Source organism: Scomber scombrus, chromosome 10 (genome assembly GCF_963691925.1).
Source record: "Scomber scombrus chromosome 10, fScoSco1.1, whole genome shotgun sequence".
Taxonomy (NCBI): domain Eukaryota; kingdom Metazoa; phylum Chordata; class Actinopteri; order Scombriformes; family Scombridae; genus Scomber; species Scomber scombrus.
Window position 1 is genome coordinate 4,537,176 of NC_084979.1, and position 72,089 is coordinate 4,609,264.

Below are 72,089 nucleotides of genomic sequence, written 5' to 3' on the forward strand. Positions count from 1 at the left end.
TGGCTGCTAGTCTGAGCAGCAGCGCCCTATCCAGCTCTTAGAATACATCCATGGAATGTATTCTCTGTACTATTTGTGCACTGGAGGTTTCAAGTTTCAACATCACAGTTCTGAAAGTTGAATACTGGAACATAGTTGGCTCCAAACTAGTTGTGATGTCACAAATCATGCTCATAAGAACGCCCCTTTAAACTCTGACTTTTGATGAGAAATTTTACCCCTTGAGCAGATGAGAACCACTTTGCACATACATCATTCTAAACGGTAAAATTCCAACATTAAAAAAAAGTAGGAAAAAGAAGAAAAAAATGTAGGAGTGGAGGGGACTTTAATTTTAGGTTTGCGTGTGGGATAAACAGACTAGATCGAACAACGTGTTATTAGTTGAGCTTTATAGGTATTGGTGGATGTATATTTGAACTGGAGAGAGCCAGAGTGTGAACCACCACCCCATCCCACCCCCCACACCCACTCTTAATTTCATGGAAATCGACACAGGTATACGAATGGTATTGATCCTTTAAGTTAATTCTTGACAATAAAATGTTTTACCAAAATGTCAAACTATTCCTTTAAAAATACATGGCTGTATATACAAGCAGTAAAAGTTGGTGTAATTACTGTAATCATATGGAAACCATTGTGTTCATATTCAGTTAGTCTTTTTTTAAGTTGTATTCAGCTCTGGTAGGTTTGTTTAAAATCTCTATTGCAGCATAGGTACCTCACAATTATGGCTAAAGATTATTTTAAAAAAAGCCAGCTTGCAGATTAAATGACAGAAGAAGAAAAACACACTCCTGTAGTCTAGTACTTCAACCTTGAGCGACCTGCAAGGAGGTCAATAACCAGCAGAGCATCGTGAAAGTCAGGTGAAATGACAGCTTGTTAAAGTGAAGCTGTCAAAGGAGGTTGATTTGGACGGGCGCCGTAAAACCTTGAACGTCCCTCCCCACCCCTCTAAATCATATAAATACAATTTGCGCTCTTATCCTGCTCTTCTTTTCCTTCCTCAGGCAATGGCCTCTTGTCATAAAGAGAATCTATACTGCATCGTTTATGACTCCTGACAGTTAGTTAGCAAAGCGTGGGTCTCTCACCCCACCCTACCCCCAATCACAGCTTGTCAGTTGTCAGGAAAGCACCTAACCTTTTAACCACAGGGGTCTTTGTGACAATATTTAATGGAAAGCAAAAGGAAGTGTTGATTGATAAATAAATATGCATGAAGAAAAAGCATTCTTTCCACACAATCTGGTTCCTGTATACTTACTTTTCATCCAGACTTTGCTGTTGGATGTGTATTTTACTATAACTTGCTATTGTCCTGCTACTCCTCCTGCTGCAGGAGTGTCCAACAGCACAATACGTATATATGTCCCACGCTTCCAGTCAAGCAGCTAATACTGGCAGTGCTGGCTGAGGGGTCAAGGCCTTGTGTTAAGTTAACAACCTGGCTAAAGGTCAACACAGTTACAAACAATTGGTGCTTCAGTGAAGAATCCTAAAAACAAGACTGCACATGATTTACGGGCAGGGGACGTGGCTAATGCTGGGATACAATGTAACTTCTGATACCATTGGTCATCTTTGCGTATCGTAAATGTGTATCATGACTTGTAGTTTTCAGTTTGATGTCCCTTGCAACAGCTATGTGAATTAAGTATATAGTGCCATTCATTCTTTCAGTATACCACAAAGCTTGTAGCCAAAGGGCCATCAAGAGGAGGATTTTTGAACCTCATGCTATGATACTTATTCTGCCTGTATTGATGTCATCACCAATGGTGGTTTAGTCTATTGAAACCACCAGTGTATTCACAATGTAACATCGGTATTTCCCTTTGGGAGAACTTTTTAAACCACCAGACAGACAACATCATAGAAGTCCAGGTGAAGTCAGCTCCAACAATGGCTGCCCTGAGGGTCTCTGTCAACACGGGGCTTTGTTCCCACCCATCAACAGACTAACTATAATTACAAGCTGTCAGACTTATTTTCTTGAGCCTGGGCTGACATAATACCATCGGGATGTACCTTACATCATTCTTTAATGTGTTAAACATGTGAAAAGTAATTGAGTATTGGTGACCGAGGGGCCCCGAGAACAAGTGATCATGGTGGTTGATCGTCAGCATTCGTGAGCTGCTTTAAACTAATAATGCAAAGAGGTGAAAACAGATTAGGAGCCGAATGGAAGAAGAAGAAGAGCTGCAGCATGTCATGATTGTTTAATGAGTGAGATTAATTCTTGATGCGTAAACAGAAACACAAGATTTTGGCATTTATTGCAAAGTAGGAGGACAACATCCAGTGGTGGAAGATCAGATCCTCTATGTAGCAGTGCCATTATTGCTATTATTCTTACTGATGCATGAAAATGCTGGGTATTGTCGGCTTTAATTTAGTCTTGACATTTTCATTATTTAGATATCATTTTTTTCTACTTCTTTTTGGTTTTGAAAGAATTGGGTGAGACGACAGACTACACTGATAAGCGGGTATAGGACCAGCCTGCCGTTTTTTTGCTCGATAAATAAACCATGACGAAACTTCTGAGCAGACGATGGACTTTTTTGTTTGTGTATAATTCATTTCTATGTTGCATTAGTGACCTTTTAGTTTGATTTTTAGAATGGACAAACCAATAAAGGTAGTTTAATCTATTACATCACATTGTATGTTAATAGAACTTAGAACTTGCATGTCATATCTCTCTATCAACCCCTGTTTTCAACCACAGGCCAGTTTATTTATTTATACAAAATTGTTTACACACTGTTTAGGTTTGCATCTGATGTTATTTTCCCCATCAGTAAGTTACTGATAGTACTGTTAGACCTATTTGTGTTTATGAGTTTACGAAGAGCAGAACTGTCAATGTCCAACAGGCTAAAGTTGTGAAATTAAGACGTTGTTAGAATTCCTACATTAAAATGTAATTTCTAGTATGTTTATTAGGTTTCATTTCAGCACCATGCATTGTTAAAACAGCACAGTGCAGCAAAGATTCAATGCTTTTCCTCATGCAGGATTAGCTGTATTAGATGGAACAAGTTTGTCTTCATTGGGATTTACACAAGCTTTGTTATTTACAGTAGCCTTTTACATGGAATTATGTAAAATGAAAGTGTATATGTTTATAGATGTATTTGCTGGAGGGCCCACAGGTTGCACTGCTCTAATAATAAAGGAAAAATATGCCAAAAACTCTTTCTTCTTGTTCCTTTAGTTGGATGTTCTCTTCTGATGTGCAGTTTTCACATTCATCTGCTGAAGTGGAACGTTTCCCTGCACTCACCTTAAATCTGAGTTTAACGCTTGTACTAAGAGCAGGATTTGTGACATCACGACTGGTTTGGAGCCGATCGTAGTCCAGTATTGAACCTTGAAGCCTCCGGTGTACAAACACTGTGAATAACCTTTACAGAGAAATAGAAGTTCACTTCTTGCAGCTATTAGTTAGCTATTGAAGTCAGCAATATTGACATATTCATAGAGTATGGATTTTTCAGTGAGGGATAAGGAGGATATGTCATTTTAAGGATTCTTAACTACATAATTTAACTTTTTTGTGGGAAAAACATATCAGACACAGTATTTTTTTTTAAACTATTGTAAATGTCTTAAATGTGTGTAAAGAGGATCTTCTTTAAAAAAAAGTACAAGTTTATTGGATCAAAATTGTATAAAACAGCGCTTGGTACTTAGTGGTTTTCCACCTATCAAAATCTGACATAGAAATAACACAACGCTGCTGTAGGCAGATGATATCTTGATATGCTGATGAGTTTTCCCTTGAGTAAAGCAGGGCAGGGCGGATATCCACACAAATATCATTTCTAGTTTTCTAGGTTTGTTTTGCTTTCATGCACGAAGCTATACAACAGCATGAGGAAGACAAACAATCTGGTATCAACAGGATGAAGGAAGAGAGGAAGGGGATTATTATCTCTGTGGCCATTATAGTGTTTAGCCAGGCCATTAGTTTGGCCTGCATCTGAAATAGGTACTCCTCTGCACGTGCACATACATGAAAACTGTTCGTCCTTCGCTGCAAAAAACCGGAGCCAGTTCCATTTTTATCTCTATGGCAGCAGACAATCACCTGATGCAGTTGGCAGAACCAGGTCTGCAGGGACTAGACAGGAGCCACTGACCTACATATGACAAGAGTACACACTGTACATCATGATGGATTAAATTCTCTGCATATTGTAGCAGATCATAGAGTGTATAGATCATCATATAGCAGCAGCGGCAAGGTTGCCCTGATATGAGCTGCAGGCACTACAACACTGTGAAGAGGGCGATTGAAAAGGATCCAATCCATTCTCTTATTACCCCAGCAGGCAGCCATAAATCTGGACATGGCTCTCTCCTCTCTCCACTGCCAGACACAGAGATTTACTACTACCAGCATGCTGCCCCCCCCCCCCCCCCTCTTCGTTTCTATCCTCTTCCTCTATTTTCACACCTTTGTCTCTTTCCTTTCTCCTTCTTCCTTTCCTGTCCCCCTTTTTATTTTCCATCCTACATTTGCCCCATCCCTGTGTCACCGAGGGTCAAACGCCTAACACTCCCCCATTGCAACTGAGGGACACACGCACACACACACACACACACACACACTGACGCAGCAGCAAACAAGTTTTAATTAAACCCACAATGATTTATAACTGACAGAGCGGCTGCAAATGAAGGCAGGGAGTGATGTAGAGTCAAAAATCAATGTAGTTTATTAAAGAGAAAATGCATTGAATTTGCCTTCTAAATTCAGATAATGTGAATCAAAGGTCAGGCGGTGCAATATGTGTATAATTGGCTTATGTAGAGAGAGCAGATGAGTTAATTCATTCATATATCATATACTACTATATATTAAGTGTTAATTACTGAGCTTTAGAGATGCTGGTAGGCAGACTTTGTTACATTTGGAGCTCTGTCTCCTTGAAATTATATTTATATCTCATTTGCAGGAGTAAATATGTTTTAAGACACCATAATGCTGCCTAGAGTGTGTTTTTTCTATTAACATTAAGAGGAAATGTTTTTAATGAATGCATATGGCAAGTTGTAGAATGTTGATGCTGAACATATCAGTAAAATGTTCACTCTCACAAACAACATATTTCATTTGTTTCCTGCCAAAATCTCTGATCTCGCAATCCAATATGCACTTAGCAACTAAAGCATTATTAAGCTTTTATGGTTTGTATGGTTTTTGGTGTTTGTATTGGATGTAATGTTAGGAAAAGATTGTGGGCATGATTTAATACTAATGCAATGCATGAGACATGTTGTTGATTACTAATGAGCTTCCATCTCCATAACTACCATCTTTCCCCATTGGTGAAATGTAACATTTACTGGTAATAGTGTTTTTGAAAGGGATGTTTGAATACATTATTTTTTTAATGTTTATTAGTATTCTGATGCAGGTGATTACTAGCATTAACCATCAAGAGAGAGTCTACACAGTCAATGTATTAAGGGCCACATGTGTGCATTTAAATAGCACCTAACAACAGTCAATGGATCCACACTGGAACTTAAAGGAGAGTCAATGAGCCCATGTAATCATCAGTGCAATAAGGCCCCCGAGGCACTGTGCACTGATGTTAATGGCCATTAAACCTAAATCAAAGGCAGATAAAAACAGCCTATAAACAGACATTAAACAACCCCGTCTCTTTGTGTGCGTTTTATTACCACGCCAGAGCATCCAGACAACCTCCGAGGCCTTTTCAAACCCTTTAAATGTCTAACAGTGACACTGCACACACACACACACACACACACACACACAAAACACACTATAGTCACTTTTGGGGACATTACATAGACTTACTTCATTTCCTGAAGACTCGCTCTAACCCTAACCATATCAGCATTTAACAATTGGGGTTTGGGCTTTTGTCCCCAATTGGATCCCAATTGATGCCCAATTACCTGTTCTTGAGTCTGAAATGTGTCCCTGAGAGTAGCCCATGATAGCTCACACACACTCACACAAACATATCAGACTATGGTCACTTTGGGGGACATTACACAGATTTACATTCATTTTCTGGAGACTAACCCTAACCCTAACCATGACCACTACATGCTTAAACCTAAACCTAACACTAACCAAACAACTGACCCAAATATCAGCATTTCACCAATTGGGGTTTGGCCTTTTGTCCCCAATTGGATCCCAATTGGTCCCTAATTGCATGGTCTTAACCCTCCTGTTGTCTTCCCATCGACCATGTAACTTTTGACCCGGTTTAGTTCGACTTCATTCCAACACATTACCACAGGTTTTACACATATTTTTTCGGAAATTATGGTCAATAGGCCTCATTTAACGCCTGTTGTCTTCCTGGGTCAAAATTGACCCAAGGACAATAGGAGGGTTAAGTCTGAAATGTGTCCCCGAAAGTAGCCTATAATAGACCTACACACACACACACACGCTCGCACACACAGACACACATCCACACACACCACTAGTGCACTCTCTGTTTGGGGTAATACCACATGACATTCCACTAAATGCCTCCCAGACAATCCCCCCTTCTGCGGCTTTTCAGCATTTTTATTGGTGGTGATGGAGAGAGACCGGGGTCACCGTGGTAACCACATGCTCGGCTGGATGCAGGACTTCATCTGGCTGCATATAGGCGTCTGTGCCATGCCTGCGAGGAAATTGCCCCAGATCTCAGTTGACATTTGGCAGCCTTTAGTGTCTGTGTTAGCGTACAGTAGATGCGTTTGTGGTGGGGGGAGGGGCTGGTGACTCCGGTCTGTGAATATGAATATATTCCCTTTTCTTTATGACTTGAGTCCAATGAGAGCATTTGGATGCATCATAGCCCGCTCATGGGATTGCCTTTCATGTTCTGACACCATTTCCAGTCTGTTTTTGGCTTTGATTTTGTTAGCGTTTCACTAAATCTTCAGCTCTATATGTTGACTTATAGCTGGCTTGAAAGGTTTGAGTGAAATATTGATTTCCGTCCTCCAAATCAGACATTTTAAACACACGACACAGATGCTCTCAAGTGTTCTCTTTTCATCAGAATTAAATATTCTCTTTTTCCTTTTTTCTGTCTTTTCATCTTTTTTGGGGTCTTTGAATTTCTGGTTCAGTCATCACACTTTAAAAAGGCTTAGTTTCTCTTTTTCTACGCGTGTGCTTATGTAAGCCACTGACATCGCATTGTTGCAGAAAGGGAGAAGACAGAGAGCGAGGGACTGAGACAAAGCGGCGAGTTGGAAAGACTGAGAGCGATTAACAGGATTATACAGAAGCATGACCGCTATACGAAAGCTGTAAAAATCACTGTCCTCACTGATGAATAAGTCAGCCTATTAACCGAATCAGGTAATACCTTCGCAGCCGCAGGATGATCGTATGCAGCGGATCAGAAACTATCTTAGAGCTTTTGTCATTTTCTATGACGGCTTATCGACACTTAAGAAAACTCCTGGAAATCCACCGACGTGATATGAAGTTGTGGGTGTCAAACATTTGAGTAACACAATGCAAAAATGATCCTCTTAAGTCACTGAGTCACACTACGGTCCGATGCAAAATCCTTAGAAATGTCTCAAAGTCTGGTCACCGCAGCACATAAAACAACAATCCATGCAAATCTTTCATGTCCGCTTCAGTTTTGGTGAACCTTCATGTGTAAATTGGCAAAACTGGGTGCGTATACATAGTTTTAGGGGGGCTTGTGATCATTTGAGGGGATTTCCTTGACAAAAAGTTACAGAAACAGTACAGAAAAGTCTTATGATCCAATTATTAAAGACCCCCCCCCCCGACATGTATTATGGCATATACAAAATACTCTGCTTAGAACAATAATGACTGTCTGATATGGTTTCCCCCCAAATAAAGTATAATTACCACATTAAAATCCTTAAAATGGCATCTAGCATGCAAATATATTTCATTTCAGAAGTTGGACTCCTTCACTGTAAAAGTCCATTTTCAGTGTTTGTGTGGGGGATTCAATTTCCACATCACACCAGTATATGTTGAATATTGGACCAGCACTGACTTCCTGGTCCAGTTGTGATGTCACAAATAATGCTTGTAGGCCCCGCCCCCTTAAAAATAAATGTTTTTTCTGTAAATGTTCCACTTTCAGAAGATGAATGTGAAATCAGCCTTCTAGCATCAAACTCTGCACATACGTCATTTTGCACAATGAAAGTAAAATATTCAACTGAAGGAACAAGAAGAAAAACATATGTTTGAGTGGAGGACGACTTTAAATAGAGAATGACACAGTGCTGAATTTAATAGGCTCATTAACACACAGCAACTTATGATGACTGACACAAACACAGGCATGTCACAATAGTATTGGTTATTTCAGTATCAGTCTTGTGTTCAAATAATATCAATGAAATATCTTAGGGTTCAATACAATAATTCTTATTTCTTCATTCATTAGAAGTGTAGCCATTAGTTTTAGACACAGGGCTTTGTCAGGTGATCATAGAATACATAAAGAATGTGTACTAGCTCACAGACGTGTCACTAGTTCCCTGTCAGATGACCAGCTTATGTCACCTCATGACATCATCACTTCATGTCTTTATGCTCAGAAGAGGAATGTGAAAAAAAGATTCAAAATAAGATTAACAAATATAAAACTGAGATATAAATATTATTGTATGAACTTTGTAATGTATTTCTTTATGTATAAGAAACTTGGTACTTGTCAGTGTTATAAGCAAATGCTTCAATTTACAACTTTTGGTTCAGAAACTGCTGTATTTATTTATTGTTATTTTTTAAATTATTTTTCCCTTTTGGTTCGTCACTATTTCTAAGTGAGATGAAGAAAACATAGACATCTGATTATTTACTTTATTTAAACATGTGTATTTGAGTTTAATGAAATAAACTAAACTAAAGTCGACAATGGTGCAGTGAAACCATGTTATTAGCACAAAAATTAGGTAGATTTTTCCTTTAAATCGAGCATAAAATCTGCTCTTGCATTAGATAAATTCACTGATTCAGGAAATCTATTGAAAACTTTCATTCTCAGGATGGATCACTCTTAATGGTAAATATGATTTAAGAAAATGAATATTCTCAGCCCTACATTCCTTTACTACATCATTTCAGCTAATAATGATAAATATGAGTTAATATCACTTGTACCAGCAGCTCTTAAGAGTCATTATTCATCTAATCCTCCTCTTCATTCAGCTAAGTTTAGGCCTTCATATATATGGATATACAAAACGCTTACACGTGTGTCAGGTCGGAAACACGAGCGTTATTATTTGAGCCATTGACTTCTCACCCTTATTCAAATGAGTTTCGGCTGAGGAAAGCAGGCCAAAGTTTGTGTTGCAGACAACTCGGTGTCGGTTACAGAGCGAGCCAGCGCGGAGAAAGCGACCCGGTCTGTGCGTGGAGATAACGAGGAGACGGAGGCACAACCCCAATCACACATGAAAGGGATTTTTGAAGGCTGAGTCGAGGTTCTTTTTCCCTGGAGTCCCTCCACCCTCCATCGCACACACACATACGCAGCATCATACACTTCATCCCCGTCTTTCACTCACTCACTCACTCTCCCTCTCTTTTTCGCACATACACATGTAGCTCCTGGCTCCCTCTTCTTCCTCCTCCTCCTCCTCCTCTCGCTGATTCTCACAAAGACAAAACAAGTCCTTGGATCTTGTGACACCGTTGCTGCCGTGCTATCTTTGTATGTTTTTTCTTGCTGTCTGGGTCTTTTTACTGCTGCTCTCTCAAACTGTCTATCACCCCCCCCTCCTCTCTCTCTCTCTCTCTCTGCTATCTTGTCTCATACGTAGCCTACATAAACTCTTTCTCTGCCTTTTATCTTTTTTATTTGATAAGACAATTGCATGGCAGGTCCCATTTTGTCGCTGCATCTTCCAGAATAACTGAACAATGACACTATATTCTGTCGTTAACGCGTCCGCAGTTACAGCTTCTTCTCCACTTTTCTCCTGTTTTTGTGTTTCTATCACCTGGCAGTCAACTTGATGCCCCAGCTCCCCCACACCCGCCTTTCCTCATCTCTGTTTCTTCTGGTGGGGTTTCCTCCCAGAGATCGGCATTATCAGACAGGAAATAGTGGAAAGCGTCTTCCTGTCCCATATACCCAAAGCAACATAATGGTGCCAGCGCCAAAAGAAAAAGTCAGACTGTTTATCAAATATTCAGCGGATACAGCCAAGAGCTCACTAGATGCATAACATTAATTTTTAATTGAGGGCCTCAAGAGGCGTCCCTTACCGTTTTTTCCAATGCATCTGATTTGAGTGTGTATGGCTTTACGTGTGCATTTATTAACAGTTATAATTACATCAGCTGCATAGAGTGTAGCTTGTACCATGCAAAATTAGATCTTTTTTTGGTATAATGCATTTAGCTCAACATCAACTAATAGCATCATTTTAATGATGGTGTAGAATATTATTGCATAAAACATGCAGGAGTGCAGATGCAGTTCATACTTAGCATAGTTTTAACATAAGTGCTTACTAAGAGGAAGTTTAGGCATCGCTGAATTAAAACAGGTTGCATCCCATAAACTAGTTCCATAGAGATAAGTTCATACTAAATATCTACACACAGTAACTGGTGTGAGGTGTAAATGATACTTTGCTAAATGAGACGACTAACAAAGCTAATGCATTAATTGCATTAATTGGCTGGGAGCAAGTCCATACCAATAGTCATATTTTTCTAGCTCTGGGTGCAAGAATGAATGGATTGCTGGTATCGTTCGACAGGAGATGTATAGATACTATTTGGTATCGATTTACTTCAGTCGATACCTTGAAAGTATTGAGTAACAATACCCAGCTCTAATGCTATTCTATAACTAAGTATGCTGTTAGTTCTTGAATTATAATAGAAAAAATGTACTTCAACTTACAAAACATTGTGCTAATAATACCACACTAACTAAATGACAAATACTAAACAAATTAGTGTCAAAGAGGTTAGCAGTTATTTCCCACGCAATACAGGGACGGGTGGCTTCTTGGGCTAAAAAGCCCCGAATCTATTAAACAGTAGAAATGAAAAAAATCTGGCTGAAGTGTATTACTATGTAAAATGTAAAGAAAAATGTATGACAGTTTTTTTTCCTTTTGATCAAATGCCTTATTGTTATTTATTTATTTTTATGTGGATTCTTCTGGGATCAAAATGCAATGTTTGCAGTAGTCGCACAGTACAGTAAAATTAAATTGAGCCATATGAGCCATAATATAAAAAGAAATTGGCCCTGGCTCTGGGTGATCTGGGCTTAGCCCCGGACCTTGTCAACTCCTAGATCCACTCCTGCTCAACACTACTTACTTTGAAACACACATACTGCATTAATAGAAAAAAGTCATAGCTACATTTACAAAGATTTGGCAACTAGTTAAGTTCAATATATATAATTTTTCGCCCTACAACTACTTTAAACACTAACTTGATGATGGATAGTGGAATCCAATCCAGATCAATCAACAAGACACTCACATCTTGCTCATTACTCTCACCCCTCTCACTCAGCTCATGTAAGAACAGATGTAGACCTGCTCTCTTCTGTCTGTACACTACTGCGCTGCCAAACTCAGACACTGAAACATCACAGCTATGCGAGTTATGCAGCCAACAGTTCCCAATGATTGTGCCACAAACTTTACAAGCCTATTTAACATGAGCGTTAACGTATAGAGGAAGATGAAGGGGCCGTTAGCCAGACAGACTGACGTCTGCACAGATTAATCAGACAGGATGACATTTGAAAATAAGAAGTAAAAGAGCAAGCACAGAGAAATGAAAAAGGAAGAACTAAAAAACAGAAATGGAAAAAAAAAGGAAGTTTATTATTTTCAGAAGTTGCACAAGTATTGCGTTTGTTGTGTGTTTTCCTTCTCAGTGAGTACAGACAGCTGATAAGACACTGCACAGCCTCAGGAACACTCCCTCTTACCTTTGGGGGGGGGGGGGGGGGGGGGGGGGGGCAGCTACTTGGTTGCAGGTGCATGTGAGAGTGCGCTGGTGTTGTTGTGGTGTGCATGTAAGAGCATGTTCGTGTGCGTGTGTCTAGTTCAAAGTTACTTCCCCCCCAACCGGACTGACGTCACGGTAACGGCCACAGGTGATTCAGCTCCTGTAAGTCATATGAGGGAGTGTGTGCATGTGCGTGTGTTGGAGCATGACGTCTTAGATTTTGAGGTAACCTTTTGAAAGTGGGGAGAGGTAGAAGTGGAGAGGATTTAAAGTAGTTGACAGCTCAGTTAGGATGACAGGATACAAAGTGAAAGATGAAGGAGACACCTACTGCAAAAGCATCCACCTCAAGAACCTATTTAGCCAAATATTCTGTATCAGTTTCAGCTATATTCTGGTTACTGTTCACAGTCATTTTTATATTTGAGAGCTGTTAAAACACCCTATACACATTTCTGGAAGGTGGACTTTGTCTAATGCGATCCTAAATATACAAAAATTGAAATAAAATGCATCATATTTTTATTTTTGTGCAGGTGATACACATTTTGTTAAAGTGTGCACTTGTTTGTTTGTTTGTTTTTGGGGGGGGGGGATTTTTTCCAAGAAGTAATAGGTTAAAAATATTTCCTATTTGCATTAGGAGAGAAAAAGTCGCCCCAAACAGCCAATGAACTGTACAGACGTTTGTAATGTACACACAGACCATGTGTGCAGTAGTTTGTCGATGTGTTTGTCTTTTGCTCGGCTTCGGGCTTATCTCATAAATCACCACCGACTTTAGTTTCTGTTATTTCCCTCAAGTTTTTCTCCTTTGTTCTCTTGTCTCTGTAGGTTTATGAGGGTGTGTTCGGATAGAAAATGAAGTGAAATTTTCTCTTGTATTTGTATGAATTTGAGCAGTGGACAGTTTGTGTTTACTCTTGTCTCCGTATGTGTATAAAGTAGATTCAGAAACAGCCAGAATACATGAAAATGTGTTGCTCAAGTTTAATATATTTTCATCTCGTCTGGAAATTTGTGTCAATTACATCTTCTCTTTCACTTTGTATACAGTCGTGCTTTCCTCTATAATTTGCTATGTCTGAACACAGACTGTAGATTGTGTCATAAGAGTTTGACTCCCATTGTTGCTGCAATGCTGATGTATCATTGAGCAAGAATCACTTCTAGCTCCAGGACTGCTCTTCTGAGATTGAACCTGACCTTTGACCTCCATGTGCAGAAGGAAATGATAAAACATTTTTTCCCCATGAGGAGAACATTTAGTGGTCGACAACATTGAATCATTCTTGAGAGGGATTTAGAAAAAAAGCCAGCAGAAAATAGGTTGTGTCTGTGTGTGTGTGTGTGTCTGTGTGTGTCTCTGAGTGGAAATGTTTAGCTCTGACTGGATCAGGCCTCTCACCTGGTTTTGGTGACATGAGAATATGACAGAGGGAGCAGAGAGAACAAGGCCCTGTAGTGTGGAGACAATGACAACATGGCAGCTTATAATAACATGCATTAAGTCCAGACTGGGAAAAGAAACCAACACAGTGTGATATTAGCTGTCCTTCGCCTCGAGGTGACCATGAAAGAAGTGCAACCATGTCTCCAATACGGACACACATACACCAACACACAGATACAAAAGTACAGCACACACACTGTCAGTCGGTCAGTCACACACACACACACACACACACTCCCACACATGTGCACATACAGACATGCACATTTTTCCAGTGAAATTCCACACCATCCCTGTTCTGCCTCAGGTTACATGTTGGTGTATGAGCAGCAGCTCCAGTGATAGAGTTGGAATTAGGGAAAAAAAGGAAACGTTATAAGGAAATTCTTGACAAGCCAAGACGAGACAAATGCCTTAGTAGGAATATGAAGTCTGTTTGTGTGCTCTATTCACAAACATACTGTGTTAAGGCAAAATGCAAGGTTGGCTTTAGAGGTGGTGCAAGTGTACTGGGTTCAGTGTCAACACACACACAGACAAACTCTCACGCAAGTATCTGTTTCTTGCTAACGTGACAACAGCTAACATAACAGCAGCTAATGTCAGCTAACAAAAAAACTGAAATTCATAGCTTTTTTAAAAAGTTTGGACACTTTTTTGGCACTCTTCAACTTCCTTATATATCTTCCTAGAAATTTCCTTTATTCAAAATGTTCAGCTCATTTAGGATATCTGTGCTTTTATTCACAGACAAACTGTCACACACCGACAAACTTTGACACGTATCCGTTTCTAGCTAACGTAACAGCAGCTAATGTCTGCACACGGTAAATTGATTGTTTGGGGTGAATTAACAGTCCAGTCTTTTTTTCTTGTTCTTATTTTGTATTGTTGTTATTATGTATATGTTGACATTATTTGGTTTGTTCTATGTAGTCATATTATCTTCTGTAATATTTTGTAATTTTAACATTTTTAGGTGAAGGCTTTAAATAAGCCTATTTGGGTTTTCTGCCTCTCCCTGCAGTGTATATCATCAGTCCATTTTTGTGTGTGTCATTTTAATTTGTGCAAAAATAAAACTAAACAGTCATCAAATTTATGTGAATCATGTGAGGTTACATTTTGCTTCACTTTCTGTCTGAACACACCATTAAACTAAAACTCATAACTTTTATTTTTTTCTGGACACTTTTTGGAACTCTCCAACTTCCTCATATTTCTTCCTAGAAAACTGCATTAATTCAAAATGTTCAGCTCATTTAGGATATCTGTGCTTTTATTCACATACAAACTCTCACACGCATATCCATTTCTAGCTAACGTAAAAGCAGCTAACGTCACAACAGCTAATATCAGCTAAAATCTATACAACTGGTAAAGTAGTTGTTTGAGGTGAATTAACAGTCCTGTCGTCAAATTTATGTGAATAATGTGAGGTGAAAATATGCTTTATAGTCAAATTCATTGCTTTTTTTCTGGACTCTTCAACTTCATATTTCATATTTCTTCCTAGAACCTGCCTTCATTCAAAATGTTTGACTCATTTAGGACATCTGTGCTTTTATTCTAATTTTGCAATTACTTGCGTTGAAATTTTTAATACTTTTATCACTGACATGTCATCTGAGAGGAACTGTTTAATCTATTAGTGGCATTCAGACTGACTTTACTCCTGCATGCAAAAACAAAGCCTTATCTTTAAACTTACCCCAACAACACTGCACTGTGTGTTGTTTTTGACACAGGGCCGTCTGAATTCCTGCTTATTCATGTTGTAGATCTCTTTGTCTTCAAAAAATGAGACTGGGGCATTTGAGTTATGGAATTGATTAGCTTTTATTTGCAAAGAAGAACTAACATGCAAAATACAGATCCATATTTATAGTCAGAGTTTCAGACAACAGAACACATCTTCTCGACATTTCACCTCCTTTCACTTCTTGCTCTTTAAATGACAATTCAGCTGCTTTCAGAACTTACTTCCAATGATTTCATTATTTAGTCCTAAATTCATCTGCTTCCAAGGATTACAGTTAAAGTAACACCTCAACTCCTTTCACAGCTTACACTTCAACTGAAACCTTTCCAAGTCTCTGGTCCTCACCTGGAAAAAAAAGGCCCCTCTTCTAGTCTTCTTTCACTATCAGCTGACACTTTATCTGACATTGTCTTTCACTTGATACTCTTCAACTGGTACTTGCACCTTTCAGGACTTCAACTGACACCACTAGCTCCATTTATCACCTATGTTTTCTACTCTTTTCAGCACTTTCAGCTCAACTGATACTTTTAGCTTCACTTAAATGAACACTTCAACGTCATTCAGTTCAACTTTCTTTCAGCACATCCATTTATAAATTCTCTCACAATTTCAACTACTTAACTATGTTTCAACACACCCACACATGCCAGTCGTTCCCCTCTCAGCCTGCACTTACCTTTATGCCCAATGCCCCCTCCCAGATTCTCCTTAATTCTTCAAAATGACAGCATTTAATTTAGTTTACACCAGAAAATACAACATAATACTATGTTTTTATCTTAATCAGACCTTCTACAGGCTTACAGTACCAGCTGTACTTTCCAACACACCATTAGAGCCAAAGCTGCAGTATTGTCTACTAAATCTACAAATGTTTAAGTGTGTGTTGCCAGGTGAGGTCAGTTGGATGTGAAAGCAGGCTATTCATGAAGGCACTGGTGGTAAATCATACGTACAGAAAATGACACGTCACACAACTCACACCTTGGTTATTGATCTTCACTGTGGTTTCTGTGACCTCGGACATGTTAAAAAGGACTCTCAGAGAGAAAAATGTTGGAAAAGATGATGATTCACAGTTTGCCAGAATACAGCTGTGAGGAAATGCTTCCATGAGTCAATGGACAGTGTTGCATTATAAAGCCAGAACGTTAAGGAGTCAATGTGTGAATAACAGACGTGATTAATGTCGTTTTCCGGGCCTCAGTCCTTCCATGACAGCTGCCCCCTGGAACATTTATACTTTGTTTACACTTAGCAAACCTAAGACACTTGCGTCTCAAACAGATGATAACAAAATGTTCCATAACCTGAGTAGCTTGACTCCTGCTATCAAGCACAGGAAACACCTGAGTCAGATTCATTTAAGTATTGAAATGTACATAGTTAAAGGTGAAAAACTTTACATGTTCAGGCATAGAACACATAAGATTGCTTCATCCAACTGATATGATGGCTTTTTGTCATTCAGACAGAAGCATCTTTTACATTAATGCGCCTCACAGCCTGGTTCAGACTTAGAAGTACATTTATGGAGGGAGAGCAGTGAAGAGTATATAATGGAAGAAGACTCTCACAGGCTCTATGATGGATTATAAAATGTATTTTACTGTGACTCTCACCCCCACATCTCACAGGGAATCCACTGATACATTTTCACATCGAATTTTATCATTTTCACATCCCGTGTTCAAAGTGTTACAAGGTCCGACCTTGGAGGACTGCCATTGTGTCTTTTGACCCAGGCGCTTATTCAGACATGAGACCAACATGTTAAATTGTCATTACATTAACAAAATAGTAGTAAAAGTAGTACCATTCATACACCCACATACTGCAGTTTGACTTAATGTTGCTGTCTCCAGATCCAATTAGCTAATCAAACCCTTGACGTGTGTTTGTGGGTAAAGATTATAGATTACAGTAGATTGAGGCCAAGATGTAACTGTTTGAAAAGATTGTTTCTGCTCTAACATTGATTGTAGACTTCAGCGAGTTTTTTTTTTACTACTCTCTGGGTATCACTGGAAGCGACAGCAAATGCTTCCAATGAGAGGATTTCGGACCAATGACTGACACAGGTTGGTAAGACTCTGCAGTGCTCTGTGGCTGTGTGGAGCTGACTGGGAATAAGAGGCCATGGATTAGATGGCCGCAGGTCGGGGTACATGTAAGAGGATTGGTCATGTGTCCAATAGACTGTGGGGAAAACAGACAGATGAACAATCAACCAGCTGTAAGCCTGGAGTCAACAACAGTTTACTATAATCTGCCTTCATCTCCTTTCCGGTCCCAGCTATCTCTCTTTTTCTTTTTTTTTTACTATGATACCTTCTTCAATTCCAAAAGCTCATTCTTATGAATCTTATACATTCATTCACAGGTATCACTCCCCATGTATTCACTGTATGTTCCATTTTTATTAGCTCTCTAACCTCTTGCAGTCTTTTTTCATCTCCTGCCTCCATTAGCACCCCCAACTCTCTTTGCAACCCCTCTTCTCATCCTCCTTTTACCCCCTTTTGACTTAGAGTATCTACCCAGCAGACAATATGAAAGAGGTTTACTATAATCATTGCTCTAATCACCCTTTCTCCTCTGACTCCCCCCGTTTTTCCTCCACATAATGAGGGAAATTGTAGGTCATCAGGCAGAGGGCCCCTTGTGAGCTGAACCAATCAAAAACACACTGTTCACATAAAGGAGCACCCCAGTTAAAGCCATAACAAAGATTACACTGCTGATGTTTCAGAATGAAGATATTACATCATTTGACTAGTCGAAATGTAACAATCATAATGTCTATCTGTTTTGTTTATTTAATAATTTTCATCCTGATGCCAAGATGAATTTAAAAGGGAAATACACCGCACTGTATAACCAGTCAAAGGACAGAATAAAATGCTACAAAGGAACTAAAAACCCATTACTTTTGTTACAGGAATAATGGTTTTAATATACTTAATGATATCATCCCAATGATAATATTGACTTTATCATATATATATATATATTATATTAATGGTGGAGCCTGAGCGATATATATAGGTTAACCAATATTATTACTGTATTTGAACCATGGATGTACTAAAGAGAACTGAATAACGTGTTCAAAGATGGAAAAAATCAGCTTTTAGCTGTAAATAAATGTAATAACAATATTCCGGTGTTTTTGGGCCCATAGAACATGCTCAGTAGAGTCCTTCTCAAGCTCATCCAAGACTTCTGCTAGCTGAATCAGCTGACTTACGGTTGGCTCTCTGCTCACTTGAATGGGGATAAAATGATTTAATCATCAGACTCTTCTAGACTTTCCAAATGTTATAGGAGCGAATTAATCAAATTCTGATAATAAAACAAATCATTTGTTGTGACGCTAATTTAAAATGTATTCACCATTCTACAGCTGCTCGATTTTTTGGCCAGTGTGCATCACGTGACGGATTCAGAAGTTGTAATTACACGGTTTGGCCACTATGTCGAATTAGCTTCACAACCATAGACTGTATATAAAAAATGGACGTAACATCCGTGACGTCACCCATTGGTTTGTGGACTGCTGCTCGGAAGCCAATAGTTTCGGATCTGGGCAGCGCCATTTTGAAAATTTCTGGTGCATGCCGGGAAAAATAAAAACACAGATTCTACTTATATGGGCATCAGGAGGAGCAAGAGGACGGAGTGGGGGAGGTTGCGAGGGCTGGATCTACCACAGTCTACACCGGCAACCTGGTGATGCTAACCAAGTTAGCTGTTACGACTAACTACAACCACAAAACTCCGGAGAAAACTGTCGGTGTGAAACAAGTTCACGGCTATTTCCTGCAGTCTATCTGTCCGCGCTCCCTAACCTGTGAATCAATCAACCTGTCAATCACGACGTAGCCACGCCCTAATGCATACTCTGCTTTATCGTCAAATATAAAATCAGGGAGGCCAAAATTTCACAAATGAACATCATACTGCATTGAAGAAGGCTTTAAACTAGCGATTGAGACCATAAACACATTTTGAAAACGTTTACTGAGGTTAGAAATCAAGTGAGAAGTTGGTGAATTCTCCATTGACTTGTATAGAGACCCTTTGACACCAAAACGGCCGCCCCCTGGTGGCCTTTTGATATAATGCAGTTTTAAGTTACTTCTGCGTTGGCCTCATTTCAGATGTTAAAACACTTAATAGTAAATGGGCTTTTGATTGTAGTTCATGAATATTTTGTAAAGCAAACTCTTGTGACATTATTTATTTTAAACTGTACACTTAGAGGAGTAGTTTGACACTTGTGCTCACTCTTTTTTACTGCGAGTGTGTGCATTTAACATGGAGCTCAAGCTGGGAGTCAATTAGCTTAGCTTAGCTTAGCATAAAGACTGGCAGCAGGGGGAAACAGCTATCAGCACCTCTGAAGCTCACTAATTAACATATTGTATGTTGTTTTATTTGATCTGTTCACAGACTAAATGTAAAGCCAGTGACTTCCTAGCCCAGAAAAAGTTACAGACTGTAACCTACCATTAAAAACAACCTGTACATAACTGTTTGTGTTCAGATTAAATAAACATAACATATTGAAGAAGCTTTAGAGGGGCTGGTAGTCATATTTTTTAACTTTCAGGAGAGCCAAACTACCTGGTCCCCCCTGCTTTCAGTCTTTATGCTAAGCTAGGCTAATTGCCTCCAGGTTTTAGCTTCATATTTACCACACAGATAAGAGAGTGGTATATCTTATCATGTATCTCTCAGCAAGAAAAAAAGAGAATTTCCCAAAATGTATTACTTTAACATAAAATATTGTTCCAACTCAGTCATTTTAAAACATTATATTATAATTTGCAGAAACATTTGAGGTGACAGCCAGTAGATCAGAGCGAGTCTCATCTCTCCAACAAAGCAAAGCACTCGTCTACAAGTCACTTTGAGAAAAATGGTTCCAGTTCAAAGCAGATATGTAGATTGTTATGTTTCAGTTACAACCATGCTGCTCTCCCCATAGACCAGAGCTCTGTGTGTGTGTGTGTGTGTGTGTGTGTGTGTGTGTGTGTGTGTGTGTGTGTGTGTGTGTGTGTGTGTGTGTGTGTGTGTGTGTGTTTGTGCGTGTGTGTGTGTGTGTGCGTGTGTGTCGACATTAAAAGCTGCAGATCTTTTGAATCAGCCTTTCCCTGCATCCTGCCTCACACTCATGATTTCAACTTTATATTTACCTGGCCTCTTTCTTTCACTACTCACATGCACTACACACACACACACACGTGAGACATACTGTACACACAACATAACACCTCCTCCCCCCTTTCCTCACATGTTCTGCATGAGCACACAGATTTCTTCTGCTTCTCTTTTCATTTTCACAACCATCGCTTTATGGAAAAGTCTTTTGGCTAAATCCTTTGGATATGACCACTCCGCAATTCACCAAAGGTTTGACTTTCCATTTCCAAAGACAAGTCAAATTGGAATTCTTATAAAATCTTTCCACATGGGATCCATGTCTTTTTCGAGTTCTTTATTTTTTCTCTCTAATCCTCTCTTCCTGACCCTATTTGCCTCCCCCACCCCCCGCCCCCCTTCTCCTCCATTCCTTTTCCATGTTAATGTCCTCCTTTTCTCCCTCGTCTTTGTCTCCACCGCCAGTTTCTCACCTCTCAGCTTAATCTCCATCATCGCATTGTCATTCTCAAGCACTGCTGGTGTAGTGGTATCATACAAGATTCCCATTCTTGTGACCCGGGTTCGATTCCCGGGCAGTGCACACATCTTTTTGTTTACTTCTCTGTTTGCCTTAGATTTAAAAATGTGTTTTCTATGTTTGTTGTGTTTTCTATGTGTTTGTCCACCATCATTTTACAGAAGTTGCTAGTGTCTGTGGTCCAGAAATACATCAACAAGTGTTAGATGTAATGCAACTTGAATTTTTAACATTCATGACGACCACATAGTGTATCCTACATTTGTTGCCAGCGCCTCAATGAGATGATTTTAGTGGTTTTGAGCAAAATCTCTTATTGGATGGACTGCTGTGGAATTTGGTCCAAACATTTATTTTCCACACAAGATTAACTGAATCATGTCAAAATTTTAAATTATCAGCAACTGACATTTCCATCAGCCTCAGCTGTGCTTACTTGGTGAAAATGTTGAACATTATTGTCTTTAGGAGTATGTTGGCAGGCTGATTTTAGCATTTAGTGCAAAGCACCACTGTGCCTAAAGGTCCAATTCTGGTAGATCAGAACCGTTTCTAACAAAAATTAATAAAGTTTCAATGCATTATCTTTTTTCAGTTTTTGGAACTTTTCTCGAATCTTTGATTTTTGGTGAAATATTGGATCATTTGAACATAATATACATAAACATCATGAGCCTGATGTAGTATGCAGTATTACAGTAAAAGTACTGCAGTATTATGAGTGATGTAGTATGCAGTATTACAGTAAAAGTACTGCAGTATTATGAGTGATGTAGTATTCAGTATTACAGTAAAAGTACTGCAGTATTATGAGTGATGTAGTATGCAGTATTACAGTAGAAGTACTGCAGTATTATGAGCGATGTAGCTAGTTTAGTCCAGTGGTTCCCAACCTAGGGGTGGGGCCCCTCCAAAGGGTCAGCAGATAAATGCGAGGGGAGGTGAGATGATTATTTGGAGAGGAAAGAAGAAAAAACTAAGTTCTGATACACAAATGTGTTTTCAGTTTTTGGACTTTTTCTCTAATCTTTGATTTTTGGGAAAAGAGGGAAAAATCACTATTTGGTAGAGCTGTTAACAACTCATAGACATCTGAAATGTGAGCCCGACTACACACTGCTTTTTGTAAGACACCAAAATACAAACTGCTGCTCTCCTGGAAGACAGTCAAAGCGTTGCACTCAGTAGCCTTTTTTATACAGAGATCTTGCAATATTGCTGTAATGAAGCCCCATCATTATGCTTTTTTCTTTTTTAAACTGAACCAAAAAAAGCTTACATAATGCCACCACTGTGTGTGATTTTAAATAGCATGCCGGCGTTCCATAATCAGAGGCGTGGCGTGTAACGCAACAGAGTTGGCGCCTGGTGTTCGTAGTGCCCTCTTGCAGGCTGTCTGTTTTACACAGGCGTCAATCCGGCAATGTGATTAACACCGCTACCGGCTTAATGTCGGAACAACAATGCCCCCCACCATTCCACGTACGTACCTTTTATACAGAACGGTGAGGTGCAATAATTCACACCTTAAACAGTATAAGAAGCTAGTTGTTCTCACTAAAAAGGCCAGAGAGACAAGTTAAAACCCTGGCTCCTTTGTCAATTATGCACAGCAGGCCAATCAGTGTGAAGAGGGTGTGCATGTCAGTTCATCTGTGTTGGAAAGTTACAGAAATGGCCCTGCACAACCCCCCCCTTAATCTGTCATCAGAGAGGTGTGAAGGGTGGAGGTTTCCCAAGCTATTTGACCAACCAACATGAACGTCTCAATGTGTATACCGGCCCCTTAAGGGCTGGGTTAGGCTAGAAAAGGACTAGTTTGTACAAGATGTTGTACAGAAGGAAAATGTTTGTTTATAGCTTTTTGTGAAAGGGCCACACTCAAAGGCGGGGTGAAAAGCCAGCCATTATAAAGCAGAGAGAGACGTGATAATGATTTAAATATGGGGATATATTGTGAGACGCACTTATCTGGAAGGCATTCATTTCACTTGATTGTAAACACAATAAAAATGTTGTGTAAAGAATGATGGGAAAAAAAGCTCAAACTATGAACCTTTCTGACCTCTGCATAGCTGGACAGATGTTTCAGAAAGCAGGTGTGAATGATGGATTGCTGATTTTGGAACGTAACAGAAATAGTCATACACAGCCCACCCAATTTCAACATCGGAGAGGTGTGGGAGGAGAGGGTTCTGAAGCCATTCGACCATATGACATGCAATTATTATGGAGTATACTGGCAGCTTAAGTACAGCCTCTCAGAGCCACCAGCATTGTAGACTCTTAGTGTTGTTAAATTAATCATCTAGGAAGCTTATTCTTCTGCTGCATGTATTTAGAGTAAAGTCTCTCCAGAATAAAAGGATCAACCCAATGTGAAAAGCAGAGAAAATGTGTCTAACTTATCCTCACTCCACTCCTTCTACTAGATGCAACGCCTTCGTTTTTCCACCACTTTCATGCCGAAATCCGAACTGTAATGTCTGCTCTCTTCCAGGCCATTTTTATTAACCAGTCTTTACTTCTCACATGAGAATTCTTGCATGAACAACCACGAGAATTCATCTTTTTCTGCTGCTTTTTGATCCCGCAACCACAGGCAGGGGTATGTGGGAAAAACCACCCTAATGGGGTACATACTTGTCCCTCCACCACTAAATTACGAATAAAAACCACATGCATTTACATCGCCGATGAGCCAAATCTGAACAGCTACTTTTTTGTTTTTACAGTCATGAGCGATGTCTTGAATTTTACTTTGTTTTCGTTTTTTCTAGGCTAGGTTAGACTTTAAAGTGGCAAAGCTGCTAACTTAAAGCAAAGAGTTATGACAGCCGGCTGCTGTACCACGAGCAAGTTAGTAAGTGTATTAATAACTATATCAGTGTGTCACAGTGTCAGTCAGGCTGCGGGTAAAGGCAGGTCAAAGAATGCAAACATTATATGCATGTTGGACCAGAACCATGTTCATCAGCTGCACCCACAGCTGCTCCTCTTCTCTGATAGCCTCAGAAAAGCCAGTGCCTCTCTATAATTCATCTACACCCTTTTCTACACACACATACAGCACATACACGTATACACACCCATGCAGGGTTACAGGCACACATCCACAACTGTCAGCTCACACAAAACACACACACACGCTCACACACATGCACACACACAAAGGGCCAGGCTAATGACAAAACTGCTTACAGAGTTTCTGTTTACATATTTCATGACTTAGACATGCAGGTCGGAGTTTTAATGGAGAAATGCAGTTGAATTATGGGCCCTAGGGTGCCAGGTTTTACCAGTCACATGCATACATGAGCTTACAAAGATGCTACTGTGGCACACTTGCTCGACACACATTCACACTAACACCAATACTAACCCTCTTTCTTTTTTGAAATCTTTATCTCTCTCTCTCTCACACACACACACACACACACACACATACACAGAGCTGCAGTCTGTGTTCTCTATTTGACAGTAAGATGTTGAAAAGGCCCGTGGGATCTCACATCGTCAAATGTAAAAGCTTCCTGGGTCTGGCACTCAACTAGGCTATTATCCTCACATGCAAGTCTCACACCATTAACCACACACAAACACACACACACACACACACACACATACATACCCCCCCACTCCACTCCCTCTCCTGACCACCAGCATTAGGACAGAAAGAGAAAGACGGAGGGGAACTTTAATGGTGTGACACCTCTTACAGACGGGACAATGTCAATCAGATAGAAATGGATGGAGATTGGGGGAGGGGGCGGGGTGGTACTATCATCATTATCTTCCACACAGAAGGTAGTGGTGCATTTAAATGGTCATGCACAAGGCCACAGAGGTTAAAACAAGCCTTTATCTGAAACAGATAGGGGTTGTCTGAATTTTGTTGATGAGGGCAGAGGAACACTCTGTCCTCTTTTCTTGCCGTATGACTCGTGATTTCACCCTCATCTTACCTTCAACTCTGCCTCAGTTTAACACGACTCCAGAAACAAACGATACAAACGTGCCTCTTGAATAAATGAGTGGCAAAAAGCACAAAAGCAACATTTACCAGTGTCCTCCCTCCCCTCCCTCCTATACCCAAATAAATCCAACCAGAAGCATTCACTCAGGCCTGGGCGATTACACCTTAATAATGCACTATTTTAACCCCCCCCCCCCCCCCCCCCCCCCCCACCCGTACACACACTCACTCTCTCACACACACAAACTTTCTTTCCTGTCTTGCAAAATTCCTTGGCTCATTCTGGCGACCTAGTTTACAGCCCTCGCCTCTGAGCCACAGAGAGTTGGTTCCTTTTGAAGATGCATTGAGCAGCACAGCATGACAAGCCCATTATAGAGCCGGAGGAGGAGAAATCGCTAAATTACCAACTGGCAATTCTTGAGGGAAAAAGCAATGTGCACTATTCACTTAACAATATCAGTTCTTTTTATATGACTCAATAATAAATACACTCAACTGTTACGTAGTACACCACGATGTATGAGTAAGACTCATATTGATGTATTTTCTTTAATGAGTAATCTAGCTCTTCTACTGCTACAGCTAGCTATCGTCGTACACACTGTCTTGCCTCACCACAATGTTTTCTAGTAGCACAAATTGGAATTAGATGTATAAATCTGAGATAATGAATAGATGAGCCACAGAGAAAACCCAGAGACTACCGCGCATTAAGTAATGGTGACGTGTCAGTGTCAACACGTACACAAAATGATTCTCATTATTCAGAGGCTTGATTCAGTACTTTGAATGTTGACAGTAAATACAGCTTCAAGTCTTCTTAGGTTAAGGTCTGGACACACAAGAAAGACCGCAGCAACATTTATCCACGTGCCTTTGTGAAATAAGACACCCAGTAGCTAAAAGGCATGCTAATGTAGCCGGAGAGCTAACCCCTAACACACGAGCTAGCCAGGAACTTGCTAGCGCTAGTCAATCACAGTAGCTTTCTTCTGTTTTCTCTGCATCATGCCCATGCATTTTACTTTAAGCTAATTAAAATAAGTCCATACAGTTTATTTAAAAGTACTTGTACCATTGACTCCTGGTCAAAAGTAATGGTTTATACTTTTTTATATTCAGGTGGATGTTACAACACAGCTAGTAAGATCCAATACCATTCTCCATTTTGTAATGTCTGTATTTCTGTTCCATCAATACCACCAATTTAAATAGATGCCCCCAAAAGGTAGTCAGTGCCATTGCGGCAAATTCATCAGAAAGACTTAATTTAATTTGTGGTTTCACCATCACAAACACTGGGCAAGCAGGTTTGGCAACCAATCCTATTCTTCCTTGGCACATCCTCTCAATCCCACTCCAACTGGATGACGAGCATCTGTGAAACATCTTTAGGTCTCTCCACAAATGTTCTGTAGGATTCAAGTCCAGGCTTTGACCAGGCCGTTCAAGGATATTCTTACATTTACCCCCAAATCATTTCGAGTGCTGTCTCGGCTGCTGTTTGTGATTGTTGTAGTGCTCAAAGGTGTACCTGCACTCCAGTTTGAGCTTGTATTCACTCTAAAGCAGGTTCTCTTTCACGACCTTTCAGTATTTCAGCACATTCACCCTTCCCACCACCATGCTTCACTGTAGGGATGGTATTAGTCTGGTGATGAGCTGTACCTGGTTTTCACCAGGTATTAGCTCTTGGAGTGCAGGTCAAACAGTTAAATATTTATCTTGTTAGACTGGAAGATCCTATTTGTCATGCTCTCTGAGTCTTTTTAGTGCCTTTTGACAAACTCCAGGCATGCTGTCATATGGCTTTTACTCAGTGGTAGCTTCCTCTACCGTAAAGGTCTGACTGACAGAGTGCTTCTAAGATGGTTGTACTTCTGGCAGATTCTTCCATTTTCGCCAGAGAACTGACTGAAGGTCTGTCACAGAGAGAGAGAGAGAGAGAGAGAGACTCACAGTAGACATTCGGTTCTTGGTCTCTAAGGCCGGGTCCTAAAAAAGTAGGTATAATTTCATTTATTTGAAGCCTATTGACCATATTTTCCATAAACAAAATATTGGTAGACAAAAGTTGGTAGACTGAGAGACAACAGGTATCAACAGAAATAAATTGATACCAAGTAGTAACACAACGTCTCCCTTCAAACGATACCTGCAATCGACACTTTTTTCACCCAGAGCTAGAACATATGACTATTTGTATGGACTTGCTCACAGCCAATCAACGCAAGCAAAGCGATTTAATGCGACATGTGATTGGCCCACTGCCAGAGCAGCTACAAGCCACCTGTGGTGGTGAAGTCACAGTGAATTTGAGTTAGTGTGCTTAGCAGTTCAGCAGCCAAGATGCCACCTAAACGCTCTAAAGTGTGGCTACTTTACACGCCTGTTATGCCAGATAAAAGCAAAAGCACAAAATGTGTAATGAGTATTGAATGAAGTACTCAATTGGTATCATTATCACTTTGAAGGTACTTGGATTGGTACTAGTATTGTAATTCTTTAAACTATACTCAGCACTATTGGACACCTTTCTGACTAAGGCCAGTCTAACTTGGTTACAGAGATTTCTCTAAGAAGAGTATTTGGTTTTAAATTTCTTCCATTTTACTGTGATGAGGCCAACTCTGCTCCTGGGAATTCATTCCCAAAAAAGTAAATTCCAGTCCATTTAAGGACAAATGTGCAAAAAGTTAAGGAATCTAAATACTTTTACTGGAAGTCAGAGTACAATACAGGATTTGAGGATAAATGTCTCTGTGGTTTGTTGTAATGGTTTTGTACAGTTTATGTCCTGTTGCAGAGACGGAACCTGCAGGGCCCATTATCCAACATCAAGAACAAGACAGCGACCTTTGACCTGATAAACTGATGATGGCTTTGTAAAAAAAAAAAAACATAAGTGTGCATGCAAACACACTTGAGCACACACATCCGCATGAGTGTGCCAACGCATTCGCAGAAGCAATCAGGCAGACATGCAGTACAGTGGATGCAACCATGCTGCACTGATAAATCTGCAAACACACACACACACATACAAACATACACACATAAACACAAAAATCCCTTGTACAACAATAGTGAAATATTAATCCAGGCTCACAACCGGACTCGTCTTCAGCTGGAGCAGTGTTGAGATGGGTCGACGAGATCGGGCACAACACCCGACGGTAACCTACATATCAGGAGGTTTCACACTGGATCAACGGGTTATTTCACATAAAGAATCGCTCACTTATTTAACAGTCTTGCAGTGCACAATTATAATTCTGTAACAAGCTTCTGGCTGTGTTTATGCCGTGCAGCCAGGCTTCGAAGATGAAAAGGAGGCTGTGTGTTAAAATAGAATAAAAATCTGTGTGACAAACTGCCACGACAGCCCTCTGAATCCGTTCAAGGATCCCGAAAAATCATCATTTGACAAAGCAGATTCCTGAAGGAAACTGGAAGCGCACCAGTCTGTGCCACAGCGGCGCTATCTCTCCGCGCACAGATTGAATGTGACACGTTTGCACAGTGTGTATGTGGATGTGGCTCAAGCGGTATTAAATTCATGAGGGTGTCTTTCATTCTCTGTGTTGGACATCACTTTTACGCCTTCAGAAGCTCAGTAATCATCAGTTCATCACTATACTATGGCATATAAGGGTATATGGTTTGGTATGAGGCCTGCATGTACTTGCATTCAAGATGACAGCATACAAGAGAAAAGGACATTCTGTGTGACATCTGTGTGCACATTAGACTAAAACAAAAGAGTAACGTGCAGCCTCATTGTGCAGCCGAGTATAAGCTTCACAGCCTTATGGAGGCAGTTTTAGCTGCAGTCAAAAGTGGGCTACATCGTGCATTTGTAATTAGAGCAGGATTTTTTTACTCTGAAAAGCTCTCCAGCTCAGAGGATGAAAGAAGAGCTGAAAGAGAAAGGGAAAAAAAAATAAAGGGCTGTCATTGTGAAAAATGTTTTTTTGTTGCAGTTGTGTGAGTGTATTATTTACATGGTTTGAACACCACGAGTGTGTTTTTGTCTCTGCGGATATCTGTTTGTGTCTTTGTCTTTGTTGCGGACTCAGAGGCGGTTTTAACATGGAGGTTTTGGAGAGATTGTAGGGCTTAATTCATTACAAATTCTGGTCAATTTGTGAAATCGAGGTTCCCTCCCTGGGGGCTTTTCATTCACTTTACTGTCTCAGCAGGGAAGCGGCGCCTGAATCAAGTTGAATTCATCCTGAATTGTGAAAGCATCAGGCCTCTCTCTCTTTCTCTCTCTCTCTCTCCTCAGGGAAACAAGACCACACTTAAAAAATACAGATGAAGCCGTCAAGTGAGCTGCTGTTTTGTTCCCTAAAAGGCTTTAAAGGTTTAAATTGGAAGCACATGTTTTAAATCAAGCTGTCATATTTTAAAGCAGATAAAAACACACACAGATGCTGTATACTGTGTCATGCATGTTTTTACAGTGTGGGTTTTCTTGTCAGCTCCATCGTAACTGGCATAAACACATTGTAGTTGGCTGGTCGCTGGTCTATTAGATACTTTCCCACAGTTCAGTTCGAGTGACAGCTGTTCTTGTCGGATTTACTGTATCGCTGAGTACCAGCTGTGGTCCAACGGTCCACTCTGAGCGACAACTGGCGCTCACACACACACACACACACACACATACACACACACATTCACATTCTCTATGCACATGAGGCCCCATGACCAATTGGCATAATAACCCTATTGGCACATGAGGACGCGATTGAAACACGTGTTGAAAACATCTCATTACATTTCAGTGAGACTAGGATGATGTAACAGTCCTATGCGTTTATGTTCTCACCATCAATTTTAATTGTTTTTTAATTCATTTAATCGTCGGTTTGGCACAGTAATGGTTCTGAATACTACAATACCCATGAGCCTCCTTGGCCACCATTACTGTGGAGAAGAAGCCAGGCAGATTTTAAGAACAAAACATGGCACAATAGTTACTGAATTACTGAAAAATGAACCCAGAATCTGAAAGAGAATCGATTTAAAGGAGCAGTGTGTAGAATTTAGTGGTATGTATCGAAATAAAAGGAAAACGGAATATAATACTCATAAGTATGTTTTAATTAGTGTTTAATCACCTGAAAATAAGAATTGCTATGTTTTTGTAACCTTAGAATGAGTCCTTTATATCTACGTAGGAAGTGGGTCTTCTTTCATGGAGGCTGCCACTTTGCACCGCCATCTTTCTACAGTAACCCAAAAGGGACAAACCAAACACGGGTAGAGAGTGCCTTTCACAGTTTTTCGTGATTTTCGCAGCCACTGTAGGTTCTTCTACATCAGGCATGTCCAAACTATTGCATTAAGGGCTGTGTAGCTGCAGGTTTTTGTTTCAACCAATCAAGAGAACAGGATTTGAACAATCAACTGTCTGAAGACTGGTCCTTTAAGCAGCAGATTAGTGTCATCAGACAGTGTCATCTATAGCTTCCACCTGCCAATAGCAGTGCAGATAACATAATTTTCTGCAGAATAGAAGAAGAAGAAAATTGGCTATTTATTGCTAAAAATGTACCTTGACTTTTTATGTAAGAACTAGGAGGATTTCATGCCCATCTGAACATTGAAAATATGCGAGTCACGTAACATTTTATGTGGGAAAAATCAAATGAAGGATGGTACATTTACATGCCTGAAATAGCTTATCCAACTTCACAAATCTGTACTTGGAAAGATCATTCAGATTTGTTAAGGCCCTCACACTAACTGACCTTCCCCAAATATTTAAATGGACTTTTACGCTGCTTCTGCCGATCAACTAGACAAGCATTCAGAACTAATCCTGTACATACCACAATATGCAATTAATCTCCACATCCCTTGAAAAGATAGTATTTTGTATGAGGAGGTTTTAGAACTACGAGCCTCCAAAAATTGAGTTTCTCTTTCACTTCAGGAGATAGTTTGATGACACATTTTTTAGGCTGATAATCTCATTTTGGAAAGAGAATCTCATCAAACATATCTGCAGCTCAGTGACTTTTTTTGCTCTTTGAACCCACCATGCACTCAGAAATCTCTCACAGCGCTGTGATGCACGTCTGTTTTCAATGCCGTAACTATGTAACAGAGTGCAAGGACTCCTGCTATCTAATCAGACACACACTCACTAATCTATGGAAAAAGCTTGTGCTCACAAGGTGCTCATGCAGAAATAGGTTGGAGGTGATCAGATACACACACGGGAGAAAATCTAAAACAAACTGCAAAAGCTGGAGGTGAATTCAGGAGATGAGAGGAGGAAGATAATTCTGAATGAGGCTGATGTGACAGGAGAGGACAGGTAGAGAGAGGAATGTGTTGGCTCTGTCGATATGAACCATGCACCTGTTTTTATTTCAATTTTCAATTTTCACATTAAAAAACGCAGTGAAAATGCAGATAATTCAAAACATTGAAAAAGGTTTTTTACACTGTTTAGTTGAGTTTAATTAGTTTAGTTTATTAGGATCCCCATTAGCTGCAGTGATGCTGTAGCTATTCTTCCTTGGGTCCGACTGTCTGCATAAAATGAATGAATGAATGAATTAATACATATGCATAAATGTGAATATATGAATGTTCTTTCACTGTCTTGGCTGAGGTGGAAAAGCATTACATCATGACGTACATGTGACTTAAACATCCATTGAAAAGACAGCATCAGATAAAACATCAGATCTGAGTGTAGTGATGATGACACTGTAATATTCCTTAAATGAATACAAACATAAATGCAAAACATTTCCATCAAGGTTCCACATTGCCTTCAACATTTGAGTTTTGACTTGCCTCATCTTATTGTGCCTTTTTCTGCTTTATCAGTGACTGGAAAATGTGCTCCATCCCGACATCTCCAGTATGGAAACATGCAAATCAACAATGCATTCAGTTTGTGTGTATTGATTTGTTTTGTGTTTGTTTTGGACATTGCGACTGAGTGTTTTTTACTGGGAGAAAATGAAGAGATATTTTAGTTCTGATTAAGCCAAGTCCAATGTGAAAACCTGCCAAAAGACAATGCCAAATGAGAGCTTTCAGTCAACACTGAGCCAGTGTTGCGGTGCTTTTACGCGGGAGAACTAGAAGGCTGGTTAGTGGGTCATAGGTTTTACAGGTCATATGTTCTGCTGTAATGACCCCCACTGCCAGTGGCATCAGATCCATCGATGTGTCACGCCTGTAAAGACGCAGACGGCTGGAGGCCACAGGACACAGAGGGACACAGGATGTAAACATGGCAACTGTGGTTCTACACAGCCCCTTTCACCCTTTAACTACAAATCAATTTACACCACAACTGACCATCTGTCCTTAAACTTGCTTGAGCTGTGTATTCAACTTACTTCACAACAATGTAACTTTTTTTTTTGGAGGGGGGGCTTTTTTTTCTTCCTTTATTTAGATAGTATCTAAATAATAGGCAATAGGAAACAGGGAGAGAGAGAGAGGGAAAGACCTGCAGCATATGTCCCTGACCGGATTTGAACTAGGGACGCTGTGATTACATGGCATGCTCTCTAACCACTGGACCACCAGGGCGCTCCACAATAATGTAACTTTGACAAAAATGTATTACTTTGTTTCACTGTGAGGTAGTAGAGAATTATTGTAAACTAATGGCCATGTAGACCTGAAGGAAAATAAAACTGTATAGCCTGTAGATAGAAATGATTACCAATAAATATTAAAGGAATAGTTTGAATAGGAATAGGAGTTGTTTTGGGAAATACACGTATTGCTTTTCTTACCTACAGTGAGATGAGATGATTGATACCACTCTCATGTCCATACACTAATACTACATCGAGGAGGCAATTAGCTTAGCTTAGCTTAGCTTAAAGACTAGAAGTTGGGGTAAACAGCTAGCCTGGTTTACTCCTTAGTTTTTAAATATGCCTTTTTTTCACTTGAAGGTTCTTTGGCTCATTTTGTATCACTCCAAGGTTCATTTTTGGATATGTTGTATACATATTATGTTGCCTCTAAAATTCACTCTGAGTTCAGGCTGAACACACTTGCTGTGTCTCAAATCACAACTTACTTCTGTTAGTACACTTCTGTACACTTCTTCTACTTACTTGTGCAGTGTGCAAATTTTGACAGGTAAGTGTTGTCTCAAATCAAACATGGCCGTTGCGAACTTATCAGAAATGACAATTAGCTAATTAGAAAGCTAGCATTTGCATTTGCGTTATCGTTTGCAGTACCAAATAATTACAGATGGTAAATTAACCCAATAAACCTACTGATAGCCTATATGTGACAACAGTATAGTGTTGCTTAGTGCAAAAAACACATGTATAATGCATTTGTGTAATGTGGCGATGTTCACTGTAGTTACAACATCCTCGGCTGCCATTTCCAGTTCGAAAAATGGCCCTTCCCCTCCTGCTACATAGCCAAAATGATGACCGTTGAGGGGAAGAAGCATCCATTGTTACACACCCAACTTTTTGACCATCGTGAGTGCACCATCCAGGTACAGTGAACTGCATTTTTTCCATACATCTCAGTGTGAACGAAAATATTAAGTGTAAGTACAGAATTACACGATTTGAGATACAGCAACTGTCACAGTACAGGTAGTACTGCAAAATGATTTGTTGTTTCATCTAGAGGTATTGATTAACACTAAGCCTTGCAGCTATATCAGTTACAAACAGGCCACAATGTATATTGAACTGTTTGCCTACCAACAAACAAGAAAGGGTACAAGCCTACATGGACTCTGGAGAATTCGGCATGCTTCCCACAATGCTGACTCACTTGACTTCATGGTAGAAACCACAAAAACTGTAAACTCAGCCCAGTGCTGGTTTCACATCTGGGTTAACATATTAACACACACAGAAACAAAACCAGAATTATTGAGAATTATTGAGGCTCATATTAGATATTAGATCTTGACAGCAAACAATCAATAGGACAAATGATGATGACCTCTGACAAATGACAACATTATGTTAAAGAGAAGACTCAATTTAAAAGAACCACTGATGTGAAATTCACATTTTCATAAGTGGGAGGTTTCTGATAGCTAGAAGTTCATTAGATGTGGCATCAAGGATATGTGTGTACTCAACCTTCCACACTAAAATACAACCTCAGAAGTTCAATTTGAATCTTTTTATGTTGACAAATCAGAGATTATAAATTGGATTCACACATTGATGTTTACTGTCATTCAACCACTTTTTAACATACTCATTATGCCTTATTAATTAGTATCTATCAGTATATTATCAACTTTAACATCAAACATAACCCCAAGAAACATTTTAATCTGAGTTCTGTTCAATGACCAGATCTGTTATGAGGTGGCTGGTCACCTGGAAGTTGGAAATAACAGGAGGGTGGGGAAACTTCCTATGTAGTGGTTACGATGCTGGTCGGTCAGAAAAGGGGATTTTTCATTCAGTCAGAGGTTAGGTAAACACTAAGCTCTGGAACGCAACTCTCTTTTCTCTGCACACGTTTGCCAGTCACATTTTATTTGTTTTTGGCAGCCTTGATAGGCGGGTAAACTCCATGTTTCCGCTGATTGCTGCTGTGGAGCTGCTGGCTAGAGATTTTGTTTTGGCTGCAAATGGACGGTGTGAATTCCCTTCCAAATACTGAAAACAAAAAATCCTTCACGCTGCTTATAAGCTTTGAGATGACGTCTTTTGGAATAAAAAATGTCCTTGCTTCTGTTCTGTGTTTTTCCCCTTGTTGACTGCCCTGTCCTGTCAAAGGAGCTCAGTTATTTTGGCTCATTATCCCACCTCCGCTGCACTCTCACAGGCACCGGCTACTGAATAAATTTACATGAGAGCACAGGATTGTGAAGGAGCCAAAACATGGTCTCCAGGGCATGTTAGAGTGGTGTTTGCACGTGGGATTGTTGATGTGTTGAAGTCCAACAGATCTGTTCCCAGATTACTTGGCTTATTCTGAGGTCTTAAAGCTTACAGGTCAGTCCACCTCCGGTTGGAAAATCCCCACGACAAGTCCAGGAGTCATTACTGAGTCATAAAATGTCTGGAAAAATTAAATTTACAGAGAAAGTGTCATAAAACAGACAGAAAAATACTACATGTTTAATTTTTAAAACAAGATACAAACACAGTGCATTTACATGAGCACTTTGATGGAATTATCGAAAATAATAGTAATTTGGTCACAGCACTCAAGTTAAGTGACATGACATGACCAACAGTCCTCTATTTTGATGAATTGACAGACTAAGAGGAGAAACCTGATATTTTTCCAACCTTACTCTCATAACGAGTCCATTCGCTAATGCCAATTTTGCTACTCATCACCTTTGTTGTAAAGATTTTTTAAAAACCAGACACCTGCTAAACAACACATTGAGGACAGTAGCACAATCTTCCTCAACCTTTACAAATACACTGCACAGAAATGATTTCAAACTTGTCTCTGAGTCCAACTGAAAATAGCTGTATTGCTGTATATTATGTTAGCTTTCCGCTAACCGCATATAGATCTACTTCCAGAGCAGCAGGCTAGCTGCATCCTAATCGCATACTTTTGTATTTACACTTAGTATTTTGAGTGCATTCACACCGAGAGACGGTGCACTCAAAACAATCAAAAAGTTGAGTGTGTAACTAGAGACACTTCTTATCCTCAATGGTTGCCATTTTGGCTATGTACTGTAGCAGAAAGGGGCGGGACAACTTTTCAAACAGGAAATGGCGGCAGAGGACGTTGTAACTACGATGAACATCACCACATTATACAATTTTAAGTTAAACATGTGCTTTTTGCACTAATCACCAATATGCTGTTGTTAGATATAAGCCGTCAGTAGGTTTCTTGGGTTAATTTAGCAGTCTGTAATGATTTGGTACTGTGAACTATAACGTGAATGCTATTGCTAGCTTGCGAACGATAGCTTAGTAATGCTAGCTTGCTAATGCGCTAATTGTCATGTCCAGTAAGTGCGCAACAGCAATGTTTGATTTGAGACAACACTAACCTGTCAAAATTGGCTGACTACACAAATAAGTACATAATGTACAAAGTGTACTACATAGAAGTATGTGATTTGAGACACAGCGCGGTTAGTTTACACGTTGATTTAGCATGTGCTAGAGACGTAGCAGTCATTCCACTTTGGAATTATTCAAGCTTAAGTACACCCTCAAGGAGCTAATGAATGAAGAAAGATGAAGAATGGAGGCAAATACTGAAAAACAGCAAGAGGACCATCATAACATAATATTATCGTGGTTACACACAATTTCTGTGATGCTAAGTATCTCCTAGGCTTTCACACACCACTTTATAAGCAAGATAAATTATTAACAAAGTCTATTTGTGCTCATTCTTCTTAAAGAGTCTTAATGTGCTCCTGTGTGCAACTCTATGCTTTCCTGTGTGTTTCCTGTGTGTGTGTGTTCAGAAATGTTACTCTTCGCTTTGGTCTGATAAGTACATTAGTGTTGCGAAACAGCCACAGCCTCTCGCATGAAAACTCAACCTACACACACACACACACACACACACACACACACACACATATACCCCCACACACACACACACACACACATCTCAGTGTAACACTCTTAATCACAATGCACTCTCATGCTTTCCTGTTCATCATCCCACATCTCCTCATCTGGGGAAACACAGGACTTCTCATCTGTCAGCGGGTAGACAATGTACCAAACATCAGGAATGCCACCTTGTAAAATGCAGTTATTTCTGTCATCTGCTCTTTAATAAGTTTAATATTCAGACTGAAGCTAATAATGTTTTTTTTGTTCCAATGACAGTTTTCAGTCCACTTTTATAAAAGGTATATGATAAACACGAATGTTCTCTATTTTAAAGGTGATCTAAATGCTTACGTAACATGCTAACATGCTGATAATGTTAAAATGCTGATGCTATAATGTTTACTGTGTGTATTATCTCAGTTTACAATGTTAGCATACATGCTAATTATCACAAAGTACAGATGAGACTGATTGGAATTTTGTTTGTTTTGCAGGGCGTCCAGTCGACCATCCAGGGGTAATAAAAAGGACCCTCCACATCTTTTGCTCTGACCTTTGCTCTCATCTTTATCATTGTTTATCCTTGTCATTATTGATTTTTACCAACAACTAGTAGCAAACAAGCTAACAACAACCAAAGAGACGAATGACGAACCATTCTCGTGACGTAACCATCTAACTTGGTCAAAGATGGCTGAGCCCTAGTGGTGAAAAAGTGAAATACAATGTAGTTTCCCAGCAAAATTAATTGAATTTCAGGTTTGATTGCAGAATCCTGTCTAACCACAGGTACAAAGATAGGAAACAATTCAGTGCTTCATCTCCAAAAGGTTTCTTGCTATAAGTTGTGTCATAATGTTGACTGAAATGTTGCTTCACAGGAACAAACACTACTCCTGATTGGTTCTCATAGAAAAGCTTAGGGAAGCAGATGTATGCCGCTCTTTATTGAAGGTGGGCAATTTAACTAAGAGGAATATTTGCCAAATGAACCAGTTCATCAAGTTTGAAAAAACTTCTGATCAAGCATAAAGTCACCTCTATGTCACTTGTCCAAGTAGATTTTTAATGTGTCTTCTTTGTCTTATTCTGGTGCGCCCCAACCGGTCAGTGCAAATGATCGCCCACCTAGAGCCCAGTTCTGCTTGAGGTTTCGTCCCATTAAAGGGGAGTTTTCCTTGGCGCTGTTGCCAAGTGCTTGCTCATGTGGGAATGTTGGATCTCTGTAAATTAAAGTAAAGAGTACGATCTAGACCTGCTCTATGTTGACTTTTGTTGGGATTTGGCACTATATCAAGTTTAAGGCACTATATCAAGTTCAAGTTCAACTTTGTTTATTGTCATTCCACCCATATATATATATATATAAACAATACATAGAGAGGAACGAAATTGCATTACTCGGGATCCTTGTGCCAAAGTTCAATAAAAAAAAAAAATGACATACACATACACGCTTAATTTAAACAAATCCTAAAAGCAGCAGTGATTCATTCATATTCATAATTCTTATGGCCTGTGGGAAGAAACGGTTGCAAATTCTTGCTGTCTTTACTTTAATGGAGCGATGTCTCTTGCAGGATTGATTGATTGCACCAAGTCATAATGGACTCACTACAGCTGCCTGAGGCCAGAGGGTAGAAAATGCCCATTGGTACTTGATGGTTGATGAGCGTTGCAGTTGTAGCGGTTGTTTTCCCCCAATTATCACAAGGGGCAACAATGAACCCATTCAACACCTGAATACAAGCTTGGGATAAATTACATAAAGGTGAGATTAATGCTTTATCAGAGGTGTTTTACTATATTTTTGGTTTTACGAGATAAAATACCAAAAATGTAGCATATGGGGAGGAGGTTGGGCAAACTGTGTTGGCAGCAGAGTAATGGTGCATAAACAATGGATGGATGTCATGTTGATGGATCTCATTCATTTTCTAAAGACAGCAGGAGATCTGACTGCATGCTGCATGATTTATACGGCATGGCAACTTGACAGACCAAAAACTGTATCTCAATTTGTGCAATCACAACTCAACATCAACTTTAGGCAAATGAGGTCACATACGATACGACTGAAGCACTGCTCATCGCAGTACATCACCACCAGCTGGCCCACTGCGTCCAAATGCATTGTTGCTGGATTTGGTTGGTTTACTTCCTACCAAATAATAAGAAGGACAATTGTATGAATATGATTGGACGTTACATGTCAGCTGATAGCAACACAACTGGTGAATGAGTCAGCAATTGTGAAGTATGAATAAAACTAATCAATCACCTGCAAGAACACAACTAGCACTTCATTTTAATGAGTAAAGGTTGGAACTGGACTCATACGTCGCTGTTTGATTCAGAAACTACAAAACAAACAGTCGATTCGTTCAAGAAAAACAGGAACTAAATTACATTCAAACACTGGTTCCACCACAGTTTTGGCAGTTTGCTTCTTTTCCAACACACTGCTGTCTGTTTAACACGCTGGATGGTCTGAACTACAGCAGTAGCAAAGTGTTAGTATAAGCATAAGCATGCTTTAGAGAGAAGATGGAAAAATTGGAGTATTTGAGGATCATTTTCACTCCAACAGAAATACACTGGTTTGCTTTGAAAAGGACAAAATACTGTCTGGCTGCAGGCTGCAGAGTCGGGGGCAGAGGACTGAAGACAAAGACAACAAGCTCTTCAATTTCACTGAGCCACACACTGAAGCCCGAAATGTCTCACAACACCAAAGAGAAAAATCTTAACAGGAAAAACAAACCTATCATTATGTCAGTTTTAATTGCTGCAATGAGCTGATTTGGCGTTTAAATGGCTACCGCTGGGTTTTTTTTTTACACATGAGACTATGCAGCTATGTTCACTGTCACCAACCAAATGTAAAAGCTTGGAATAAGATTGAGGGTATTTGCCGTTTGATCCTGTCTGAGGCCGGCTGGATGAAAGATTAAAAGCTGCACCGGGTCCAAATGTATAGAGGACAGTGAACAAAGCAGAGTTTTTAGCTGTGTGTGTTTAGGCAGCAGGCAGCGTCCACAAGCTGATATGAATTCGATGAATAGATAGAGGAGAGAGGATGATAGAAAAGATGGAAGTGGAGAGATAAGGGAAGCGACACAGAGCTCTGCAACAACATGTTAAGCTAACACAGACAACCCAGTTTTGTTTTCCCACGGGATATACAGTGGATCCCAGTGACACACACACACACGCGCGGGCACACACACACACACACACACACACAAATATAGTCAAAAACAGAGATCCCATCTGCCCCAGCGCCTTAATCAGCTTATCACCGCATGCACTGAGGCTGTTCAGAAGGACTGTATCAAGCTTTGACATACATTAGTGGTACTACTGGGATCAAGGAATATATACACACATACACACACTCAAATGTCCAACACGCTGGAGCTGACAATACACTGCTAAATGCAAAAATCTGCACTTAAGTATGCATGTATGCAATTAAAACACACACACACACACACACACACACACACATTCATCCCAAAAAGATTGGGAGCATCCTCTACGTGTAAGCACTGTGAAAATCATTAAACACTCACACTCACACACACACACACACACGCTCAGAGAAGACTCACTGCTTAGAAAAACTAAAAAACAAGCAAGACACAAGACAGATACACAGAGCAGAACACGCACAGGCAAACAGAAACTCGGAGTGTGTGTGGATTCTGACAGGATGCCAAAACCCAGCTGATCTCTCAGTAAATATGGACATATGGTCAGCCTCTGTGGGGAAAGATAGAGAGAGACAGAGAGAGACAGAGAGACAGAGAGAGAGAGAGTATGAGGATGATACAGAGATGCTTCTTGGCATGTTTTGCTCATCTGTCCACGGGGAGACCACAGCAGGCGGAGACATCTTATCCTCCCGGGAGATGTGTTCCTTTCCCAAAAGCTGTAGCGTTTAGTCATTTTGACTCTTCTCATCACCCCCGGGGGAGCAGGGTCAGCGGTGTCCACTCTCGGTCTCTCGGTTATGTAACGATCAGACCGTTATGGGATGAAAACAGTGTACAGAGTATTGTTGTGCCAGACCGACTTGATAGTTATGTAAGTTTTAAGAGAGCGGGGTTTGAAGACGTGATGCAAAAAATGTGGATGTCATGTGGTGAGAAAATCAAAAAAATTGAGACAGCTCGGAGTAAAAGATGGTCGCTACTGACAATCTGTGATCTCTGTTTTTGTTTTTCTTGTTTTTATATCTGCAGCAAACACCACATTTTCTTTTCCATATTTCAGCACTATGAAGTCAAATGTTTCTCTGGTTAGACTCAACATACCAGGTTCAACTCTGTCCTTGTTGCATGTCATTCTTGTCTCTCTCTCTCTCTCTCTCTCTCTCTCTCTCTCTCTCTCTCTCTCTCTGTTTCCTGTCTATAACTACACTGTCAACTGTCCAATAAATGCAGAAAAAATCTAACAAAAACGTAGCATTTTCTCCATCAAGGACAGGGTTGTCAAACATATGGATAACTTTGCAAAGTATGATGCCAGCTTAGACTGTTAGGAGGCTACTTCATATAAAATGCTGTTCAGAGGTTTTTTTTTCACAATTCTCTGAAAAAACAATGAAAACATATTTTGGTCATATTTAAAACATTCATAGCTAATGTTAAAACTGCATCTCATTTTTCGTAAGATATCTCAGGCTGTTCATCTGTTTTGTAAATAGATGGTTTATGATAGGTAAGTTATAATATGTATTATTTATAGGTTATTATGCAATGGTTTTACTGGTCAGGTCCACTTAAGATCAAATTGGGCTGTATGTGATACATGAGCTAAAATGAGTTTCATACCTCTGATCAAGGACATATTGAAATGTCATTGATTGGTTTTTCTTAAGATTTATTTTTATGCCTTTATTCAGGCAGTCTGGCAGAGAGGCTGACAGGAAACAGGGAGAGAGAGGTGAATGACCTGCAGCATGGGTCCCTGGCCGGATTTGAACCAGGGACGCTGTGATTACAGTACATGGCATGTGCTCTAACCACTCGACCACCAGGACGCTCCAATGGCATTGATTTGTGACAATCTCTGTTTGGAACGCTATACGTAACCACTGCATACATTTTTTTTTTTTTTTTAAACTATGATGAAAATTATTTGTAGATGTTTTTCTCACCAAAAAAAGAGCGACTAAACCTTACAAAAGATATTGTAACCTTTGAAAAACGACCCACCACAAACTATTTTTATAGTTTTCATCAGCGATTAGGAGCGAAAAAAAATGACGTGTTAAGTTAAAACAGGCTCCTGCACTGAGTTGATTTAGCTGCTTGTCTGGTTGCACAAATGTCACTGCCAGTTATTATGGGCTGTGTGTGTGTGTGTGGCGGTAATGTTAGCGTTCTGCTATTTTTGGTGTTTACAGGAATGAGTGCAGGTTAAATGAAGGCTGTCATCTATCTAATTCTAGATGTTTTTCATAATAAGTGTTACGTGATGTTTAAGCTGCTTGAATGAATGTCAGGCACTAGAATGAGCTCTACATCACTTTGGATGCATTTTCTGATGCTGGAGGAAAAAAACTGATTTAATTTTAATGCAAATGTATTGAATGGGTTTCCACTTGCATATGCACTGAGCTGCTGATCTCACTCACTAGATATGAAAGCAATAGAGATACACAGCCGCTCCAAGAGTGAGGTCATTTGCACACCTTACTTATTGATATGCACAAAAATGCACTTTCAATCCCCCAGCATCCTTCTCATTTTACTCATCTTCCTCTCTACCTCCCTCCACCGACTTCTCCTTTCGTCTTCTTCCTCATGCGAGCGTTTTAAACCGGTGTGATCTGTCAGCTTTTAAATCTCTGCTTCTCCCTCTCCCCTCAGTGTTGCTGGCTGTTAATCAGAGCTGCCTGGGACATCAGGCGTCTGCTGTCATGATGCCCAGCCCCAGGCTCCAGGCAGCAATATTTATCATTTTCAACAGCACACTCCACTCCACCGCACTTCTCCAATCCTGTAGCCACCCACCATCCTCAAAACCAGTAAATTATAAGGGCAGTAAATCAAGGCAACGTTCTGGAGGGGGATCGAGCACTCGATGATGTCATGACATGAGGGGACAGTGATTTCTGACAAGCTGGATGGTTTGAAAACGCTGTGATTTCACACACGCGGATGGAAAACGGCAAATATGAGAAGCGCTCATCAGGAGTGGCGTTTGATCCTGGAAGCTAGTCTAGTGCAGGGAACTCAAGCACAAGATGAAAGGTTTTTACTGTGAACCTTATCACTGTGATCCCAGACCGTTCAGAGACCTGCGGTGGTTTAGTACTGTTCAGTTTGAACTCAAGTTAAAGAGGCACTCCACCAATTTTTACACATCAAAGTCAGCTTCGACGTCATTAGGAGGACGTTACGTAAATGTCTTCTTCTCAAAAAGTCTGAAAAAGTCACCCTGATGACGTCATCTTTGCTTTGGTTTACACAGCAAAATGTATAACTAAACACACAGTTGCATTATGGGAAATGTAGGATCCAGGATTTTTTTTTGTTGATTGGCCCATAATAGAGACTAAAAGTTATTTTTTATCTTTTTATCATTCTTTCATAAGTAGCACTTTTAAAGGGATACTCCACTGAAAACAAGTAGCATTGAAAGGTTTGTAGCTTGAGCCTTTCTTATCCAGTCAATTACAAAACGTGTCAGAACATCCAAATACATTTCTAAACTCACTCCTGCAGCATATGCTAGACTTACCATCATCAAACCTATTCCACTTGTATCCTTTAATCTTTATTTGTAATGTACAAACTTTTCAGTTGTCAAAACTACATGAGTTGTATGTTCAGTACACAAAACATAGATTTTCAGTGGAGTATCCCTTTATTGTTTCAGTCTGTCTTATTATTTTAGTTTTTACCCTAAACTTACAGCACTATGAATCAATTTTTAGTGTGGACAGTTTCAGTAGACCAGCCAGCCAAAGTACCACTTTCATACCCAGTCATTTTACACTCCCTGCCCTCCAACAGTGTGTTTTATTGAGCAGTTGCCGTCTTAAGAGGGTCCAGAGCTCTGGGTGTGGTACTGGACAGAAGGGAGAAGGAGGGGTCATCACAACAGGCCTTCCAGACGGCAGTCAGTGGACACACTTTCATAAAACAACTCATGCAGTGTTGTGTGAGCGACTAAATGACAGACCGTGAGTCGGACCGTCGAGTGAGATCGAGCGTCTGAATCCCTGCAGCAGTCGGATTCTCGTAAGAACAACGATCAAAAGAGAACAAAAATCATCCAGGGAGAGCTGAGTCAAAGTGCTGTGTGTCAGTTATTGATGCTGAAATGAAATTTGATGGGCCAAACACCTGTCTCTGCTGAACTGGACCCACACCAGATTTCAGATTAAAAAGCAAGGACTTGGCAGCAGCAACGCTTCATAAACTTCCAAAACACTAAAGAAATCAGATGAGTGCTTGTTTGCAGCCATATGCTGGTAGCAGGTGGGTCCACTGCCATGTGTAAAGTCAACTCCAATGTCAGAATTTCCTCAAAAAATAAGAAAGAACAGTAAACAGGAATGTACTTTAACATTTTTCTTTTATTACTTGTTCAGAATACACCATAGTAAAGCATTTTGGATTTCTCACTTGAAGACTCTTTGGGCATCCGGTGCCGGATACAACAGCACACTTTTGTTCTGTCATGTTCTCCAGACCTCTGATCTGACCGCCACTGTACGCTCTCTCTTCATCTACCTGACGGGACAGGTAGGAAGAGAGAAAACCTGACCGGTGCTCACACTGAATATCCTGAGGAAGCAGATGTAGAGTGTGGAGAACTTGAACAGAGGAGACACACCTCCTCTCGAATAAATACACATCTGTATCGCTTTCTTTTTAACGCCATGGATCCCCTGTAGCGTTCCCCCGTTTATAACGTTCACACTGATCATGTGACTGGTGCTTGTATTTATTGGTACATGTGTGTATGAATTTAAATGTGACCTCTTACATATACTGTCTTTTTTTTTAAGTAGATATGATCAGATTGCACTTCAGAGCAAAAAAAGAAGATTGAATTCTGTACACAAAGTTGTCTGATATTAAAAAATACATAAATTACATTTTCCAAATAAATATTGGTCCATTTTTTTTATTAGTATGCCATCTTCCTGAGACACTTTCAGATCCACAGACATATTTATACACCATAGATATCTTCTAATATCCATGAGTATACTCTCTCGCCTTCCTTTTACGCATCCTTTCATTTTCCTCTCCATGACTCTGGAGAACCAAATAACTTTCGTCATGCTACACTTACTTCAACCATCCACTTATGAGATCATCCCTCATCATATGACCTGCTCTCTCATCTGTGCCGAGACATACGTAGTAAACAGATTTCTCTCGCCGCACCAGTGCAGCGTAATCCGAGACATGAGTCTGTGTTTCTGATGCGAATGAGCTAAACAATGTTAGAGTCGGATATACAGAGACACTGACTGCAGCTGCTGCCGTGTTCATTGTAGTTGACCTGAATGTACGTCTGTGCAGTGAAGTGATTATCTGTGAGAGTGATGCGTGTGCTTTGTTGAGATGACATACCGTAAAAATGAATGTGTACACTTGTTTCACTCGCATGCAGACAGAACATTTGTATCATAACAGTCTTGCAGCCAAAAACAAAGTTTTTGAAAATACAAAAATGTGTTCATGGTAGCTTTTTTTTTCTCTTTCTTTTTGTGTGTATGAGCGTGTGTGTGTGTGTGTGTGTGTGTGTGTAGTTTCACAGTATCAACATGGTTCTCTTCCTGGCTCGCTCAACAGTCGCTGCACCGTGTAGCTTAAGAGTCTCTAGCCGAGTTCTAGTCTGGCTTTGTGCTGCGTAGCTTTCTGGTACACACACACACACACACATATATATATATATATATACACACACAAACACACACATACACACGCACACACACACACTGAGTACCTTAGCATTAGAAACCACTATCACAAGCATCCTCTGCCTTCATCCTCACCATCATCATTTACACCAATCTATTATTGCTTCCGTATACCGATATTGTTATACAAGATCAAGTGAAGTAAAAGGGTAACGTATCGTCCGTTTAGTCTCCAGGGAAGCAGTTCTGAGTTGCAGCCCAGATTTAATTTTTAAAAAATCACGGATGTGTAATTTCCAAAACAAGTGAGTCTTTTCACAGGAAACAGAAAAAACAACTAGAGGATTATCCGTAAAGGTGATGTAAGGCAGCAGAAGATGAACAGCTGGGCTTCCCCTCTTCAGACATACAAAAAAAAGTACTGCTTCCCTGATTGTGTCCTTTGAGTCCGTTCGCTCTCATTTTAGTCTACACGTTAGAGACGGCGCTGTTGGAGTCTCGTGCCTGACGGATGCCGTACAGCCACTTGATGACTCGAGCGTTCCTCTCGATGACCGAGATGCCGTAGGGGACCCGCTCGTTACCCCTGGCGGGCCCGTCCTCGTCGTCCTCGTCTCCCGCGTCCTCTCTCGCCCGCTCCGCGTCGTCCCCGCACTCCGAGCTGGGCGTGCTGACGCTGCGGAGCTTAGAGATGGAGACTATGTCCGAGTTGGCTCTGGTGAAGCGCTCCACCCCGCCCATCCCGTCCACCTCGGTCGGGTCCAGCCCGCAGTAGTTGAAGAAGCGCTCCAGGTCGGCCGTGGCGCGCGAGTAGCGGTCGCTCAGGTCCGACTTGGAGCGGTGTAAGGACGGGTGCTTACGGGACGAGCCCTTGGAGCTGGCGTTGGATAGGCGGGTAAAAGCGGGGGAGGCAGGGGGGATCATACCCGCTCGGATCAGCATGGGGCTGGGCGGCAGGTAGGCTGGAGGGGCGGGAAGGGTTTGTGTAGGGATGTTGATCTGAGGGTGAAGTTGGGGTTGGTTTTGAGGGGCTGAAGGAGGAGGTGGTGGTGGGACCTGGGGGTGCGCTACCTGGCCCTGGGCAGTCTGTCTTGGCCTGAGCTGAGGCTGCAGCTGAGGCCTCTGGGGTTTCCTTATCTCAGCGTGGGGCCGAACGTCCACCCTGCGAACTGTCACTGAGTTAGGGGAGCTGTAGGGCGCCGGGACCACAATGCGGGGCGCTCGCGCGGGGACAGGGGGCGGGCGACGGGCCGGTTCAGCTGTGGGGGCCGCAAGGTTCTTGTTGAGCGGAGAGGAAGTGCAAGAGGAAGTGGATGAGTTATTGGTGGTGTGGTTTAATGGTTTGAGGTTGTTGAGGAGTCGGTTGCTCCTCTCCTGTTCTGCTGACAGACTGCTGCCGATACTCTTAGCTCCCGATGAAGGAGACGAGGATGAGGGGGAGGTGGAGGAAGAGGACTGGGAACAGGGCATTGGTCCATCACATACATCGTTGATTAGGTTATTCAATATATCCAAGTTAAGAGCAGGTCCTCGTCTCCCTCCTGGCCCATCTCTCCCTCCGTTGTTCTCCACATCAGCTGGGCAGCGGGGAACTTTTCGGGCAGGAGGAGTGCTCATCTGGCACTGGAGCATCATCCCTGGTGTAACAAGAGGCTTCCGGATGATTGGCGGTTTGACAGGCGCCTGGCGAGTGAGAGCCACCTGCTGGCTCTTTACGTACTTGGCCTTGTCAGCCTCCAGACGTTCTACAGCACTCAGTTTACGGGCTCCGGGCTCAGCCTGGCGACGGAAGTAGTCTGGACCCTTGTTAAGTATCCTGAAGGGCATGGCAGAGGTGAAGGGGACCCCGGCCAGACGGCCGTCTGAGGGCCGCAGGGTCTCCACCGGCATACTGCAGGAGCTGACAGAGAGAGAGAAACACTTTCAGTCAGTTTCTTTTCTTTTTGAAACAGATCTATGTAGAAATGAACAACAAAGGGAACAAGCAAGAGCTGAGAGAAGGAACAAGAGAATGACTCAGTTCTCTGTTTTCATTATGTTAAATTAAAAAAAAGATTTATAGTTTTAGAGTAAGAATCAGAATGTTGCGGACGTGAAGCTGAACGTGGCAGATTAACACACAGACAGACAGAAACCCTGACAGATGGAGAGATGGATGAGACTTTGAGTGGTTTTACTGGTTAGTGAACATCCTGTTGCAACTCTCGCATGTCCTTTCTAAGCTTGAGAAAAAAGCTCTTTTGTATTCTCTCTTTTCTTCCCACTCTCCTCCTCCACCTCCTCCTCTTCCACCCCCCCCAGCCCCCCTCCCTCACTCCCAGAGCCCCTTTAACTTCCTTACCGGTCGCTGTGCTGCTGCTGCTCCTCTCGCTTCTCTCCCTTTTCTTCCTCCTTTCTTCTCCGTTACCCCCTTTGCTCCTTTATCCTTCCTTTTTCCCCAGTCGGGGCTCAGTGAAAGGCTTCTCGTGGGACGGGGTCAGTCGGGGTCAAATTCCACATCGGGCCCGGCCAGACCACCTCTATTAGCTCAGCGGTGACCCGGGATGGGGTTAGGCTGGGGATCGGGGTCACTGGTCAGCCACTGTGCAGCTGATGGGAGCTCTTTAACCACAACGCAGCTCTGGTAGATCTGCCGGCAACAATACCGGCTGCACCTCAGCCTCTATGATCCCCGTCACGATCTGTCTCTGCCCGACTGCTCGGTCCAGCTGTGATCCTTCCAAAAACTCAGCTGCAGAGTACCGTAGTCCTAGAGAGGGTTAAAATAAACGGGAACAAAGTCCAGGTCAGATAACGGTAAGCTTTCTCTTCTTCTTCTGTCCGTTTGTCATTAATAAAAAATAAAAAAAGGTATCCACACACACTGTTCTACACACACACACTCTCTCACACACACACTCCGGCAGACATACGGGTTTCTCTTCAATACTGAAGTGGAGCAGACGGGACAGGCTTTAATACAGAGTCTGGCTCCTCCCAGCCCGACCAATCGCGCGTCGGGGGACGGGAGTCTCGGTGGGGGCACGGGGGTGGAGGGGGCGTGGCGAGAGGCGGGAGCCACACTCCGATTGGCCCGCCTCGAAAGGGATTCTGACCAATCGGACCCCTCCCCCCCTGTGCTCGGAGCACAACAAAACACTGGAGGCAGGGTTTTCATTCAAATGAAAATTCTTTGAAAGGGAGAAAGTGAGGAGGAGGAGGAAGGAGGGGGGGACGGTGGAGAAAGAGAGGAGGGTAAACGGGCAAAACAGCTGCAATTTTTTACATTGACTTGCATCAAGCTCAGTGGGGTGCTATGAAAACATTGTGATAAAAACAGTGAAAGGCCGCGCAACTGTTCCTCTTTCTTTGCTCTTTGTCTTCATCACCACTGAAGTAGAGATAGAGTGTGGATGCTGTGTGTGTGTGTGTGTGTGTGTGTGTGTGTGAGAGAGAGAGCGAGAACAAGACAGCTAAACAATAGATGAACAGATTTCAAATGGAATGATGCTTTAATTTGTGTTTTAACCATTTAGATGATGCTTGTAGCACATTACACTATGTGCTACAAGCAGACTGTTTAAAGTGTCTAAAAACTAGATCTGGACTCATTAATGTAACATTAGTTCAGAGACAAAGAAATCTGAGTAAGTTCCTCCCTTTATTTCTATAACTTCCACACATTTACTTCTGTTTTATCTCTTAGTTTTGAGAGTTTAAAGTACAATGTTTTTTCTTTTGCTCTCTTTCTCTACAAGCTTCAATTCTCCAGAAAAACAATTCTCTCCATCCCCCAACATCCACTCCATCCCCCCCCAGCTCATCCCTCCCCTCCTTCTTACCGTTTACAACAGTACACTCCAGGGTTACATCACACCCGTTTCTCCCCTCTCCTTCCGCCCCCTCCTCTTCCTCACCTCTACCTCCGACATATCTATCCGCACATTTTTAATTAGTCTTTTTATAGCAGTCTTCCTTCTTCTCTCCCTCAACATGTGACCCTGTTTTTCCCCCCACTCTCTCTCTCTCTCTCTTTTCATCTCTCATCCCTGAACAGCAGTACTCAGAGAGGCAGCGAAAGCAACTGTGACAGCTTATACTTGGACACACACACACACACACACACACACACACACACACACACACACACACACACACACACACACACACACACACACACACACACACACACACACACACACACACACACACACACACACACACACACAGTTTCCTTCAAGTGTGAATACTTAAACACACACACGTGTCACATGCTTTGCTTTTATTGTAATCATGTGACAAAAAAACAAAATAATCCAGCTTAAATTAAACAGGTTTACATCACAGTGAATGATGATCTTATTGGGAAATATAAAGAAGGGATTGTTCAGCTAGTTTCACTTAGACAGAAACCTGTTAGATGAACACTCTCACACACATGACATCACACACAAACACACACCTGTCTCCAGATTCTTGAACTTTAAATGTTTAGCCTAGTTAACACACACATGAATATGTGTCAGCCGATCTCCACCTGCTAGAGAAAACGTTTGCACCACAGCGCAGTAAACACAAAAGACCACAGTAAGAACTGGAGCTAAACACTGCGACTCTTTACACACACACAGTACGCAGCCTGGTGAGTCACAGTTGAGTCAACACAGAGTTTCTGAATACAGGAGAAAACACTAAATATGACAGTAAAGCCTGTTCTGCTTCTAAACGTTACCAATCTGTCAGTTACAAGTGTGTTTAGGTCATATTTATTGTTCTAAAATACTTATATGCTTTCCTGAATATCTCCAAAATAAGAGGAGCTTTTTAGGAAATAGGTAATTATAGAATTGATAGTATACTGTATGTGTCCACTCATCCTAAACCCATCCTAAAAAAAGACTTTACCACAAACAGTGAGGCCTTTTCTTTACCTCGTTTTCCTTTTAATACCCCACCTCACATTTCTGCTTTTACCCACTATATTTTACAATGACTTTATTTTAAGATTCATTCATTATATTTTATTAATCTTTAATTATCTTCCATTTTATTTGGATACTCTGAATTTTTTACCCTACCTCTGGTGTTTCCTCATTGTAGATTCATGAGTTATGATAGGGATTCCTCACTTCCTATCTTTATGGAGTCATTATCTATTTTGTTTGTTTAGTTTTTCTCTATGTAAAGCGTGTAATGTGTGAAAAGTGCTATACAAATAAAGTCTGATTGATTGACTGATTGATTGATCAATTAAACAGACCTCCACTGAAAGAAGCACATCCTTTCAGTCAGATCTGGAGCCTTTTCATGTCCACAAAAGACTCTTCAGGAACGACCAACCTCTGGCTGGAGTTTGTCTAAAAGGTGAACATATACCACCCTGACCTTATTTGTGCCTTTTCTACTAATATGCCATCCTGTCATTGAAAGGCTTCGTCCCTGCTGGCGTACAACAAGCCCTCTGCCACACTTTAAAAACCAGCACTATTGTGGACGAATCAAACCGACACAAAGGGAAGCGATTGTTTCGGGGGAATCATGGGATATCTCCTCATTTCAACGCCACAAAACACAAGGTTTTAACAGCTACGCATTAGCTGCGTGCCTGCAAACACATACACACACACACACACACAAAAAGATCCCTCTCACACCCACGTAAACCCATTTCAGCTGATAATCCCATGATCCCAGTCATCATCCACTCCCTTTGTTACCTTTCTGGACCCTAAAGTTTCGGCATGGATACAGCTGGAGATAGAGAAATAAAGAAAGGGTTTGGATTACTAACAATGATTATTGTCAATGCAGGCGTCCAAAAATGTGGACTGAAAAGAGGTCAAATAAAGACGGTTAATGTTATTCACGCTGTAGATTCAGATTTGGAAGTATGTAAATATAAACTCAGTTAGCTTCCTTATTTAAAGCTCGGTACTGAGAATAGAGATCTACATGCAAATACTGTCACCATACATAGTCCTAAAGACAGAAGCTATTGTCATTTATTTCCTCACAGTGTCAGTCAGTCATATAACTGTATTTCTCATTCTGCTGTGGGACAAAAGTTTGTGGAAATAGTTCATATGAATAGATGCAGGTCGATGACACAGCAGATCTCAACACGAGGTCGTCTAACAAAAAGAACCAGGCTACACATTTACTGTTTATAACACAAACGTGTGTTTCTGCTGTTTACCTTCATCATAAAGAATTGAGTATTAGTCGCTCTGATAACTTCCCAAATTAGCAGTTGAAAAATGCCTGTCTGTGAATATTATCGACAAACTTCCTGCAGCCTCTGATGAGCCATTAAACGCATAAATCTATTACAGCTGCAATGATTAGTCCATTTTATTGATTTGAGTTGCTAACTAGTAAATTACTCGCCAATGATTTTCATCATGGACTAATCATTTTGAGCACTAGCTTCTTAAATGTGAATATTTTCTGGTTTCTTTGGTCTTTTATGACAGCAAACTGAATAACTTTGGGTTGTGGACTATTGTAGACTAAACAATTGTTAGTTGTAGGGCTGTTCCTTAAAAGTCGATGACTCAAATCAGCTGTTGGGAAGCCCTCAGTCGACTGACATTCTTCAAGTCATTCGGTCATTTTTGTTTTTTCGTCAGTATGCGGCTACTTCTGGAGATGTTTCAGTCCCCAGAAGTAGCTGCAGAGTGAGCGCTTCCTGCTCTCTGGAGGATCATTATTCTACTCCATCAAGTTGTCCCGTCCATTTGCTGAAGATGTCTGTGACAGATATAGGTGGCCGTGGATCTGGATTCACCACGGTAGCCGCGAGAACTTTTAGCGAGAATATAGCGCTGAACCTCCGGCGGCAGGGCAAGGAGACAGCGGCTTTCCAGGAACATCACATCAACCAGGGTGAGTCTGAGAGGGAGGGAAGAGGAGGAGGAGGAGGAGAGCTTCCCGTAGGACAAGAGGCCTTGTGTGATTGCCAGGCTCCAAGATAAGAAAAAACGTATAGTCGAATCTTCATATTGTACAGCCAAATCCGATTTGACTGAGTCAAGTACAAGCCTAGTTAGTTGTAACCTCAAATCTCTCCAACTGGATTTCCAAGATCATACTTCATTGTCTCAGCTGTTCTTTATAAACAACAACAACACGCTCCCCCACCAACACAGCCTGCTGCACTGTTGTAACCCAGGTCTGATTTTGGCATGAATCTCCACTTTGTACTTCTCCCTGCCACCAACCAAGGTGTGAATGAATCAAACGTCACCATGAGTCTGCTGACAGAGTGAGAGGGAGAGACAGAGGGGGTGAGTTTGGAATAACTTCCTGAGGAAACAAAAACGTCCCTCAGCCTGTCTGTATGTTGCTTTCCGTTCATGTTCTGTCCTGCAGTTACACGAGCGGCTGATGTCTCCAAAAGAGCCGAGCGCACCGCGGGCGACCGACCGCAGTGACAGACCGAAGAACGAGATCTCTGTTTCATGATGGAAACATGCACTGTAAATGCTGTGCTGTTATGAATCTGACTGCTTTTACATTCAGCTTTCTGACCGCTACTGGCAGGTTATGGTTTGGCTTTTAATGTCTATGAGCAGAAATGTTGCAAAGGAGTGAAGAGTGGAAGGGTGGGTTACTCCAGCTGAAAGGAAGAGATGAGTAGCACTTCACCACAGCTGACTATGGTCAACTATCAACCAGCCAACATAAGACTAATTATAGGGAAAGCCTATGACTGGGAACAATTTGCCTCACCGATGTATTTTCAAACACTTAGTAACAGAGTGACTGAATAAACAGCGAACAGCGACACGTGAGGAAATGGGTTTTTAGGAGGGGAGGAAAAAGGGGGGAAGAGGAACACAAACCGCATCTGTGAGTTTTTATACCTTTTCTTCCTAGAACACCTCCCAAAACACGACAAAAACACAGGAAGATGCGGTGCTCCGATGCTCCAAACACTGCGGGGACAGGAACAAGGTGTGTTTGTGTGTATTCTGTGACGCCAGCTGGCTCGTCATGTGGCAGCGGCCTTGGTCCCAGCGGACATTGACCCCGGATTGTGTAAAAAAACAACAGGGACCCCACCTCTAAAGAGAAAATCTCCTTTTTCGTCCAATGTGAAACTCTTGTAAACAGAGTGAAATCAGTGTTCAGCAGGAGTTCAAGTGTCAGTTTAAGTGAAAGCATTTGATTTATCATTGCAGTTGCAGCCGGTGACGTTAAACAACCTTCCTGGTGCTGGAGGGGGTTCAATATCTTACTCGGAGGCAACGATGTGCAGGTAGATACAAGCGAATAATATTAAAAAACCTTCAATCGTTCAGCATCCTAAATTTGGAAAAGTCACCTTCACCCCAAACAGAGAGAGAGAGGTAGAGAGGTAGAGAGGTAGAGGGGGAGGTGGTGGTTGGTGGTGGGTCAGCTGGTTTAGCAGTGATTTTTCAGGTTTGTGGCCTGCTGGAGAGACCGGCAGGAAGCGATGACGCATTTCACAACAGGAAATGTGTGAGAAAGAGTAAAAAAAACAAACAAATGGGAGCTTCTGACTGTGTGTGTGAGTCAGTGTGTGTGTGTGTGTGTGTGTCTGTGTGTGTGTGTGTGTGTGTTTTTGTATGTGTCCAGCAGGTTCACCCTGTCATACGTCTGTTTCTGGACACTTGGATGGGACTGTTTGCCAATGAACTGGCAACCACTGTAGAAGAATCACACAGTGAGGTAAAGCTGTAGCATTGACTATCCACACAAATGATTTGCAGTATGCACGTCTTTTATATAGATATATTAGAGTTTAGTATAAATTATGATCAGTTGCATCTTTTTTAGATAAGAAACCTGCATCAAAATTAATTCTGACCTTGAAAATACCAAACTTAAGGTCCTTTTAAAATGTTTCCTAGAGCTTTCACCTACATCACAGTTTGACATATTAAAAGTCTAATCTGATGATGTCGCTAGATGAAACGTTGGGGATCACCGACGTTAGAAATAATCCAGTGGAACATAAAGGTCTGAACCAAACTTTAATGACAATCTGTCCAATAGCTGGTGAGACATTTCACTCAAACTGACCTCTACCCGACCAGCAGACCAACACTAATGTAGCGTTACCTTTCATTACTGCTTGGCCCTGGCAGAAAAACATCATTAAGTCAAGAAAATATGTCGAAAATGCCAAATAAACAGCAGAGACTGAATTGAAATGTGTTTTTCTGATGCTGCTAGAATGAGCAACTGTGGAGCAGGATGTCAGATTGGAAGTAACTCAGAGAGGAAGCACTGATAGACTTTTTCTTCACATCTCTAAAACGTGACCAACTCTTATCAAGACTCCCATTTACACGCTTCCGACTTAATTAACTCAGTTAAGCATCCTGCTATCGTCTTCTGGTTGATTGGGAGGGTAACCGCAAGAGAAATAGGACACAACTTGGGTATAAACTGATCGGGTTGGGAGAGTGCACCTCAAGCCTCGTCCCATTAACCCCAAGGAACACCTCGGCTTCAGTTTTTAAGTCAATAAAAAGCTTAAAGGAAGAGTTCAAAAGGTTATCAGCCACTCCCCCCTGAGGGCTGATTTAGGGCGCTCTTAAGACAGATAATGAAGACAGAGAGGAGAGCATCCAGAGCACCAGAGCTCACAGGATTCAACCCTCCAGTGCCCTGACTTCATCACACAGGCCTCTGTAGATATCAGCTCCTGCCACAGTGTTCACTTCCTGCAGAAAAACGGGCTCTTGGCTGGGTGGAGGACTGGACTGGCATGCATGACTGAAGTGTCTGGACTGCAGAGTTATGCAACTCTTATGCACTGGGGTCTAGTCGACTGCAAAAACAACCACTGAACCATAAGCAGACAGTTATTATAGCATCTAGCCCCCATCTTTGTATGCCTCTCCATCCATCCATCCATCCATCCATCGCTCCCCCACTCCTCCATTCCTCCACCTCTGTCTGTCGCTGTCTGTGTCTGCGGCCCCGGGAAACAAACGCACGCACACACACACACACACACACATACACATACACACTTGCACCCAAGGGTAGGATGGGGAGGGGGAGGGGTATATGAGGGGTTATATGTGCATGCATGGATGTAAGCATCAGTATTTTCTGTGTGTGTGTGTGTGTGTGTGCGCGTGTGTGTGTGTGCGTGTGTGTGTGTTTTAGGGAGAGAGTTCCGACTGAGTAGGTAATCAGTGGAGAGCAGGTGGCTGATTCTTCCCTCAGGAACACTAAACCTGGCAGCGAAGACAAACATATTATAACATCTGCCGTGTGTTCACATTAGCTAAGAAGAAAAAAAAGCGATTCAATAATGAAGAATGACAAAGTACAAAAAAAAAAAGTGGCACATTTTTAAAATTGTAAATGAGAGAATTGCTATTAAAAAATAACCGAAACTGTAAGTAGTGATACAAAAAAAAGATGAGTGGCGGCGCCGTAGCCTGCTGGGTAAGACACATCCCACATAACCACAACAACTCATTTCTTAACGGTCACATTGTAATGAAAGGTATAAAAGGTATAAAAAGCAAAGAGATATATATTGAAAAAACATTCAAAACAGTAGCTTGATCATTGCTGATGGTTACATGATAAGTAGTTAGTTAGACAGGTGCTCCACTGATTTTACAGATAGGAGCTGAGTCATCAAACAATGTGGTTGAGTGACTCAGTGTTTCAAGCTTTTCTGAGCGACCGCACTTGAAGGTTAAGTGAAAAATTGGCCTCATTGAGTGGGAAAAGAAAAAAAATCCTTAGGGTAACGATGCAAGCTTTGAGACACTCTCCTGGAAGGCATTAGGCTTGTTTGTTATTGTGTCTAACCTCTGAAATCATGCGAGAGTTGAGTTGTTGCAGGAAGACGGCTAAACAATCAGGTAAATATTCAGCTGAGACTCTGGAATTACATAATAAAATCTTTTACATAACAGTAACACAATATCCACCATTGTTCTTCTGCAATAACTCAACTCTCGTGAGATTTTATTGACTCGATTAGACACAATAACAAACAAACCAATCAAGCGAAACTTAAGAAATAAAAAGTTGTATTTCTCTGTATGGTTCTTTCAATAATGTTGCCAGCTATTAAAACAGCCTATTTAATTCAAGCTTGCTGGGCCAATCAGAGGTTTCTTTTGGGCGGAATGCCCGATGACCGCCAATTGAACAGGTTGGGTTCAGAACCACCATTGCACTGGTTTGCTCCAATCGTGATAGTACATCTATCAAGTTCAAGATGTTTTAATGTTTTCTGGAAGGTTTCTTTTCTAACATCAACAACAAAATGATTAACGACACAAAATTCAACCAATTCTTCTACATTTTAAAAGACAACAGGCCACTTTATGTCATGGTCGAGGTAAAAAAGATCAGCTCAAGTTCGTTCTATTCCAGATGTAATAATGATAAGATGCTGGGTGATTGTTTTTCCCCTTCACTGGATAACTAACTAAGATTACGACCTCTCAGATTTACAATGCCTGTAGAGGTTTTGGCGCTGCTGAGCCTCTATAGAGGCTGAAATAACTGATCCAGCAAATCATTTCTGCTGATTATGAAAACTATGAATAAACATCTGATCTGCAGATATGGAGAATGAGTGCAAGTGTGTGTGTTTGGATCAGTGGCTGGAGGCATCTCAGCTGGAGCGTCTCATGTTAGATAATGCACACACACACACCCTTAGGGGCATATGGGCACATGCACACTAACACAACTTGCCAGCTGCAAACCTAAAAGACATACAACTGAGGGGGGAAACTAAAAATTCAAGGAGAGAGTGAGAGAGAAAAAAAAAGAAGAAAAAATGTCCCCCCCATCAGCGTAGAGATGAACACATTCCAGAGACACACAGGCGTGGATGCAATCACACACTGTTGTCCTCAGTCAACTACTGAGCTACCACATGGGGTGGGAGGGAGAGTGGTCACTGTGGAGTCGCCTCTATGGCTAGGCCTCATTGTTGGCTTTGCTACTGGAACTGTTTTTACACACGCACATGCACACGCACACGCATGCACACACACTTGGTTGGTCTCACATGTACAAACACAGTCGCAACACAGGACTCATTCTCCAACTGTTAACCCTTTACGAGCCCTGCTTACCTTTCCACTAACAGAGAGAGGTGCTTAGGGGAAAAAAGCATGACTCACTCTCTTGGGTTTCTTCCTCTACCAAAAACACATTAAAACAAAAATCATCCATCATAGAAAGAAGAGCTCATCAGTTTGATCTTTATCAACACAAGTCTGTGAGATGAACTTAGGTACCTCTGGCGCGATATCACTCTTGGAAGCGCTTTCTCTTCATGCTTGAAATAAAACGTCAACATCAGACTTGTTAGGAGGTGCAGTGCATCAGCTCTGCCAGCCACGCCGCGCCGTGCCGTTTCTCAGCCCGCTACGGCCAGAGAGGGTTGAGAGAGTGAAAATAGTCCCTGGGAGCAGAGCTGCCAAATGTTATAATCAAAACCAGTATTTTTAGAGTTTGGCATTTAGTCTCAAAGACGAGGAAGCTACAAGCAGGGGACGCAGAAAGGGACAATAGCTGCTGTTCATTATAATAAACTAGGTTCTGAACACTTCTCAAAACTGCCACATAAAGATTTTCTACGATACGAATAGATATTAAGATAGCATTAGCGACAAATTATTAAAAGTATTTTTATGAGCAATAGATAATAAGAAATTATGTTTGGGAAAAAAACACACACATACACAATTGAGTAAAAACTCAAGAGTAAGTGTTGCTGTCAATACATACTTCTAGTGCCCCCCGTCTCCCCACTTTTTATATATACACACACACACACACACACACACACACACACACACACACACACACACACACACACACACACACACACACACACACACACACACACACACACACACACACACACACACACACACACACACACACACACACGTGTACACACTGCAGCCTTTCTGATGCTCAAACAGGACAGAAGGTTAATTTTACTTACATTATATCTTTGGTCCTTGTAAACCAGGAAAACCAGAATGCATCAACAGTTCAGAACACCAGTCACCAGTCAGTATTAGCAGTGAAAGAAGAAGCAGGCAGCAGCTCTGATCCTGAACTGCCTTCAGCTCCTACGAGCGCTAAAGTTGCCGATATGTAGTATGTGTAGTGTGTTCCCTGCAAGCCAAACAAGCACTAACCTGATTCTCCTCTGCTTAGGCTCATATATTCTCCCCTGTGCTTCTCCTCCCACTGCTCAGGCTGACTCCACCCCCGTGTCTGAGAAGCAGGAAGGAGAGTTTAGGGAGAGCAGGAAGCAGGAGCTTTTTCCTCACAGCCACATGATCCTCCCCAAACACTTTCTCAGTCACCTGTGCTTTTCTTTTGAAGTGTTATTTCCACTAGCTAGAGAACTGGCACCAGTGATGCAGGAAATGGGCTATATCTTTTTTCTTTTTTTGTGGGTATTGTATTAACTGTGTGGATACATATCAGATATCAGTTATATCCCAATTTCTGTAATGGCCATTTTTGTGTGATTTCACAGCAATAATTGTAATGGCATCTCATGATAACTTGTTCTGCTTATTCCAAAGAAACAAACAGCTGCTGAAAATAAACAACATGTTCTTCCTGTTCTCTAAAGACTTTTCCTGAGAAAGGCCTGGCAGCAGGTGCAGTTAAAGGGACATCAATTTAAAGAGGAACTCCACCAACTTCACCTGTCAAAGTGTGTTTACAGGAGTCTGAGAGTTCTACTAAATGTGGATAAAAAGTTGTATAAACGATGTTGTGTTACCAGAGAAAGCAGTGGGAATTCTGATAAAGCCTCCAGTGATGTCACTTGAGTCAGTGTCACTTGGGGCAGAAGACTACATGTTTGAAAATGAATGAATAAATGGTGGGATGAAGTAAAAAGTAGTGAGGTTACCAGACTTCTGTAGCACACTCCTCATCTACATGGCTAGATCTATATGTGCAATCTGGGTAAATGCCCAGAGGCCCCTGAACAGAAAGAAGGTTAGGCTCAACAGAAATACAACACATTTTTGACTCATTCACTTGATGTTGAGAACTACCATCACTGTAGGAAACCAAGTATGTCCAAAATGAAGTATAGAGTTACACATTTTCCACTGACAGCAGCATTGTCCGTAATAGTTGGCGTAAAAGAATAGTTGTTCCCAAGAAAATTAAGTCTCATGATTGATTGTTTTATTTGTCATCTGACAGCTGAGCAAGTGATGACTGGTCAGCAGACTGCAATGCTCTGTGGTTAGGTTGCAGCAATGAGTGTGTGAGAAAAAAAAGGAGAGGTTGGAACATAAATTAATTGTGGGGGGCAATGAGGTCCAGGGCGCAGGGGCTCCTAGGGGTACTAATCCAGGCTTGCTCATCTACATTGCAAAACACACCAAAATCATGGATGTGTTACAAGAGCTGGATTCCGGACCTCCGGAGTCCTATAAAAATTGCTTGGCTGGCTGGTGTGTACACCAAAAAAAATTCCTAGTCTCCTGTGTACTTCCTCTTTATGCAGCCCACTGAATATGTGCAGTAGTGTTTTCCCAACCGGTCCCACCTGCAAGTTCCCTTATATAGCGCTTTTATAGTCTTTTTGACCACTCAATGTGATTTTACACTACATGTCACATTCACCCATTCGCACACATTCATACACTGATGGCAGGAGCTAACACACAGGGTGCCAACCTGCTCATCAGGAGGAAACTAACCATTCACACATATTCATACACCGTTGGCGCAGGCATCGGGAACAATTCGGGGTTCAGTATCTTGCCCAAGGACACATCGACATGTGGACTGGAGGAGCCAGGAATCCAACCGTCAATCTTCCGATTGGAGGACGACCGCTCTACCTCCTGAGTCACAGCCGCCTTTACATCATGATGATGTCAGACATTTTCAATTGCTTTCCTCAGCTCAAGGAAAGTTATACAAATATAAAACCTCAGCGGATCAAAAACTCACAATAGACAGAGTCATAATTGACCTTATTATACAATGGTGGTCTATGGGGAAATGTTTTGGCTGCAATACCGCGAGTGACCACTGGGAAAATCAACTGCAAAGCTGAGCGGCAGCAACCTATCAAGCTCTTATAATACATCTGTGACCAGAATCTGAACAATCAGGTGAATCAATTTGCATTGTGGGTAATGTAGGCACCCATTTTTGACAAGGTAGAAGATTGCAGGGAATAAAAATGATGATATATCTGGTTCTGCTGCATCAATTTCTGCATTTTTTAAAAACTGTCAAGAGTCTGACAATGTTATGTGAGTGCAATACTAAAATCAGTGAAGCACTGTACAATTCACAAGTTTTGCACTACTTCCCATGAATAAGAGCAAGACGCATGACCTTATAAAACATTTACAGCACTATAAGAAAAGCGCAGTTATTGACTGACTGAGTTTAGGTATATTTACCCTCTACTTCATCCCTGACAACATCCAAATAAAACACCGGTAATGTTCAACAAGTAATTCCAGTGAACATTAGCTTTTCCCTTTCCAATAGATTTTTTTTCCAAGGTAATAAACAATGCATTCTAGTAAGTGAGAAAAGACAGGGAAGGGAAGTGTGATAACATAGACGGCAGGCCATTGGGAGAAAAAAAAAAGAATATCATTATAAAAGGAGGTGTGGTCAAGGATATCCTGTCATTAGGGCCTGCAAAGCGTTGGTTGAGGAGAGCCGTGACTACTGGGATACCTCTGTGAGTTTTTATATAAAGGTTTGGGTGTAGTTAATTAAAAAATTAAAAAAATCAGTGAGTGCACTTGTCTTCATTTCTGAAAGTAGTTTCTTTCGCTTCCTGCGCACCGTGGCTGAGCTGCCCTTGCCCTTTACAGTCCAAACACCCAAACACACACACACGTATGTATACACACACACAGCAGTGCTTATTTAAAGGAGTCAACAGGGCGGGGTGCGCCAGACAAACCTCCCTGTGGTACACACACACACACACACACACACACACACACACACACATTAAAACACATGTATACAAACCTGCACACAGGTTCAGGCGCTCACACCCACAGTATAAAGACAAACACACACACACACACGCGCCGTGGTCAGTGGCAGCAGGGAGCGGACTTCCACTCAGACTCCTGGCTGTAGAGGAACGCTACAGGTAGCTGCAGAGTTAAAAACATACGCAGCTGAAGTGGACGGGATGGGACGGTAAATATTTCAGCCAGGTCAACAAATGCCAACACCTCCATTTACACCGCCACCCACACTCCTCCTCCCTTCCTTCCTCCTTTCCTAAAAAACCTGACTGATAATCATAAATGTATCCCCCTCAAAGTTCCCCCTTTTCATTTTGTTCCAAATTCCGCCTTTCATGTTTTCTTTTCCACCTTTGCTCTCATTCCTCTTTTCTCATTCTTTCTCGGCTACACGATCTGTGTGCCAGAGGGAAATATTCTCAACATAATACACTGTGAGCATCCCAGCCGGCCCTCTGGCAGCAGTAACGCGGCCCCATGAGAACACACACACACACACACACACACACACACACACACACACAAACACACACACACACACACACACACACACACACACACACACACACACACACACACACACACACACACACACACACACACACACACACACACACACACACACACACACACACACACACACACACACACACACCTTCACTCTGAGACACAGAGGAGGCAGGTGGATTAAGAGCATTAGAGTGAGTGTGTGGTGGCGTCTCATTTAGCCAAATACTCAGTGATCCATAAGACACACACACACACACACACTCACTCATTTATCCACAATATGATGAGTCTCTATGGATACCCACTAGCACTATTCACAATTCTCTCTCTCTTTTTTTGAGTCAGTCTTTTTATAGCGGCCGCTGGGTGTAAAGTTACGGCAGCTCCAGCTCCAAAATCATAAGCTCCGTGACTCTGTGCACACACAAATACACACACAAACACACACACACACACACATTCAACGAATGCAGCAACTCAACTCTGTCTTAACATCTCGCATTACTGCTCACATTACACAGTGGCGTGCCCGAACAGGCCCTCGTCTCTGTCCCGCGGAAGATTTTAAACTGGAGTAAGTGTCGTGAGAAAAAAACCCAAACTGAGCTGAATGAGAAGAAACGTCTTGAGAAAATGAAGTAAACTTCTCAGAGAGCACATTTGCGAAGTCATGCCTGCGGTGCGAAAACCTATCTGCTCAAATTTGCAATTCATGTCTCGAATGTGGTTATGTAAATTGGATTAAGTGCAGATGATAATAGATGATAGTTCAAAATTCAAATTTCTAGAGGAGCTTCTTTCTTATCGTGGCGCCTATGTTGGATTCATGTTGACGTTCACATACTCAAACGTGCTGCGAACAGGCAGAGCAAATATTTTGGGCTTGTTTAAATATATATAAAAAAGCTTAAAGAGTTCTTAAGGGCAACATGTGACTCGTTTCAAAAGCCCCTGACCCCCCTTTTCAAATAAGTATGGTAGATAAACAAACTGCACAGCCCCGCAGCGCACAAAACTCAATGCAAATAAGGCGTGTTAATGTTTTAAAGAGATTCTGTCCCTGCTGGCCCCCTCGAAATGAACTTGATACCATGTGGATTCCTCCGAGGGACGTTGGGCTGTTATAAGCTCAACAGATATTGTTGGCACAGTGAAGGACACCACAGAGTATCAGGATCACATCCTGTAGAGTTGGCAACAACTCTGAGAAAAGCTCTTCAACATGCTGTTTGTCCTTTTCTTTTCTCTGGCGTTTTTGATGAAGAGTAATCTCCACCAGGGCTGCAACAAACTATTATTTTCATTATGGGTTAATCTGTTAATAACAAGGTTAACGTTTTATAATGTGAACATCTACCAGCCAGACGGATAAATGTTCAAATCCACCAGCCTGTCAATAGTAAACTATTATTTTGTGTGTGAAATCTATCAGCTACTCTTATATTTAACCTGCATTTGGATAGGGGCTGGTGCTAATTTCACACCATGGTCAATCATTTTTGATCAGTTGTTTGGTCCATAAGATGTTAAAAAATGTCACGTATGCCCCCAAATTTTTCTTTTCCATTAACAATCATCAAAAATACTCTTGCACACTTCAGCAGAGGTCGCGTTAACCAAATATTTTCCATCATTAACTGAATTTTTTTAACAATTATGGAAAAATCTGAAGGCCATCCATCATTTAGACAGATTACACTCAGGGAGATCCACTGCAACCTTAAGTTATTCACACCCCTGTCCAGTTGGTGGCAAGTGCACGTATCAATTATTTATTATCTAGTCTTGTCTTGGGTCTCACGTGCATGACCTTATTGTTTAACCGTCACTACATACGATAGCAAGATCGTAGCTGAGTATCTGCAGTTTCCAATAATTGCGATGGCTGATAAACAAGGTGAAAAAAAGAGAGACTGATGCAGTAGAGGATGCAAGCGATAACAAGACCTGATGAATGTTGCAAGTGAGGCAGAAATTACACTCAGTGAGGCGTCACATGACGGCAAGTTCTGTGACATCATGCAGGAAGATGTGCCAACCTTCACTGAGGTAACTAAATCAGAGTATGTGGGCATCAACCCTGACCTTTATGTCATGTATATCTGATTATTTTTCTTAATTCAAGTTTAACATATACATATTAAATTCTCAGTGAACTTTACTCTTTCAGTGCACTGATGTCATTTTATAAAATTAAGTTTATTATTAAACTGTAGAATATCAGAGTGTTAGATAACAACACTTTGAGGGATCATTGCAAAAACTGCGTATTTATTTATATATTATGTATAAGGGTCAATGAGAGACCCAGCATAAAATCTTTGCTTTTAATCCATTTAGAGAGATTATTTTAGAGGATTATGGCAAAAATGTCTAATGCTACGTTCAGACCAAACGCGACGAAATCTCGCAACAAATGAGAATCTGTTGCGCCATCGCTCGAGTTTCGACGCGTGACCATAATTTAAAATTCGTGCGTGTCGCGAGCCCACCCATTTTCACTAGATAACAACAACATTGCTTCTTCCATCATCAACCGTGGCTGAGATCACTTACTCTTTTCTCTCATATGTGTCCCTGAGGCTCCTGAGGATCTTCCATTTCCTGCGACACACATCACCTGACAGAAACACGTAAATTAACTGTTGAATCTATGCCGGGAGATGCAGCTGTTTGTTTTTTTTCTTCTTCAAAACTTTATAATGGAAAGCCAGCTGGGCTATACATCATGACGTAAGTGACGTCGGGAGAATCTCAACGCTGATAGGCTATCGCGGCACGGCATCACGCGATGTTGCGGCAAAAGTTCAACTCGCGCGTTGGCATCGCGGCATCGCATCCATCACGTTATCGCGTCTAATCACGTGTTTGCATTGACTTAACATGTAATCTTGTCGCGCGGCATCGCGCTTGGTCTGAACGCACCTTTAGTGGAGTAACCATAAAAACTTTGTACCAAACAACACTCAATTCTCATAAACTCAAAACCATATCAATGACATGATCATAGATTATAACATTATATTTAATAAAGGTAATGGAATACAATTGTTCTAAATATTGCATTTAATCTGGGGAATCATGTTACTCAGTAATTATTTGTATAAATCCACTTAAATACACTGTAGGTGGATAAAATGTTTAATATTAATCATTCTTTTGTGGTTACACCATTTGACATTTTCAGGAGCATTCAGTCTTACTTTTGGTAAAAAATGGTGCAAATGTCATTTCAAATGACATAAAATCAACAAAAATACAAAATGTCCATTTGAACAATCCTGATGCTGCTTTTAAAACTATTTTTTAAGATATTTTGAATTGCTCATCTTGCCAACCCTTATTTGTCACTGACCCATAGGATTATCAGCTGATATTTCGATATCGGATCGATATTATTTACTCCCCAATATCGGTATCGTTCGTGCACACAACACAACCCGCAAATAACCATATCTTGACCTTCTCTTGTCAGTTCAAGTGAAGTGTGACACCCTCACATGTTGCTTTGCAGACAGTTTTGCAGCTACATAAAGATAGTATTGTACACATGATTCTGGCAGCAGGGATCCATAACACACAGACATGTTGAAGTCAGTTTGTTTGAGCTCTCTGGTTAGTAGGTCAGGGAAGAGGGGGGCAGGGCAAATAATGGTTAAACCAGAAGCATGTTGCTAAACAGTGACCTCAAAAATAGCCAAAGGCGCAGCTGACAGCAAGCAAAGGGCAGAGGGTGTCTCACGTGCAGGGAAGAAACATGGCCCTCTGGGAGAGAAAAAAGGGAGTGAGAGAACAGTTGGCAACTGCACTTTCGTTTGTCTTGAAAAAATTATTTTACACGATCAAACAGAGCCGTGTGTATTGACACAAACTTCCTAACACACAGCGTGGGTGTGTAGGGATTCACGAAGACAAACTCATGACTGTGCATTAAAACGAAACACTAAAGCTCATCAAACCAGAAAGTCTATGTGTGTAGTCACTGTTGATTCACTCTTTAAGTGTCTGGTTCCCAGCCTCAGTCCCAATTATGATTAATGGCTCTATCTGTGTGGGAGCTGTTAGAGCAGAAACACAGTGAGCCTGATGACAAAACACCACATTTAGTTAGATCAGTGCAGGACTTATCTACTTCACAGTTTTCATCTCTACATCTCTATGTTACCTCTCGTGAAGCAAAGTCGGTTTTCTCGTGTCTGCATGTGAGTCCTGAGCCGCTGACCTCCAGAGTTCAAAATAAAAAGAGAGAGAGAAACACAGCTCTGCAGAATGAGGAGCGAGGAGGCACACTGACCTCATTCCTCAGGGAGGGGGGAGGGGGGGACTCCAGCCACAGGACTCCTGCTGCCTGCTGTCTAGGATATTTGGGCCACAGAGAGCTTAACCTGAAGGCGCTGGCAAGACTGCAAAGTGCTCTCTGTAAAAGTGAGACATCACACATTGAGGAAAGTTTGTTTTGCAGAAAGTCAGAATAAAACAGTCGGGTGACATTATGCATTAAAGTAAACACTCAATTTAATGCTACTTTAAACTTCTACTTCACTATATTTTACAGTACAAGTTCAAGCATGGTACTTTTTACTACTTTTACTTAAACAGCTGTAGTTACTGGTTACTTTGAAAGTAGATTTGACATAGATAACATGAATCTAATATGAGGCTATCCAGCAGTATATGCAGTAGTAAAAGTTAGCTCCACCTCCACTACAATACTAAAGTAATTCTAACACATTAATGCATCTGTGATAATTATCCAATAATAAAAATATACATTTATATATATTTATAGTTTTTCACTTTTTACTTTTTTTTTGCTTTTACTTTTGATACTTAAAAGAGCAGGTTGCAGGTTGATTTACAGTTTGTGTGATGAAAATCCTGCTGTTAATGATTCCTGTGTGATTTTATTAGTTTAATGAGACAGAAAGGCAGAAATTACAGTGCTCTTAAGCTGCGTTCAGACCAAAAGCGTCTGACGCGAATTGAGCAGCAAGTCTACATAGACAATGAATGTAAATGGCGCGATCACACGCGATTTGATATCAGGCGGCGCGAATGAAGCGTCTGAAGCGAATGAATGAATCAAGCGTCTGAAGCGGCGCGAATAAAGTTGGAAAATTTGAACTTTTCAGGCGGCATCGTGCCGCGACATCCAATCAGCGGCGAGTTTCTCCCGACGTCACAAGCGCGAATGAAGCGATGATCCAAAAATGTATATTTATGATCAAGCAGCGCGATAGAAGCGATTCAAGCGATTTTTTCGCGTCAGACGCTTTTGGTCTGAACGCAGCTTTAGAGGAGGCCAATTTTCTTAGTATAATTTTTCATTATCATTTTGCTGCTTTTATGTTACTTTACTTTATGATATTATCATTGTGGGATTAGCACTTCTCATTAAAGATCTCCTTCAGACATGTTTTATGATGTGTATAAAATACTCTACTGGGAAAACTAATTTGTGTTTGATATGGTAAAACAAATTTTTAAAAAATAAATAAAAAAAGTTAAATTATCTCATTAAAACCCTTATATTGACTTCTTGTGTAAGATGTACACTGGATCACGATTGGCTCCAAATTAGTTGTGATGTCACAAATCTTGCTCATAGGCCCGCCCCTTCAAATTGCACAAAGACACTTTCCACTTTCAGATGAATGCGTGTCAAACTCTGCACAGACATCATTTTGCACGGTGAAGCTAACAAACATCCAACTGAAGGAACAAGAACTCTCAGTACTTTTTTCACCAATGTTCATGTACATATGCATTCAAAAGTGTATCTCATTTAAATCAATAAATGTGGCAGCTGTGCAGAAAACATGAAGAATCTGTTACACTCACACTAAAATGAGTGCTTGAAACAGGGTTGCATAATGGCAGACTGGCTCTGTGGCTCTTTCTGTGTGTGTGTGTGTGTGTGTGTGTGTGTGTGTGTGTGTGTGTGTGTGTGTGTGTGTGTGTGTGTGTGTGTGTGTGTGTGTGTGTGTGTGTGTGTTAGTGGTTGCGTGTTGCATACTCCGGCCAAGTGGAGCAGATTACTTTGCCCGCTCTGAAAAAGGATTGGCAACATAAGATGACTTCATCATCACACGGCAGCGCAGGATAAAAACCCTGCAGAGAAAGCTCCTTCAGAGGAGAGATGAAGGCCGAATAAAAGGTAGCAGAGGAGAACTGATGACAGGAAAACAGAGACAGATAAACAGACAGACAGACAGACGGGAAAATAGAGGAAGAGAGAGACGGGAAGAGAAACACATAGACAGACGACAGCGAGACTTGGCACTGTCGGCAAAACAACGCAGCAGTCAGACAGCAAGTGTGAGAACTGAGTCAACATGATAATTAATAATACTTATCTCTGCAACACAACACACTGACCACTTTACTGGAAACATTAAATAACACTGTGTGCATTCTATACTAAAAAGGGATACATTTATGTGTGTTAAATATGTGTAAAAAAACACACTTTCCTATGTTGTTCTGCGACAATTACTATAATATCATATGCCACAGCCTGTAGAGCATAATCTAGTTTAGGCTACACTGTTATTAGCTGGCTATTCATTGTGATGAATTGTGAGGGAAAAAATGATATTTTCTAGTTAATCACAGGCTTGCTCTCATGTAAAACAGAGAGCATCACCAGCATTAGCCACACAGTGGTTAGTTACTGTGTTATGTGTGCCGTCGTCTGATGTAACGAGTCAAGATGAAATGTTCCAATGTGTGTGTGTGTGTGTGTGTTGCAGCTATGTTAGGCACCGACTGTAAATAATACTGCCGCTGACATCTACCAAAGTCCTTCATTAGAAAAGGATTCCCTCTTTTTTTTTAACAGCTAAATTCACAACGAGGCATCATCACCGCCGGTGGGACGAAAATACTGAAAAGTAAACAACAGGAATGAGAGACAGAGGGGAAAAAAAAAAAAAAAGATACTCAGAGACAGCAGACCTCAGGAACCAAACCTCAGACTTACTGGAGAATAGTTTCAGAGTCTACAATACAAAAGACTGAACAAGCACACACACATATTATAATGTTAAGTGTTTGTTTGCCTTAAAGGTGCAGGGTGTAGAATTTAGTGGCATTTAAAGGGACAGACATGGCAGAAATAGAATATTCAAAAAGGATGTTTTAATTAGTGTATAAGTCCACAAAAATAAGAATTTTGGTGGTTTTGTTACCTTAGAATGAGCCCTTTTTTGATCCACCATGTTTTTACAGTAGCCCAGAACAAACAAACCAAACAGTGGCTCTAGAGAGGGACTTTAACATTTTTTTGAGAGTTTACCATAGAGAGGTTAACGTAGGTTCTCCTACACGATTGGAAGGGGAGGGGCAGGGGGTATTCAGTTGGTGCAACCAGGCGGGGAGTTCCGGTCCTCTGAAATGATGCCAACACGGAAGTAACTTAAAACTGCATTCTATCAAAAGGCCACCAGGGGGCGTCCGTTTCGGTGTCAAAAGGACTTCTGTCTCTATACAAGTCAATGAATTCACCAACTTCTCACTTGATTTCTAACCTCAGTAAACGTTTTCAAAATGTGTTTACGGTCTCAATCGCTAGTTTAAAGCCTTCTTCAATGCAGTATGATGTTCATTTGTGAAATTTTGGCCTCCCTGATTTTATATTTGATGATAAAGCAGGGTATGCATTAGGGCGTGGCTACGTCGTGATTGACAGGTTGATTGGTTAACAGGTTCAGGAGGGCGCCTAATGCCGCCCCTGATGCCCATATAAGTAGAATCCGTGTTTTTATTTTTCCCGGGATGCACCTGAAATTTTCAAGATGGCGCTGCTCAGATCCGATACTATTGGCTTCCGAGCAGCAGTCCACAAACCAATGGGTGACTTCATGGATGTTACGTCCATTTCTTATATACAGTCTATGGTTGCAACCTGTAACTTCATCACTACAGGGCAATAAATCATATACACTGCACCTTTAAAGTTATTCATCTCTGACTTCTTCTTTTGAGCCCTAACATGTAAGAAGTGTTACCTCTTACTACTCAAGTCAGCAACATGTGTTCATGTTAACTTTCCTCTTAAGCTGTTGGTTAGTTGTCACTGTTTCCTACACTTACTACTGGCTGCTAACAGGCGTAATTGTTAAGACGTGTAACTCAAGAATGAGTCACAGTAACTGTAATGTACTGCACTGATTTTCTTACTGATGTCCTACACCTAATGTATACTTATCAGTGAATGAATAATCAATCAGTTGCAAAGAAATGAAACTGATTTAAAAGTAATCTCTCTCTTACATTTCCTTTTTCACTGTAATATTAAAATAAAGGAGTTGTGTGCACATCAATGAGACCTTAGTGGTAGATATAAAAAAGAACTAGATAGAAAAAGTATCCACACACTGAACCAGCGCTGCTTTTATATGTTAGTAGTGTTTCAACCAGCTACAGGTCCTCCTCGGGCAAATCACTGTAACATTAATCAGGAGTAGTTCAGCGTAACTTGAATTTTGTTCCCATCGGCGCTGTGAAGCTGCTGATCGAGCCAATTTCAGCTCTTGAATTAGACAAAAGGCTCTGCTGGAGTATAATCAGCCAACATTACATAAGCAGAAGAAGTTCAGTTCAGCACGGATAGCACTGATGTAAAAGCAAAAACCCCTCCCCCTCCCCAAAACCCCTTTAGACAGCACACTAGCGGGTTGCGGTGGGCCCTCTGTCTTCAGTTCAAACCCCCATAAGCTTCTTTCCAGACATCACCAAGCCATGCTCTCTTCCTCCCATCTGATGGATCCCCTCGTCTGAACGGAGGAAACCAAGTCTCACTGCTGCATGCAATCTGACACAAGCTGTTATTAACATTTTGAAAAGCTGTATGTTTTTTCCATTAAGACATAAGAAACAGAGTCAGAGTTCCTGTCAGAGTGATGCTAACTGTTATTCTTGTTTTCCCCCCCAAGATGAACGCTAGCTTACTGAGGGGGCCCGTAAAAATAATAAAAAATAAAAAAAGACACCACGCCATAACAAGCAAACTGACTTCTCTAGGCTGGAGGATGCACATTCCTGGACTGGGAATGATTAAGAATGGAAATTACAAGGTGGAGTTTTTTGTTGTTGTTGCCCAAGGTGAACAGCTTTTGCACATCAAGTACACTCTTTGGTGAGTATCAGCCAATTATCAAACCAATATATTGCTGTTGTTCCCATGCTATACTCAGCGGTGGGAAAAATTAGAAAACAAGTACTAACAAGCAAAAGCCAGACGTTTGACTGATATATTAGTCAGCCGATATTATTGGCCGATATTGACCTATAACAGATATATCGGTATCAGTGAATATATTGTCCAATATGTGCAGATATTTTTTTAATTTTTTATTCATAGCTAATTATAATGATTAAATTTCCAGTGTAGTTTACTGTTTAAGAGCACTGATGTCATTTTATACAATTAAGTTTATTGTCTCCAAGTAAATCCAAGTGTTTGGTTATCAAGTGTTTGATAACCGCATTTGAGGGATCATTGCAAAAAAAAAGTGTGTTCATGTATATATTCTGTATATATAATGTTATCAGCCAATATATGGATATGCAAATTATTTTACTCCCTTATATCATTATCGGTCAGGCCCTAATGTATAGGGTAGGGTAGGGTAAGGTATCTTTATTGATACCCCTAAGGAGAAATTCAAAATTGACACAACAGTAGCCGCATAATGGTGAAAGTGATCAAAATAAATAAATAAATAAAATAAAATACTATATACAATAAACAATCTCTATGTAAAATAATCTGCAATTATATAAATATACAATATACATGAGCGTGCAGGAGGTCGAGTGGTTAGAGCGCATACCACGTACGCAACCGACCCTGGTTCGAATCCCAGCCAGAGGTCCTTTGCGGCATGTCACACACCCCTCTCTCTCCCATGTTTCCTGTCTGTCTACTGCTAAATAAAGGTGTCTATGCCAGACAAAATCTTAAAAAATTAATAAATATATATATATATATATATACACACACAATATACATACATTCCTGATACTATACACAAGTGTGTATATAGCATGTATTGTATAGTATCCTAGTAAAAAACTCATTCTGCAGAAATACAGCTCCGTGACATTACTTAGAATGGGAAAGCAAATGAAAACAGAAAGTCCTGCCACACTAATTTGTTTTTATTGTTTGGAATTTTCTCTATTTGTGAAATAATTCGACTTCTTTGGGCTTCAAACTGTTATTTAAATGAAACCATCTTAGACATTTAGAGGGGAA

The 72,089-nt window shown here is 41.0% G+C and overlaps 1 protein-coding gene and 1 non-coding gene across 3 annotated transcripts; one reads left to right on the forward strand and one right to left on the reverse strand.

Moving 5' to 3' along the window:
* Nucleotides 1-20,903: 20,903 nt before the first annotated feature.
* trnag-ccc (transfer RNA glycine (anticodon CCC)) lies at nucleotides 20,904-20,974 on the forward strand. The gene has a single exon. It is a non-coding gene; the product is annotated as a tRNA-Gly (tRNA).
* Nucleotides 20,975-44,009: 23,035 nt separating this feature from the next.
* wu:fa11c10 (protein FAM110A) lies at nucleotides 44,010-58,537 on the reverse strand. Of its 2 annotated transcripts, none has more exons than XM_062426983.1 (3): nucleotides 58,472-58,537; nucleotides 47,662-48,069; nucleotides 44,010-47,220 (listed from the first exon to the last, which is right to left on the reverse strand). In XM_062426983.1, the coding sequence occupies exon 3, from the start codon at nucleotides 47,208-47,210 to the stop codon at nucleotides 45,789-45,791; it is 1,422 nt and encodes a 473-aa protein (XP_062282967.1). In that variant the 5' UTR covers nucleotides 47,211-47,220; nucleotides 47,662-48,069; nucleotides 58,472-58,537; the 3' UTR covers nucleotides 44,010-45,788. The 2 variants fall into 2 exon arrangements, with proteins under 2 accessions (XP_062282967.1, XP_062282966.1); XM_062426982.1 differs by having other exon boundaries at nucleotides 58,273-58,490.
* Nucleotides 58,538-72,089: the final 13,552 nt, after the last annotated feature.

Bases quoted from the DNA above. Each gene is read 5' to 3' on its own strand.
- wu:fa11c10 (XM_062426983.1), bottom strand. From the start codon at position 47,210: ATGCCGGTGGAGACCCTGCGGCCCTCAGACGGCCGTCTGGCCGGGGTC.